Source organism: Ambystoma mexicanum, chromosome 5q (genome assembly GCF_040938575.1).
Source record: "Ambystoma mexicanum isolate Mex_15411 chromosome 5q, UKY_AmexF1_1, whole genome shotgun sequence".
NCBI classification, from domain to species: Eukaryota; Metazoa; Chordata; class Amphibia; order Caudata; family Ambystomatidae; genus Ambystoma; species Ambystoma mexicanum.
Window position 1 is genome coordinate 782,884,234 of NC_090933.1, and position 72,089 is coordinate 782,956,322.

The following is a 72,089-nucleotide window of genomic DNA, read 5'->3' on the forward strand; positions in this document are numbered from 1 at the left end:
GGGCAAACAGATTAGAACAATGTGAATTTCCTGAATTTCAGCAACTTTGGACAAGTCATACTTTTCTCACTTTTTGTTTGTTCGGGAAGACGAAATTTGAACTTGTTTGCTGTTTTGGCTATTAAAGTACATGCTTGGAGGTTCTGGGGAAGGTGTTTGGAGAGAGAAGAAGAGGCATTAAATGGTAAAGTTCAATCTGGCAATGGGAGGCCATTATTTTAGGATATGGTTAGATTAGAATTAGTGTATGATTATATTTAGAACAGGGCTCTTAATAGGAAATTGGGAATTAGGGTAGAGGAAATGATAGCACTTGACTTGTTTCCTAAGACAACAGGAAATCAGAGGAACGCTTTGATGTTTTCCTAATAAAATAGAAAAACCAATAGAGAGGAAAACTTGCTTGTTTTCTGCGAGAACACAAAATCACAAAGGATGGAACTTGATTTTTTCCCGAGAAAATAGACAATCATAGAGAAGGAAAGTTGATTTATCCAGAGAGAACACAAAATCATAGAGATGGTGTGTTGCTGCCAAGGCATCAACACACTCCGGGTGACTTCCTCTGCAGTCCCTTTCATCTCTCTTAATCTTAATACCACTTGTCTCCACCCTTACATGTTTCTTCTTCCTCCTATACATTACAACTCTCTCATCCTCGAGGTTTCAATGTTCCAGGGTCTTTATTATACCTCACAAATGCTAAGGGATTAGCTATTTTTTTTATTACTGTTGTTTAGCCAACACAAGTTAGCCTTTCAACGTAAAGAACAAAGATAATTATATTTTACAACATAAAACAAAACAATTCGTTATTAACATTCAATCACATACCCAGTGAGAGGGATATAGAATAACAAAATAAAAGTAGAACAAAGGGCTATTAAAAAATGTTCAACATTCATCTTAGTGTATGTCGCTGTTCTCATTCTGTTTATTTTAAAATACATACATTTCAATACATTTCTCTATATTTGATTGTATCTCTATCAACAAAGCTGTTAAGAGTACGTTTACGTAAAAAATGTGTAACTGCATATCTAATTGCGTATTTATCAGTGTGAAATAAGGCCTCCCACAGCTGTATAGCATCCAAAGTAAAATGATGATCAAAATGACATTTAAAGTAGAAAAATCTCAATGGCAGTAGTTCCTTACAATTGACTACTAGATGTTGTAATGTTTCACGTTCCAATCTACAAAATCAGCACAATGTATCACTATCATGTAATTGTTTCCAGTTTACCATTAAGTCTGTGGTGCAACATAAATTCAACCTGAATCGTAAAAAATCTGAATGATGTTGCGGATTTGGTGATTGTAATAAATAGGTTGCTGTTTCTCTGAACTTTTTCAAATAAGATGGATTTTGCTTAAATTTCACATATCTCATACAACAATCACGAGTTAGACACCAATCTAATTTGTGTAACTTTCGTTTAGCTTTATCTGGGTTATTTATCAAAATATCAAGAGATATATCAGCATTAAACAAGATTGTCATGGCTCTATGTTGCCAAGATTTTGCAAATTCATCATTAGATACTTTTATATAATTTGCAATTAATATCAATAAACCATTGTTATATTCAGTCATGACAAATTTCCTATATAAACAACAGATCTTCCATTTATATAAGGCATGCATAGAAATGAAACCCAATTCATGCTGAATCAGTGACAAAGGCTCTGAGATAGGTAACATTAGAGCCTTCTTCCAGTAGCTGCTCTCAAGTTTCGCCCAATAAGAGTATGGTTTCCAGGGTTTGCTTTCAGCTCCATAAAGAACAATGGGTATAATTTTCTGTTTGTAATAAGTGATTAATGGGGTTATAGAAAATTTACAATATTTTGATCTAATTATATATGATTGAGATAAAGCAGTTCTTACTTTAATTTCTATTGTCGCTTCATAGGGAGTATCTTGTGGGTGGTTATTAATAGAAACACCTAGGTATTTATAGCTTGATACTACTTCTAATGGAATGCTCTGGAGAATCCACTTATGTTTTACGTTTCTTTGATTGTACAATCTGAGTTGTGTTTGTATTGATTGTAATGAGATGATTGATCGAACACCTTTCTAGTGCCAACAAAAGGGATTTTAGGCCTTGCGGTGTCCTTGATAGTAAAACCATATTATCTGCATACATTAGTATATGTACGGGCTGTCCATTAATCCGTGGTGCATCAATATTCATTCCTATAAAGCTATTGTTTATATGTGCTATAAAATAGTTGAATAGGGCTGAAGCCAATAAGCAGCCCTGCTTCAAACCACGATCAGTTGAGATGGAGCTTGATAATAATCCTTCTTGGCTTAAGCGAATTTGAATTGAGGTTCCAGTGTGTAGTTCAACTATCCATTTCAAAATATTCCATGGACATTTGTTGTCTAATCGTTTTTTTAAATAAAAGTTGTCGAGGTATGGAGTCGAATGCGGTTTTAAAGTCAACGAATGCAACAAACAAGGGTTGCTTCTGACATTTCTCATGTGAAATAATGGCTTGTAAAGTAATCAAGTTGATTCCAGTTCCAAGACCCTGCAAGAAACCTGTCTGGAAAGGGTCTCTTAAACATTTATTCAATAGCCATTTATTAAATTCGGCTAATATCAACCGAGCAAATAGCTTACCAGGACAGTCTGCGAAAGCTATAAATCTGTGTGAATTAGGATCCATTCTATTGCCTTTTTTTAGAATCGGAAGGATATAAGACTTCTTCCATGATTTAGGGATCTTACCAGTTTGCATAACTTGGTTAAATATTTGAAATAAAATAGAAGCCCAGGCTTGCGGATTTCTCTTCATTGTGTGATTATGTAGCCCGTCCGTACCCACAGCTCTTGAATTACTAAGCTTCTGAATACATAACCTGACATCATCTAACTCGAAAGGTAATCTATGATCTTGATGAATCAAGTCAAAGTTAATATGACAATTTGGAAAAGCAGATTGATAAACTGCTTTAAAATGACTATGCCAGGTACTCTCTGGAATTGGATTAACTTGGATGGCCATTTGTGATTTGTCTAGTGCATTGTTGAGCAAGCCCCAGATACCCCCTGTTGATTTTTGAGTACTCTGCTGCATCATATCTTCCCCATCCTTTTGATACATGAGTGATTTCATTCCTCGTATCCATCTATGATAAATTTGTTTCAAGGTTTTAGTTTGTCTCAATCTTAGTTCTAAAGGAAGATTACTTAATGATTTTATACCTTGTCTCAATTCTGTTTTCATCTGTTTCACCTCAATATCGGGTGTGTGCAGATGTTTATATTGATAGCGTCCAGTACCTGTTCTCTTTTGCACAAATGTTTGCATGGCTTGTATATAACAGACATTATACCTGGTACATTCTTTGGCAAGCAATTGATCAAACTTAATTAGTTTGCATGAAGAAAAATATACTGGGCTTACAGTGACAGCTGGTCAGGATAGAAGGCATTTATCTGACTACAGTTGAAATTAAAATTCATTTTGCAATCACCACTAACAAGGCGCTTTTGTCCTGGATCTTTTTGCATGCCTCGGCATACTAGTTTTATTAATTAGTTTGCAGTTTGTCCAGTTGATACGATTACCTGCATTATTTATGCTCATAGCTGTTAGCTTAAAATTTTTGGGTGCAATATGGTGTTGCCTAGGCCAAAACCATTGGAGGTGTAATTGATTATGGTCGCTGTAAGCATTAGATTTTACACAAAATCTTTTTGCTAGTTTTATGGATTTGACGTTGCAATACATATAGTCTAATGTTGCTTCCACAATACCTCTATTCCAAGTTGATTTTGCAGGAATATCTCCCACAATGGAACCATTTAACATTGAAAAATGCCTGTACGTCATTAGACTTAGCCATCGTAACTCACACGGGTTGAACGGAACTGAGGCTTTTGTAATTAAATGGAGATTTAAATCTCCCATGATTATTGTATGGTTAATTGTCATGTCCAATGCAATTAGGTCTAGTAACATATTTAGCTTTTCAAAGAATATATTTGGAGTCAGCTGTAATTGACTCCAATATATATTTATGATAACCATTGTGGATCCATTCTTTGTTAATTTCAACATCTGTATATAGGGGGTAATAGGATCATAAGTCTTAGTCACAAAGCCTTGAGATTTTTTAATGGCAATTAATAGGCCTGCCATTGGTCGTCCTCTTTCATTCTTTAGCCCATGGATCGTACGAACCTCAAAGGCATCCCATATCGGATTAGTGATCAACCAGGTTTCCTGAAGTACAACAATATCAGAGGTATAAAGATTATTATTTTTGTTATTTATAAAATTTCTGTAACCTCGCGTGTTCCAGGATACCAGGTTGATGCTCTCTCGATTTTCGGGTTGTTATACATTTTTGGACTTAAGTTGTTGATCCCAGCATTCAGGCTTCCCGTTCAAGGCAGGGTCAAGATCTTGTCGGTGAACCGAATTTACATATGTTCTCATAATTGGAGCAGAATATTGACATTTATTCGATACATATGAGGGGGTGTCCTCGGAGAGGCTGAAACCCAAATTGTACAAGGTCACTGTAGCTTGCCATAAGGAATTAGCAATAAGTCGAGATTTTATAAATAGTCTGGCTTGGGTGAGGTCCTTGTCATTTGTAAATTCAACCAATTTAATGTCAGTTGTAGATAAGTCAGCCAGATGTGGAATATCTAAAAAAATATTCAATGTACAACTTCGGTTTGGATCGTATTGAGCACATGGTTGATCACGACAGCTTCTTATCAATTTATAATAGTTCTTATATTTTGGATTCAGATTGTTCGAATGAAAATTTCATTTAGTGCCTATGCAGACTGGTTGAATGAACTTTTGAGTCACACTTGGCTCATTAACTAATTTAGTTGGTTCAGTGGCCTTTTGAGTTTGGATTTCATCACTCCGAAGGCACAAAGGACCCTTCAAAAGTGGCATGTACAGTGTCTGAGGTATACGTAAAGTTGGATCAATATTTTTATCATTTGACTTCCGCAGTTCTTCAATATATTGCCCAATTGAATTACAAATGTCTTCTCTTAATACTTGAACACTCGATATTTCTGGTTCTCTTGAGATTTTTGGATCAATGCTTAGAAACATGGTATTGTTTGGTAAAACCCAGAGCCATCCTGAGTATCATCTGTAGCTACTAGGGCTACAATATCACTTAAAGGTTGATAATCCAAAGGCATTTGGTTCATTACATTTTTTGAGCCTGCAGGCTGGACCACTTGTGAGTTGGATATCACAGGTCCAGTCATCTTGTTGTCAGAATTAGAAGATAACAATTTAACAAAACGTCTCTTTTTCAATCTTTGAGCTCTAAATATAATTGGTTTCTCTATTAATCCTTTCCTCTTCGTGTCTCTTGATGTTTTTGCTACCTTTGCTAGAGTGGGTTGTTTCTTTCCCAAAGATGTTAAAGGGATTTTTTTGTGGCTCGAGATCAACTATAAGATTAGGCATGACTATTTGAGGCACTGACTTTTCTGGCTCTATCATGCTTGAAACCTTAATAGTTTCGTTCACATCACATATCACTGGTGGAATAACCTCAAGTACAACATCCGCGTCAGTTATTTCTGTTATGGCACACTCAACATTCACATTTTCTTTTATTGTCTCTTAATCAAGCGGGGTATTAACATTTTTAAGGTAAGTAGGTTTCTCACCCACCTGTATTGTCAGTGAGGTCCACAATAACTTTTTTTGTTCACATATGGCTTTTGTTTGTGCATTATCAGACATAACACTGAGTAGCCATTCTGTTTGCCTCGCAATTTTTAAATCTAAAGTTTCATATAGTTTGGCAATCGTTAATAAAACTGTGTTCATGGCGCATAGAGTATTATTTAGCGCTGGAGCCTCAGGAAAGGAGAAGCGCTTAGATTGACGGTTATGCAACTGGGATAGATGATCACCCGGCGCATCACTGAATATAGGTCTTCTTGGAGTAGGTGCTATAAAGGACAATGAGTTGTTAAATGAATGATTATCAGATTTTTCAAATAGAATTGGTGATTTTAATAATTCATGCACTGATGTGACTTTTTCTGGGCTTCCCCTTGATGGTGCTTCATTATTCGATATATTTAGAGGCGGTGAATTAAAACCTTCTGTAATTGGATGAGATCCCCAGTGTTGGAACAAATATATTGACTTCAGAAGGTTCTGGACTTCTGGCACTTGTAGTATTCATGAAAGCTATAGCTTCATCATCTATCTCACCTGCTACGGAGAGTTTATCATAAGCTGCACGCAAGGCATGTTGTAGTTCAACCGAGCAGATGGGAGGAGCTTTTAATGACATTGTATTAGATACGTCAATAGATTGAAGAGGTCGTCGTTAGGGCATGTGTCAGGTTGTGTGGATAAAATGTTACCACGCTGACAGGCGATTTCTAAGATAGAATCAGATATCTCGCCTGATGGATGTGGGCTTACTTCATTCAGGGCTGGGTTCATATCGGCAAGCGTGGAACATGCTGTCCTGACAATTGAAATGTTTTCAGAAGAGTCTACCATTGTGGGATTGATTTTTACATTTAGAATTCTATTTTTAAGTGGAGACCGTTGCAAATCTGGGCGACAAAAAAATCTTATATCTGCTGATAAAGAAATCACCCTTTGATGTTTTTTGCTCGAACTGCGCAGTTTGGTAATACCTGCAACTGGCGTTTTCAAATGGTTATAAGCATTCGTGGAAATACCTTTTTCAAAAGCAGTAATAGGTAGCATTCCCGCTTTCAAGGAACAACTGGAGATTGACATAATGTCTGTTAAAAATATGCCTATTTCAGATAGTCAAGTTAACAAATTTAAAAGAAAAAAATAAAGTAAAATTAAATAAAATCAACAAAAAAAAGAATAAGACAAATAATATAAAAAGGAACAACAATACGATTACTGGCTCACAACTGAACCTACTTGCCCGACTCCCTACTCGCCAGCTAGACAGCGAGACAGCAGTCTCAAAGAACACTTGAGCAAATGCACACGCGCAAATGCGCGTGCATTTTCCTTAAATGGAGTTCTGGGTAAGTAGGCGGAACCGGAGCTAAAAACCCAAAAAAAACTTCACAATGAAGATGGTTGCTAGATTGCTAGGTGGTTGCTAGGTGAGGCTCTATGGAAACTCGTAATGGAGTTTCAAAGTTCCAAAGTGACAAGATGCTATAGTCCGTTGCACTTGTTCCTATTGGATAGTAGACAGCAAACAGCAGTCACGTGATTCAGTCACTGGATACAGACTCGAGGCAGTACTGGAAATACGAGTCCTGATAAATGCGGGCAGCAATCCACAGCGAGACAGCAGTCGCAAAGAACACTTGATCAAATGCACTTTTGCAAATGGGATTAGCTCGAACTGAAACAATGTAGTCAGAAGTTCAAAGTAATGTAAGCAAATCAGACTTTTGGGAACATTGCTGTCTGTCAGTCTTGGCCTCTCTACCCCTAATACTACGCCAACTGGTGATCAAAACGTCACTCAGAGTAATTGGGTGGCAAGGGGTCCCAGAAACCATTGCTTGGCTCCTTTGTTTGGATGCTTGTCTTTCACTACACTTATTAGGATTTAATTGTCTCAGTGTGAACCTGGCACCCCCACTCTGGAGCTTCGGGTTATTTGGACATGCACCAGTCCTCAGAATCATTTTCATCTAAGCCAAGATTATGACAGGTTTTCAGCTTGCAAAGCTTAACACCATTGGGGTTGGCCAGAGACCCTACCAGAGTTTTATCCAGCACATGGATCTCAACCACTCTGTAAGATTTTGGCTCATCTTCCTTAGCTCTTGTTTCCTCCTTCCCCCACTCGGGCTTATCTTTCTTCCTTTCCTCTCCATTGCCTCTCAAAGCTCGGCTCCTCCCCATCTCAAAATTTAGTGTTTCACTTCTCAACTTCTCCCAACTGGTTCTTCTCCTCTTTAGGTTTATTTTGACTACCTCTGTGATGTTATTTTTACCCTCTTCTACCTTATTAGTGGTTGTACCTGCCTCCTCCTTATCTCTCTGGTCATGCTCTGATCATCCTCTTTAATTTCCTCCTTTGTTGTTCATTCATCTTCTTCCTGGTAGCTCCTCTTTCTTTACTGCCCCCACTCTGTGTTCTTCCCTATATCCTTCCACTCAGTTATTCTATTTTTCACCTCCTCGTATAGCTAATTTCAGTCTCACCCTCATTCCCTTCCACTGCTTTTATTCCACCTGCTTCTTCTCCTCCCGTACCCCTCTTTCTCCTTCTGCACCACCCCACTCTTCCCCACCACCTCATCTATGCCTCTAGCCTCCTCACCACACCATCATGCACTTTTCTGCTCACTATACCCTCAACTCCTAACTCCGAACCCTCTCCCAACATCTTGTGCCTTTTGGTAATCCAGTGAGCAAACCCACTGACGGCATGATTTCAGGATTACATGCAGCAAGAGTTGTGTGGTTTTCGAGCATTGTGATTGTGTGCCTGCATCACAGAGTGAATGGTGGCAGCGGCCTTCCAGGGTTCATACAGTTCCATCATCCCAGCTCTCAACACAGGACTTCGTCGCAAGTGGCACTGGTTGTTTTATTGAGAGAACATAAGATCAAAGGGCCATACCTGCTCTTTTCATGAGAGAAAATATGTACAGGGTAGTAGAACAAGCATGAAGAGCAGCAGAGTCGAGAGAAGAGTTTAAGTCACGGAAGACCTGTTCAGTGGAGGAGGCATTATGTTTATTTTGCATTTATTAAAACATTTGCAGACAAAGCTTTCACGTACATTTACATACGAAGTAAAACATGTTGATCTAAAAGAGAAATTGTATATGAAAAAAGAAAACGTAAATAGCAGTTAAGAAGAATGGTACACAATTAATAAAAAAGGTTGTATAGATTGGGAGGGACGAGATAAGGTTCTTCATAAAAAGATTCGCTTGCAAAGCAAGCCATGGATGTTACTCGTTTGTGATCCACTTTTGTATTTGTATTGTATTTGTTATGATAGGGAATTATTTATAACAGAGAAAGAACAAACGAATGAGGAGCCAGAGCTCTGACACGACTGTTTCAGATGTTTCGAGTGTTTCAGACGCTGCGCACAATCCCCAGCCTCGGTGTGCATGGAAGGAAAACTGCTGCAACCACCCTAGACCACCAGGGACATAAAGTAGAGTGGCAACCACTCAGCAGTAGTGCGTTTATTTTGAGAGTAACTGAGCCAGGTTCCCCTAACACAAACTCAAGACACTTTGCAGCGTGGACGGCCATTGTGCAGCACAGCCGCCAAGCATAGAGAAAAGGGGTGCGGCTTAACCCACTTTTTGAAATCTTCTCTAATTGCGACCTTTCATGGGTGGGGAAGACAAGGACAAATTTGCCAAGGGCAAAGGCCTAATCAAAAGATAGGGAGGAGAATAAGAGTGAGACAGACAACATACATTTGTGGGTTGTTCAGGTGAGGTCAGAGGAGGAGGGTGAGGTAGCAAGACATCAGCAGGCGGAAGGACGGTGGGGTGAAGTGTGAAGGCGATTTTTGGATCAGGTGAGGTATTGGTTGCTGTGCGTAGGTGACATTGTGACATTGTGTTTGTGCATATAAGACTTGTGAATGATTCATGAATATTGAAGGGAGAGTAGAGAGTGAATGTGAAGTGGTTCTGACAGAAAAAGGTGTGTGACAGAACAGAGCAGGAAGTTGTAGTGGATGGATGAGGTTATAGGTCAAAGGTTCGACTGAAAAGGATCAAATGACAAAAGGGTCAAAAGGACCGAAAACAAAAGGGTTGATTTTTTGTGGTAAAAACCACTTTTTTTTCCTATACGAAAATCCCCCAAAAAATATATCTTTTAAAAAAAATTCGACCCTTTTGTTTTAGGTCCTATTGACTCGACCCTATGGCATTCGATCCTTTTGGATTCGAACCTTTGACCGGACACCGAGGGATGATTAGTGTGGATGAAGGAGTACTAATGTATAGGAGGAAGAAGAAACATGTGAGGGTGGAGGCAAGTGATAGGAGGATAAAGAGAGATCAAAGGGACAGCGAAGGAAGATGTAGGGAGTGGAAAGAACAAAGGTAGGTGGAGTTGGGAGCACCCTCGACAATTTGCATTAATCCTTTCCCACCTTTACATGCTGCCACATAGCAAGAGCAGAGGGAGGCCAAGGAGTAACCTCGAGCAGTAGTCCAGTTTGCAGAGTGCAAGAGCAATGATTTGTTTTTTTGCTGAGTGTTGAGTGGGGCAGGGGAGGATTTTCTTGATATTGAGAAAGTCAACTCTGTTTCAATGGTATGGAGAGAACAGAGAGAAGGATAAGGTTAAGTAGGAGCATGGCGAGAAGGGGTGAGTGCAAGTGTGTGGTGTACGAGAGCAAGTGGATCAGTCAGGGGATTGATGGGATGAGGATTCCATCAGAGGTTGGACAGTGGGCGTGTAGCAGACAAAAAGGGCACTGGCAGATACAGTGCAGGCTAAGTAGGCATGTAGTGACTAAAATACAGTAAGAAAAGTCTTTAGTCAGTACTAAGTGCAGGTAGATATATTACTCACAAACATCATATTTGATGAGAAGCAGAGGCAATATTCATTGTCAGCATTCCTTCAAGATCACCGGAGTGAGTCTGCCCTAGCAGAAGATATTTTTGTTGGAGGAGACCTGCCCACATGACCAAATACACCAATCACTGACCTCCTAGATTCCATCAGCCAGCAGGCAGCACACAAGTAGGTCCGGGCCTTAGAATGGACATGTGGCAACTATGATGGTGAGTTTATGGCCCTTATCACGTAGTGGATCGTGCAGTAGATGGGACGCAGAGTAACTCTTACACCAAATAATCAAACCAACTCAGGAAGACATCAAAATGCATTTACTGTTTTATTATCAATTGTCTAAAACAGGGAGTACAACGGACATCAACGGACGTTGAACAGTATTATCTCTCAAAGCATTTAATAAAAAGCAACACTTTTATAATAAAAACTCGTCATACGTAATGTCGTTCTACGTGGCAAATGAGCAAAAACCTATGAGGGGTTGTGGTTGGCTCAAGGGGACATCTAAGTATACTTTCTATAAGGGAACAAGTAGAGATTGGGTCTCTACCGTCAGGTGGACAACTCATGCCCACCCCTAGTGCAAGTCATCTTCAACAGTTATTTGACAAATGGTTCATCATTGGTTATCAAACTATAAGGCTCTTCATTACATGGCCTTCTACAATTGGTTGGCACGCTCATGCCCTTCTGGAACATTCAGCTCACTAGCAGCACGTAAGCTCACACACCAGATGTCAGGAAGTGGACTGAACTGTACCTCCCCACCCAATTAGCCCACAATCTCTCATCACCCATGCCTTCTGCCATGCAGATTGTCTTTGAACTTGGCCTTGTAAAGTATCCTTGCTCCTGAGAGTATATGGGAGTGTGAGCATGTGCTATCTTGGTTCTGGAATGGATACCCCACTTCTATTTCCATCCTTGGTTCACGTGACAGGAGACCACAATTTGGCCCATTTTCTAGCATTTAAATCTATCAAATTAATAAACTTGACACACATGGTGTTCTTTCTTTGCACCTTAACAAGGGATGATCCAGCGTCTCACGCTCACTGTTCTTCAAGGATAACCAGTTCTTGGTTGCTTCAGCCTTGACACCAGGCCAGGCAGCTCTTTGAGGCCTTTCCACAATCTCAGCTACTTGTCTGCTGCAACACAGCTTCATATCCAAAGGTATAGAGGGTAATCAGGTATCACTGCAGGTTTCAAGGGAGCAAACCTGACATATTATATCAAAAAGCAAAATTGGGGCTCCCGCGCCTAGTGTGGGTGTGAGCATGCGTTTTTACTGAATCACTAAAGAAATCACACTCACGGATAATTAAAAGACAGTACAAAATCGAAGTCTAAGGAAAATACAACCTGACCTCATTAGGGAATACGATTCACATTGAAATTTTAATAAAAAACATGCAAGTATTAAAACCAACTTTGTAAAACTAACATGTAAAATCTAGCATACGTGCTGGCGTGCTGACAAAGTGACTAGTGCTAACAACACAAAGTGCTAAATCCTATTGGCCATCTGGCTACAAAAGGGCAAGGTACAAACATCATACATGGCTCCAATTGTACATACAAAATTGTAGACTGTTCTTTCTTTTTTGAAATAGGTCTAATTTACATTTTCAATCAAAATACAACAAACAAAGAAACCACACAAAGTACATAGATAGAGACCTTCTTTGTTGGGTGTCTCTAATTTAGATGCCTTGGTCAAAGGATACCTAAAGTACATCTATGAAGCAAATACTTCGCATTAGTATCTGTCTAAAGCCCAACATGTTTCGTTCCTATAGTCCTATATATTATTGGGAGGAACTTCTTCAGGGGAAAAGGAATTTTTTGTGTGTGGCGGTTGGGGCAAGGAGCACTCCCAGCCCAAGTTCAAATATTAGCTGTCTGACTGTCGTAAAAGTGAGAAGTCTTTTTCAAATATTCTTGACGGGCAATTCTGAGAGATAGTGTCCGTGTAGTCTTGTTAGTAGTACAAGAAAAACAATCCCGGCCACACCTATTCACGCAAAACACAAGAAAAGCAACATCTTGATTAGTGTGGTTGCTCGATAAGTTACATCAATAATCAATTTTAATTAGAAGATGCACTTAGAGTAGGCGCTTAGCATCTATTAGTGTTAGTAAGCTGCCCGTGAGTACTGTCTGGAATCACAGTATTGCAGTCCCCAATAGGATCCCTATAGATATACAGATACAAAAACACATACCTTCCTGTCAGACCCAAAAGATTAGGGCTATATATAAAAAAAGATATTGTTAAAAAACTTACTTAAAGTAACACTCGTGTGTTTGAAAAGTCGTTGAAGGATTGGAGTGCCTTTTTAAATCTCGTTGATACAGGCATACAGGGTTTAGTGCCAAATTCTGTGAATTAGAAAGTGGAACCTGTATTAATATGTAGTCGGGAATGGTAGTTAAATATATTCATCAATGAAGGAAACCTATGCATTGTAAAAATGGAGGCAATAGGGAGCTGGATAGGCGAGATGTGACATATGGGACTACCAGATTAAAAACGCAGTCTGGCCGGTTGTTAACCAGAGCTAATGCGAAATGGCTACCAGGCTGGTTACTAGCGCAATGCAATCTGGCAACAGACGGGAGCCGAGTGCCTTGGAAACATTATCTCTCCAGGAGTAAAACAGAACTAGTGTAAAACGACTTTGGGGCAGATTACTAGCTCATTGCCACATAGCAAAGTTGGAAAACGAGTATCTTAAGTTCAGTTGATCCCGTATAGAAGGAAACGCTGAATTTACAAACTATATTAACGAATCTCTCAAACTGGTTCGTGGCGTAATTCCTCACTGGGTAATGGGTTACCTGCAATGGATGGTCCATAGGCGCTTCATTGTGGTGTGGCTGAAGCTCACAGTTCCGATCGGAAAGAAAAGATGCTGTTGTAGAGGTAGCTTTCTTCACAGAATCCGATATGTGTCTGCGGCTGCGCATGCGTCAAGTGACTAGCGTCTGTACTGCCGTGTAAGTGAAGATATCAAGACATAAGAGGCTGTTCGAAAATAAATCAGGGTGTGTTTTTAATCGTATGTTTAAAGAATTATGACTATCGCTAAGTAGCTGCTAGTTGATAGCGTCTATTAGCCTGATGCAGAGAAAAAGTGAGTGCACCATTAGCTGGAAAACAGAGTGCCTGGCATGCGCAATGACTAAGATGCTAATCTCTATTCTACTAGAGCTGATGTCTGGCTGATGTGGACTATCGATCGCAGTCCTTGGAGTAATGTGGCTGCCTCGGACTCAAATGAAACATTTTAAACATATAAGGTAACAGATCCTGGAGCCCAAAAATGAATGAGTTGGATAAATCGACTAGTGTATATAAATGAAGTTAGTGTGCGTTTCCTCCATGAATTGTCCTCTGATTGTAAGGTAAAGCGCACAGTTTGGTAAAGATATATTTGTTTATAAGGACGGCAGGTGTCGGGCACTATTAAGTGCCTGAAATATAGAAGGTTCTAGAAGCGCTCAAAACAGACATCCTCGGGGTTAAAGGAAGAACAATACATGTTGTTATGGATTTGCCCGAGGGTGTAAGATGTCAAAGGTGGGTTCATGTTATTAAAAGAAAACCACCCTAAGGTGTTAATGAAGTGTATATGAATTGCAAGTGCACGCAGCTAGTGTTTCTAGGGATATGGGTATGAGTAGAGAAATGGCTAGTTACTGGTTAGAGCACAAACACCTAAAGGTTGTAACGGAGCCGTGGAGTTATTACAGCTGATAATTGGGTTATTTAATGAATACACTACAATCTATATTTTCATTAAGCCCTTCTGGATAGCTTTTAGTAAAAAAATCTTTTTTTGTTCTTGTACACTCAGAGTGTGTTTGTCATTAGAAAGGTCTTGTGTAGGTCCAATTTTCATCAACACTGTCCATTTCAATTCTTCTGGTTTGTGTCCTTGGCTAACAAAGTGGCCTACCAGAGGTGCATTAATGGTATTGTTCCTGATGCAACTTTTGTGTTCGCCTATCCTGACTTTAATTTGTCTCTCTGTCTTCCCAATATAGAGTCTCTTACATGGGCACTAGATGGCATAAACTACCATCATAGAATTGCAATTGGTCAATACTCCTTGTTCCCATCTTTTTTCAAGTCCTAAATCAATGACTTTAGTACGAGAGGTTTGGGCACAGCAGTTGCAATGGCCACAAGGGCTATGCCCTGTGGTTTTAGGTAGCCCCCAACTTTCAGTCAAGGTTTGTTGAGCACTTGTTTTCAATGAAACATCATTCCTTGTTATCAGTTCCTTAAGATTTGTGCTCCTACGGAATGCACACTTGGGTACCGATAGTGGGCAATCACCTTTTTCAAGTATATGCCAGTTTTTCCTCACAATCTTAGTAATGGCATTGGATAGTGGGTTGAATGTACTAACAAACACAATATTATCATCTTTAACCTTTTTCTGCCTATATTCCAAGATAGCCTCTCTATGGTTGTTGGATGCTCTTTTATATGCTGTTTTTACAATCTTTTTCGGATAACCCCTCAGGATCAAGTCTTGTTTTAGATTATCTGCTTCTCTCACAAAATCCCCTCTTCTACTGCTGTTACGTTTCATCCGCAAAAATTGTCTGAACGGTAAATTTTGTCTTGTGTGTTTGGGATGAAAACTAGAGTATAGTAACATCGAATTCTTATCTGTTTCTTTATGGAAAGGTCTCACTTGTAGTGTCGATGAATCTCTATCTATGAAGATAGTCAAATCTAGAAAATTGATCTTTTCAGCGCTCACAGTTTTGGTGAATTGTAAGAAGGGATTTTGTGAGTTCAGCCATAGTACAAATGATTCAAAGTTAGCCAGATCACCCGTCTAGATCAACAGAATATCATCAATAAACCTCCTCCATAGTTTGATGTATTTCATATATGGATTAGAGTTATTCATGATGGTATGTACTTCAATGGTTTCAACATACAGGTTAGCAAGTGTTGGTGCTACAGCAGATCCCATGGCTGTGCCATGTATTTGTTTGTAAAATGATTTGTTGAAGGAGAAGAAATTTTCGCATAGTGCCATCTCTGTACACCAAAAAATGAATGAATTTGGGTTTTACCTGGGTTTCTAGATGACAATAATTTTTCTTCTACCATATCTAGAGTTGCTGCCTGAGGAATTTTAGTGTAAAGTGAAACTACATCAAATGTCACTAGTAGATCGCTGGTGTCAATTTGTAATCCTTCCACTAGCCTGATTACCTCTGTTGTGTCTTGTATATAAGATGCCATTAATTTGACATAGGGGCTGAGAAACCGATCTGCAAATTTGGAGTGGTTCTAGAAGTGAATTGCAACCCGATACTATTGGTCTCCCTGCAGGGTTTACTAGGGTTTTATGTATCTTTGGCAGAGTGTAAAACTTAGGGACACTTGGGTGTAGAGGAGTCAAGTACTCTGCCTCTTGCTTAGAGATCCATCCTCTTTCTTCTGCTTTCATGACTTTTTGATTAATTAGCGATTGTAGTCTCTTAGTAGGGTCAGTTTCAAGTAATTCATAAAACTGGCTGTCACTCAGTTGTCGCTCACATTCGGTGATATAGTCTTGTCTGTTAAGGATTAAGCTCCTCCTTTATCTGCTTTTCTGATGATTATATCTGGATTCGATTTTAATGTCTGTATGGCTTCTCTCTCTCTTCTACTGGTGTTCTGGAAGGTATGGGTAGGTGTTTCTTTCTCGGCTTTCTCAAGTCTTCCTAGGTCGTTCATGACTCTTTTCTTGAATACTGTGGCTTCTGGGGTGTGACTCGCAGTGGGTGGATTGAAATTGGAGGGTCGACGTAGTCCTGTTTCATTTGCCTCACCTGTGTATGGGTTCATGGAGAAATATTGTTTCAGGTGAATTTTCCTGAAAAGCATCTCTAAGTCCATTCTGTTACCAAATGGATCATAGCGATTGGTAGGAACGAAGGTCAGTCCTTTTTCCAGAATGTCTTTTTCTGCAGCATTCGGGGTGTAGTTAGACAGGTTCACTAATAGAGTCTCTTGCTCCTTGTATGTCGTGGCTTCAGTCTTCTATCCATGGGCTTGAACTTACTAAATTGTGACACCAATGTCCAGTTTCTATATAATGTCGGCACCGCCTGTAATCTATTCACTACGTACAGCTAGCCTCTAAGATTACTTAGTCTACTTGCGTTGCTACATCTGTAGTTATTGAACGATTTGCATTTTCTGCAGTTCTCTTCCCACGTGCAATCTTTATCTTGCATATGAAAGTTTACTCGATTCTTTACTTTGTCATCAGTTTCTATAAGGTCCATGCAGTCTCTTCTTCAGCCAGTGTTCTCTGTGCGTCACGCTTGTTTCTTGTGACGTCACCAATTTCTCTTCTCATTTTCAAATCCCTTCGGGGACCTCCTCCAAAAGATTGTCATCTCTACGTGGATACATCAGATAGGGTTTTCTTAGTGGATACCTTTTCTCGAAGACTCTCCGCAGAATAGTCACAACCACTGGTATCATGCATGGCACGATTTCTGGCTTCCAGCATATAGGTAGGAGGGGGACGGGACTTCCCGCAGAGGCATTTGGCTGCTCCTCTACAATGGAGTATGGACTGAGATCATCTCAGCAGGCATTGCAGGGAGGGTGGAGGGTGACAGACACAATTTCACAGCCAGCCCAGCAAGAATGAAAATGTGGCCCCAGATAGCGGCACTGCCGCAGGCAAGGGGAGCCAATGTCACTGCCCAAACTCCACTGTTTTTTTCAGAAGCTTAAAGGAAGATCCTAGTAGGGACAGATATTGGGCCTCATTACACGGATGGCGGTGGACCAAGGTGCCATTAGCACCTTGGTCCATGCCGGTAAAATACCGGCACTGCCTTGGTGGAAAGGGGAATTACCGCCCTATTCCAAGGTTGGTGGGGCGGTAATTCCCCCTTCCCCCATTGCCCTTCCCCATTCCCATTTTTGCCCCATAGGGCATAATTGAAATGGGGAAGGTGCAAATTGCGGTACCGTTATTAGCTCCACTGGTCCCTTTGCGGGTTGGTTTTTAAAGCCTGCAAAAAGCAGGCATTAAATTCCCCAACCCGCAAAGGGACCTCGTAGTAAGGCGGTAAGGTTCTACCGGTACTGGTAAAATACCGGTACCGGTAAACCCTAACCGCCGTCCGTGTAATGAGGCCCATTGTATTGATTTCTTGGGGCCACTCCTTTCTCTGATTATGGGTTATTTGCTTGTTCCTGGTCACGAGAGTTTAGCTATTGTTTTTAATTTAAGAATGTATTGAAGGAAATGGCCCTCTTGATTGTGGCTGCATGTCTCTGGGCACTCAGCAGGAAGAGGGACGCCTTTGGATCATATTCGTTAACACACCATCACAACTGTGCATATCACACGTTTCACCAACATACAGTAATGGTGGAGGATGATAGCTAAACAATGACTGAAAATCATAAGCATCGGTGAGCAAAGAGACAGGAGTGGGGCACCTTGCCTTGACAACTCAACAGCCACAATTAATAAAGAGGACTTGTGAGTTGATCGGCCGAAAGATTGCCTGTAAATGAAAGGGGCCTCCGGCCAGCCCTTTAATGCACACATAAGTGTTCTGCGATGTTCCTGACACTTTTAAAATAATTATTGAAAATCAACTACGTGGGTGGAGCACTGTCACTGACCTGCATACGGGGGAAAATCACACACAATCAAATCCATACACCCAACGCATGCTGCACTAGCTATGTCTGGCATACACTCTTCGTATGCATAATCCTCCCAACTCATTATGATACATACACTCATGATAGTACCATCAGGTAACACAATAAAAGACATAACCCAAACATGAATAGACATATGTGTAGACCCAATGTACCAGCAGGCACAAAGATGCGGACGCTGCTCATGCCATCTAACACTGGGACAGTGTGCCACCACATCTGAAGCGCACACAAAAATACCACGCATGACCTATATCTTCCCTGGGACACTACCCACAATGACCAACCCACCCCAAAATTCAAGTCACGTGCGCCGAGCAGCTCAACAGTAAAGCGTCTGAAGTTTTAAAAAAACACCCCAAAGCTAGCACATTCACCGGAACAGGACACAACCTAGCTGCTGAGAACACATACATCCCACACAAAACTGCCCAACTGTGACCTCAGGGCATGCATGCACCGATATATTGCCGCATGTTGTGATATGTATTATCAGAGAGCGCATTCAGAGGTCAAATTACACCACGTGGTTTATTCAGCACCAAATAAAAAGAATGGCAAAACGTAAGAGGGCAAAACGAAGAAAGGATTGTAATGTTAATGTTAATGTTAATGTTAAAGGTCATTTGTACCGCGCACTATCACCACCGGAGTGGTCCCCTGGCGCTCTGGCGGCTCTGAAAGAGGGAGGGAGGGGTGGGTTAGTGGGTGGAGGTTGGAAAAGTGCAAGATTGCAGTGATGTGCTGTTGTGTCCCAAGTAAGAGTCTCAAAGTGAAAGCTATGAACAGAATGAAGTTCACATGAAAAAATAAAAAAGTGAAGTCGGTACAAGCGGGCACAGAGGCAACCTATTCCGAGATGACCCCCGCCCCCCTTTCATCTCCTCTAACTGCTCCCTCCTCTCCCTCCCTCGTGTGAAACTCTCTTGCTTCTCCCTCGGCGTATTCTCCATCTCAGTCCTTCCCGGGGTTCTCCTCTCCCCCTGTTCCATCTCTACCCACTGTCCTGCCTATGCTCTGCTCACTATCTTGACACTCACTGGCCTTCTCGCTCATTCTTCTCCCTCGCCAGTGTCTCTCTATCGCCTCCCTTTCCCTTTTATGTGTCTGCCTCTCTCTCTCGTATCCTACGCATCCCTCGTCGGCTTCTCACTCTTCTCTCCGCCTCCCTAGCCACCATCTTGCTCTCCTTTCCCCCACTTTCTCTCCCACCTACAGCCCACATAACTTTCTTGCACTTCTTCGTCTACCGCCACTTCCTCGCATAACTCTCCCCACGTGCCGACTCAACTGCTGTCCTCTCTCTCCTTTTCCCTGCCTCTCCTTTTCATCCCTTTCCCTCAACGAGTCCTGACTACTCCCCCACCCCTGACCTTTCCTTTTCTCTCCCATAACTTCCAGCTTTGCATGGAAGAGGAGGGCATCGGCTTGGAGGATAGCACAGGGGCAACGTGCTTGTCTTGGAACCAATACCATGCAAAGCGACAGAGGTACGAATCCCCGATCTGCCCTTAAAAACCGAAGTGAGGTATTAAGTGTGATATAAAAAAAACATTAAATCAAATAATAAAAAAAAGTATACTCTTCTGACTGATCTCTTCCCCCTCGCCCACCTCTGACCGGATCCCTTGGGTTATCCCACAATCAAGGGCGTCTATGTACGTCCTGAATTCCCATACCGAATCAGTGTAGGCTTTGCACGCTCCCGCACTTAATAATTAAAGTTTGGACTCTAAGCATTCTAGCATCGCCTGGGGCTGGAGTTGTACAGGCGGCAGTGGACGTGGAACCAGAGCCGCCCTGAAGATAAGGTGTACAGCGTTTATTGGCGGTAGGCCTAATTTTGGCGGGGCATGTTTAGGCATCTAATCAGTTGGCGCCGGAAAGCTTCGAGAGATCTCTATCTACTGTTGGGAAGTGAGAAAAGGAAAAGGCAGCGTTTGGTTCACAGTAACCACACGAGTCACGTCCTGGAGTGCACCGGCTTAGCTGCAGGAAGGAGGCCCGAGCACAGAGCCTGCAGTTCGCTGTGAATTTATTACAGATAATGGGAGTATTTTCTTCTAAGCCAGAGAGGCGTGAGCGTTCGAAAAATCCCAACATAATTAAAAGTAAACTGATATGAATGCCTCATTACCACTATGGCAAAGTTTGCCCTATTAAAAAAACAAAAACAAAACTGGGACATATTAGAAAACCATTGCACCTCGACAAGTACAGTTTGGCATGGTATAACCACGAGGGCAAAAGTGAAAATGTATCTTGTTTGCACTGGGACAATTGTTGTCCTAGCGCTTGTAATATGTCGTGGTGCAATGATTTTCTAATATGTTCCAGTGCTTTTAGAAATAGGGCAAACTTTGCCCTAGTGCTAATCCCGTGCAATTTTGCACTTGCACCGGTGCAAAGCTTCTGTAATATGGCCCCTGGCCGCAGTGCATTTATCGAGTCCACCTCCTGAGAGTTTTGTCTTCTGCATAGAAAAGCCTGAATATTGCGCCATAGGATGGCATTTGCTGGAAAGCGCCCCAGTCTACGGAAGAGCTATCATATGGATATTGCTCTAAATATACGTGTTTGCATTTTTTAAACTAGCCATTGTCTGCATAGAATCTGCGGATCGAGGCCAGGACGAATTACGTCCACTCAAAATCGATTCAAGGAAAGTTGGCAAAAATAAAAAAACAACAGCCTTCATTTTTCGCAAATGTCTTCCTCTGAAAATATTGGGGGAAACATCAATTTATGGGAGTAACGAAACGATAGGTGACAAAAATGAGCTGATTCGTGACATAACAAAGAAAGGCATTCTGTGGCAAAAGGAACTGCTTTTCAGGTGTATTTCGTTATTGTTATATTTGGTGTCAAACAATAAAGGGTATTGTAAGAGCATTAGATTTCCCGGAAGTACACACTACTTCAGTGTGCTCCCTCTTACTTAACACCGGAGGTACTCACTGTCTAGGAAAACACAAACACACCAATTCAACCCCGGCCCCCCCCCCCCTTTCCCTGGGCCCATGCTTACCCTAGAGGCGGTGTTAGCACTGTACACAGAAAAGATAAGCAACACACAAAGCCTTGCAGGTGTTCTCGAACAGAACTTCAGCCAAGGGAACGCCCCTGAAGGGAAGAGAATGAAAGAACAAGTTTCGCGCCCAGGAATGGTCGGCCTGAGGCGGTCAAAACGAATGAGGGTGAGTCAGAAGCAGAGGAAAGGGCGGCCGCACAAGACGCATTACCTCAACCCCAGGGGCATATATGCAAACAAGTCGATGCTTGAAAAATAGGAGTGATGCACGACATAAACCCAGTGTAAGAATAAACTCCTCGAAATGGCAGCACGTGGAGTCCTTGTATTGCTTAACTCCATTTACATCTCAACCTGCAATAGCAGTAATGCACATTTCAACAGCCCTTCTCTGTGGACAGGTCTTGGAATAACCCAGGCCACCTGCCTCCGTGACATGGTGAGAATTGTGTGGTAAAGGGATGTTGCCCGCAAGCCACACTTTCACGACCTCTTGCTATGTTCTTTTAAACGCACCTCTCATCCATATGATGTCTTGAAACTTGGCTGATACATGTTTCCTTCTTGTGGGGAAACTGGAAACCAACAAAGGATCTAAACTCTAACTTCCCACTTTCCAAATCATCAGGCCGGTAAGATAGCTTGACCTGTTAAGCGCTAGCCTCAGAAACATGTCTTTGTCCAGGCAACACAGGCTCAACCCTTCATTTCTTCAAGGTCGGTAAATTGGGCAGTAATAATATCTATCCCATTTTAATCATATATGTATCTTTAGATTATCACTATAGTGCTTAGAAGTGGCAGGAATCGTGCCAGAAGCCCTATGTAATACCGTGATGTCATTGTTATCGTGGAGGCAAGAGGATGCAGGCAGCTGAGCAGCATCGTCCTTCTACCGTACCGCCTCTCTCTCATACAGCCACCTGACCCGCGACAACAATGATAAAATGGAGTCCATATTTTAAACTATTTCCATTCAAGGATGGATGTCAACATTTTGAGCTTAAAGGGAGACCCTTGCAAAGGTCAGAACGCCTCAATACACGAGTTATGCAATGCTATGCTGTTAGAAAGCAGATCCCTACGACACTCAGGTAAGGTTCTTCAGTAATGCTTTATTCATAGTTACCTCACAAGCTGTTATAGTGAAGCACTGGGTGCCATCACCCAGGCTGACTTCTCCCAACTGACTCTTACTAGAACCTTGACACAGCATCCACACCCAAACATTCCGCTGCAGCACACCAACATTCTCTCAGCTCATCATACACATGCATACATTGCAAACACTTCACAACACACCTCCCTCTCTACACACCCACAAAACCACAAGAGGATACACTTGGGGAACACACTAACATGGCATCTTTTCCAGGAGAGATGCAACTCACACAAAAAGTTGCGTCCCCCCTCTCTAAATTTTGCTGGCTTCCATGCAGCACTCTTCAAACCTTTCGAGATGTGCCCACATCCCTAACTTGGTATGGAACACATTCTGCGTACTCTCAGGCAAACTTCTCTAATGGAAGGCGCGACCCTCCAATCATTGTCGAACACTATACACACACATATACTGGGAAGGCGCAACTCCCCAAGCTTGTGGAACATCAAACCCACCTTACACACTTGGAAAGCGCTACCCTCTACTCTGTGGGACACCATACCTTCACTTCACTCGCGGAAGGCGCTACCCTCCAACCTTGTGGGACACTACACCATAACCACACATGCAAGGATTTCTAAAAGGCGCAATCCTCTAATACTTGTGGGATACCAACAAACTATGGGAAGCCGGGACCCCACTTCACAAGCTGTTATAGTGAACCACTGGGTGCCATCACCCAGGCTGACTTCTCCCAACTGACTCTTACTAGAACCTTGACACAACATCCACACCCAAGCATTCCGCTGCAGCACACCAACATTCTCTCAGCTCATCATACACATGCATACATTGCAAACACTTCACAACACACCTCCCTCTCTACACACCCACAAAACCACAAGAGGATACACTTGGGGAACACACTAACATGGCATCTTTTTAAGGAGAGATGCAACTCACAAAAACAGGTTGGAGAAAGTCCCGCCCAACATACTCCATATCTATACACGGAGGACGCCCCCCTCTCTACATTTTGCTGGCTTCCATGCAGCACTCTTCAAACTTTTCGAGATGTGCCCACATCCCTAACTTGGTACGGAATACATTCTGTTTACTCTCAGGCAAACTTCTCTAACAGAAGGTGCAACCCGCCAATCCTTGTGGGGCACCACACCCACATACACTGGGAAGGCGCAACCCTCCAATCTTTGTAGAACGCCATACACACACATATACTGGGAAGGCGCGACCCCCCAACCTTCTGGAACATCAAACCCACCTTACACACTTGAAAGGCACTACCCTCCACTCTATGGGACACAATACGCTCACTTCACTCACAGAAGGCGCAACCCCCCAACCTTGTGGAACATCAAACCCACCTTACACACTTGAAAGGCACTACCCTCCACTCTATGGGACACCATACGCTCACTTCACTCACAGAAGGCGCGACCCCCCAATCTTGTCGAACATCAAACCCACCTTACACACTTGAAAGGCACTACCCTCCACTCTATGGGACACCATACGCTCACTTCACTCACAGAAGGCGCTACCCTCCAACCTTGTGGGACACGACACCATACCCACACACGCATTCAGAAAGGCGCAACCCCCAATCCTTGTGGGACACCACACCCACATACACTGGGAAGGCGGGGCCCTCCAATCTTTGCGGGACACCATACCCACATACTCATTCGGAAAAGCGCAACCCTCTAATACTTGTGGGATACCAACAAACTATGGGAAGGCGCGACCCTACTTCACAAGCTGTTATAGTGAACCACTGGGTGCCCTCACCCAGGCTGACATCTCCCAACTGACTCTTACTAGAACATTGACACAGCATTCACACCCAAACATTCTGCTGTAGCACACCAACATTCTCTCAGCTCATCATGCACATGCATACATTGCAAGCACGTCACAACATATACATGGACATCGATTGGGAGTATTTGTTCTCATGGCTAAAATGTAATGCACCATCTGGACTCTAATTCTTGTATGGTGTTATAAGTACAAGAAGGGTCTCTAACCCTCAGATCTATAAAGGTTTTAACTAGCCAGCATAGTCAATAGTGATGGCTCATGGGAGTTGTAGTCCATAACATTTGGAGAGCCATAAGTTGCAAACCCCTGTGGTACACTCTGAAGGCATATCATTGTCCATGCCACCAGTAAACTGGAGCAGTCTGAGGCTCAACATCAGCCGCATATACTCAAACAAAAGGATTCAGATTGGGTATGGTCTAATGGTATGGTCTAAAAGGTTAAAAAAGGAGTACTTCATGTTTCACAATGTGTGGAGGGAACCTCGATCAAACCCTTCACTTTTTAAAGAGCTTATAACTTAGATGGGGGATCCTTCCAAGAGTATAGTAGATCACCAATGCCATCACCTCGACATAAATCAAGATCCACCTGAACCTGGCTCCTCCAGACAGGGCCAAGCTGCACGTCACTAATAAGGCACAATAAAGCCGAAACGTGTCTGGGGTTGCTTGTGTTTCCATGCGGATGGCATGGGGCCTTGCAGTTCACAATGGATTGTTCCCATTGGGATCAGTAGCTGACTGATTTCGTATTGGCTGTTCCCCCTTTGAAATGGTGCAAACAGGCAAAAAAGTGGTGATGTAGAAGGTTGCAAAGAGCTATATTAGTGGCTTAGGTTAATTCACGACTTTCCACCCATCACTTTTTTGGTTTTAGTTTGTCTCCCTATGTGATAGAGGGTACACCCTGACATGGGTCGCTTGCTCTCTGCACAATAGGGAACCAAGCTGCACCCCAATGATGAGGCCAACAATGCTTAAACATGTCTGGGGTTGCTTGTAATTCAATGCGAAAGGGGTGTGGCCTAGCAGTTCAGGCTGGACTGCTCACATTGGGGACAGTACCTGAATGATTTGCATATGGCCCGTCCCCTTTTGCAATGGTGCAGACAGGCATCCACATGGTGGTGTGAGAGGACACCCAGAGATATGCCAGTGGTGAAGATTAATTCAAAACTTTCCACCGATCACTTTTTTGGTTATAGGACCCTTTCCATTAATGTGGAATAAACTTAAGTCTTCCCACCGCCACAGGTTACTGTTTCCCACAGTCATAAGACCCAAATGTAAAGTGATAATAAACAGACATCAAGAATGGTGTGAATCAATGTTTCCAGAACAACGGGCTAAGATATGGGTCATAAGAAAAACAAAACGATGATGGTTGGAAAGTTTTGAATGGATTAGAACCTCTGGCATTGATCTGGGCAACCCTCTATATCATCGTTTTTCAACCTGCCATGACATTGCAGAAGAAAAAGACAATATGCAAGTCAGGCATGGTCCCACCCCCAAAAGGAGCAGTCCTCCATTCCAAACTGCTTGGTCACATCCCTTCTGCACAAAGCCCCCAAGCAACCAAGGTATGTTTCAGGCTCATTGGCCATTGTCAATGAGGTGAAACTTGAGTCTCTTGGCATAGCAAGCTCAGGACCCACTTCTGGGCATATCCATCCCGCTCAAGGTGACTTCAGCAAAACAAAAAGATGATGGCTGGACGGTTTTGAACAAATAATAACCTTCCAAACATCACTCTTCAGCTTTCCTTACAGTCACCCCAAGTGGGGCAGGCTGAAAAATGATGGGTGACCCAGAGCAATGCTTGTGTTTATGATTAATTCAAAAACTTCCAGCCATCACGGTTTAGCTTTGCCTAAAGTAACCCTGAGTGGAACAGGAATTCTCAGACTTAGGTCCCATGCATGCTGGACCTAGAGACTCAAGCTCCACCTTACTGACAACAGGCAATGAGCCTGAATCATGACCAGGGTTTCTTGCAGTCTCACGCAGAATGGATGTGAACTAGTAGTTTGGACTGACCTTCTCCTTTTCTATGCACTTCTTCTAGTATTGGAGCTCAATAGGAATGCATGATGCTCATACAGAGGACACAAATTGGCAGTCATAGGTTGCGTAACCGAATGAGGTATCGGTCGACCTCCAAAGTCCACCTAATTTACCCTCTTTTCTGAACAGGGAATATGTGGAAATTCACAATTTGAGGGTGATGTTCCAGTATTACCCAGAGAAGAAAAGCTTTTTCCACTTAAAGCACTGTTTACACAAGGATGAAGTGGAATCAGTGGGGGGATAATATTACTGGCCCACTGGCTGTGCTATTGTGTATTATCTGTAGCAGGCAGTGGCGGTGGTGGAAATGACTGCAAACAAGAATGAAAGAGCTGCATTGGTTGAACGGACTAGTGAGCTGGTCGATTTGGGCAATCGATCTTCCAGTATCGAAATCTCTTTCAATAATTTTACTGAACGTTGTACAAATTCGACATCTGTCTATCTTGAGCTCCTCCTTGCCCTATATTAACAGGAACTCCTCTTCTTCTGCTGCTTCTTCTTCTCTGGGAGAGAACTGGCTTATGCTCAGTCCCTGCCATTGCTTGTCAAGGCCACAAGTGCTGGATTTGTAATACCATTAATCTAGTCTCAGTAGTTTCCTTCTGTCTTTCTGCCTGTTCATAAAAACGTTGCATAGCTAATATCACCTCAGTCAGATTATTGCCTTCCAAGACAACGAGTAATCCCTTAATTTATTTGACAATCTTGGGCTGCAGCCTCTTTATGAATGCGGAAACCACAGCTTGTTGTGCAGCTGTCACCACATTTGGGATCCCCAATCCCAAAACATTGTTTAAACCTTTTTAAGATTATCTACCAGGTTCTCTCTTTTATTTTGTTCACACATATTTAGCTCACTCCAATCTAAACCTGGTGCAAATCTCTATCATAGTGTGATGTAGCCTTTCAGTGAACTCTTTCAAAAATCTCTAGGGGGATCGTACAATGCCCAATTACTTCTTTGCATTAATAACGTGGATCCGTCAGGAGTAATAGCAGATCTCAACAACTGATTCAGATTGGCACAATCCAGATTGTAACAGTTAATAATAATCTGTAACTCTTCTTGAATATTAACAGGATCTTTGTGGATTTTAGGAAATCTTTGCACAATATTAAATAGATCAGTGGATCACCTTGGTGCATGCACAGTTACTATCATATTACCTGTCCCAGGAAATTGTTTCACAGGCTATGCTGCAGTGTCAGATTAAGAGGATTTATTATGGAACCCCACAAAGGTTGCAGATGCTTTAGATGAGGTTCAGGCCCCACATCGATTAGAAATTCACCATCTATTGCGGAGTGCATCAATGGCTGAAATTGTGATGTACATCCTACCAGCGATTGTATAGGAGTGGATTGACTATATTGTACTGATTCATTTAGGGATGAATCTGCTCTCTGAAATTGAATCTGCCTCCCTGGTGGATATGATAGAACAGATGCAGCTGCTTCAGAATGATCTGTACCTGATCAGGTATAGGGTTTAATATACCAGCCGTATATGACTTTAAGATATCATCTGAAGTTTTTTTTCGGTGGGGGTACCCCTTGGGTTTCTAAATAGAGTCTACTGTAAACTTTTGTGTTTTGATGGGTACATTCGCCTGCACTACTTTCATTTCTTGTTCCTGCTCTTGGAGTTTCTCTTGGGCATCTTTCAGAGGTTTGGTCTTAGATTTGGAGCACATTTCAGTGGGCTCCATGTACCAGCTGAAGAAGGAAACCCACGGCTTTTGGGGAACCTTCGATCGCATGGTGTTTAGAGCTCCACTTAGGTAAACAAAGTACAAGATCAATTAAACCATACTCAGGGAATTGCTTTGTGACGTTACTGCGTGTAAAATCGGGCCATTTAGCCAGAAATGCACAGGTCTTAGGCGAGTAATTTGTGTACATAAAATAAGATGGCTTCTCTTTAGAAGAATAGGCACTTGCTTCATCTGTCCCATTCCACAAAGGTAAAACAAGGATTGGCTTATGACAAAGCATGTCCCACTCTTCATAGTTCATGTACAATAGCGCTGAGATGCTGCTAGACCTGACACATTGCATCACTGCCACCAAGTAACCATTACTCATGCAGCCGCACCCTAGACACAACTTCTACTCACCACTTACACCATGCGCTGTCCAGAGGTAGGCTAGTGAAGGAGACAAGGGTTACATACACACACACACACACACACACACACACACACAAACACACATGTATGAATGCAGACACACAAATGCATGTGTGCGCACACAAACACAGACAAAGATAGATAACGCTGATCAGATCCTGTTTCTAAGATAGAAAGCGCTGGTGGGCCGCTTATCTAGGCTTAGGGGATAGGAAGAGAAACTTGCCCTATGCCTAACTGAGCTTATTCATTTCATCTTTTGTTCTACATATATTGAAAGCACAATCTATGTGCATTCCACCTAGCAGGTGAAGTCCCTTTCTCTGTTCTTCTTCCCTGGTTGGCTACTAAAATCAACAAACATACAAAATTAAAGGGCACAAAACAAGCTTTTTTCATACCTCTTGACAACCAAGGACATTTTGTGCCCTCTAGAGGTGTCAGCAGTTAACACATGACAACTGCTTGAGAGAGATATATTTTTGTCTGGGTAATTTCCTAATATAGTGACAATACAGGATATTACAAACAACCTTTAGGTAATTTATTGTTTATTGTATGTTTGTTGATATTAGCAGCCAAAGAGGGAAGAAGAATAAAGAAAGGGACTCTTTCTATCTTCCAACCCCAAATAAGCGGCCCACCAGCTCGATCTAGGGTGAGACATCTTATTAGGGAATAGTTAGAGAATACTGACTCTTTACACCCACAGTGACCCCTTTTGAAACATAGTGTATGAACGTAAGTGCTTTTATTGCAGACAGGGGTTTTTTAAAAGTGCTATTTTGACAGATCAACAATAACAGTTACCAGAGACAAACACAATAAACAAATACAAACACACATTTATAATCTTAAATATTTACTGAACTAAATCTGACAAAATTAATTAATGAAAATACAGGACTCTGCGCCAACAACTCAAATTGAGTTTAAATCTTAGATTATGCTTTATTGATCATCAATGACCATTGAGCCCATAATTGATAACATGTTTCGGCTCCACTGAGCCTTTTTCAAATCCGGGCTACCCATAATTGTAATATAGGACATACAATATATCATAGTCAAAGAACAATTTGTATGAACGGCATCATAAAGTATGACATAATACCAGTTTTCAAATATCGTAACCACAAAATATGCATAATAACATGAAAGAAATTAGACAGAAAAACAAGGATGGGCAAAAGGGAAGGGTTCATGGGTGTAGAAAAATAGGCAAACATATCATAATACATTATTATGTTTGAATAAACAGAAAGAGAGCACAAAAAACAGAAACAAAAACACAAACAAAAAGAAAAAAGAACCCATTAGTAATCATTATTCTTCAATTCAATGAATAATATAACCAAATTCTGCAATGGTCCCTTGAGACAAACTGACAACTTGGTGCATGTCCTTACCCGAAATTTGATGTAACCAGTTCTTATGACTATTTGTCCATGTAGTAGTAACGGGGTACAATCCCCAATATCAATCTAAACAAAAAATGTAAGTAGCGAAGGTAAATAAAACTGATTGTCCAATTTAGAATATACATTAATTGTGTATGTCAAGGTTGCCAATGGCAACTAGGCATTTTCACTTATAAGAATAAATCCCGCCCTTCACCAAACGGGCAAAACAACTCTACTTAATGGTCACAGGCCATTTCTGCCTTATTCAAAACAATTAATTTTATGAGCCATTATAAGTTCCGTAGTGAAGACAATTGTAATTAACCATCATTATGTATCCAGATAAATGATCAACTACGTGAAATGATGACGCATTTCAAATATAGAACACGTATTTCTAGTACGGAAAGCACAACATATAACTTATTTTGTTGCTACTCGTCAAGTGCCATTAAAGCTAAATCTCATTGAAAAGTAAACCATAAGATAAGCGGTCCTCTCTTACCAGTTCCTGGAACACAAACAGTCACACGCGTCGGCAGGTAAGCCGAACGCTTACCAGGTATGCCTTCTTATACTAGGCGTCATCACTGTGCGCGGTTACCACGGCGACGCAAGGACAAGCGTCGTCATTGAAAACCGCATTCTATCCCCCAGCATTCTACAAATTACATATGCTATATAATTCAAAGTATTTGAATAAAGCCTGAAAAACTAACAAAGCATGTATACGCTTCTCCTGACCCAATTTATATTTGTTAAATACTTAAATGGTTGCTATCACAATACTGAATAATCACGGGCACTAATGCACCTAACTACAAAAGGTTGGTGAGCATTACACGCAACATTCAAATAACATACTGAGCTACCAATTATGATGGGGTATCCCTTTAACAACACCCTGAAATACATGTAACCTCCTAATAAACGATGTGCCCTGTTCTAAATCAAGAATAACAATGAAAATTATTCGAGCTTAAGAAGCCAGATTGCAATGTACTACATCTCACAAGAATGAAACCATTTCATTATCTGTATTTAGTCCTGTATTTGTCGAATTGAAGTAACAAATTGCTCTTGCTTCCGCTTGTCGTAACGCCTTCACTCTGTCACCACCTCTTTTGTTCAAGGATACTTGTTTAAGACCAATGAATCTAATTTCCGATTTAAGATGTAGTTGATGTGTTTTTTGCCAATGTTCAGCTAACGGAAGTGATGGGTCTTGACTGCCAATTTTGGCTAAATGTTCACGGATACGGATTCTCAACTGTCTCTTGGTGCTACCAATATATAGTTTGTGGCAGACACAGATGATGCCATATACTACAAAAGTTGTTTTGCAATTGATTCCTTGTTTAATGATCCAACATTTTCCATTTTTATCTTCAAATTCCGTTGTTCTTTGATATGCATATTTACATTGTGGACAGACTCCACATTTCCTGAAACCAGAATCTTTCTTGTGTAACCATGTACCTTGAGTAGTGCTCTCAATGTCCGGTAATAATGATGGACTAAGGATAGATTTAAGTGTATTTGCTCTTCTGAAGGTAATGCGTGGATGATCACTCACAAACTCACCAATATGACTGTCCAATTTAAGTAGGTACCAATGTTTGTTCAAAATTTTTCGTAATCTCTGGTGGTCTGAACAATATTGAGTGATAAAGCTAATCGGCATGTTAGCTTCCAAATTATTCCCTTGTCTCTGTCTCAAAGTATCCTGCTGCTGCATCAATTTGGTTCTCTTATATGCTTTACTTATGTCTTTTTGGGCATATCCCCTCCTTCTAAAACGTCGTTGTAATAGATTACATTCCTCTTCAAATTTTAAGTTACTATTACAATTTCGTCTCGCTCTGATATATTCACCCAATGGTATATTGGTAATAGTTGGTCGAAAATGACAACTTTTAGCATGTAATATTGAGTTGACTTCAGTTGGTTTTCTGAATGTAGTTGTTTGTAGTACTTGATCTTCCAAATATATTGTCAAGTCCAAAAAATGTATCCGCTGTTTGTTGCATTCTCCAGTAAATTGAATATCAAAACAATTAAGATTTAACTTGTCCACAAATGCGTAAAATTCCTCTGTGCTACTATCGACGATGCAGAAAACATCGTCGATGTACCTTGTCCAAAATTGGATTTTCTCAATGAAAAATGATTCAGTGTATATTGCTTTGTCTTCCAACATCCCCATGAAGATATTCGCCAATGCTGGGGCATATTTAGTACCCATAGCTACCCCCTTGGTCTGTTGGTATACCTTGTTGTCAAAGGTAAAGACATTGAGATCAAACGTGAGATGTAACATTTCTTTAATCATGTTCAAATGGTTGTAATACGAAGCTGACTCATGCCTGAAAGTATAGTCAACTGCAATCATGGCCCATTTATGCTGAATAGACGTGTACAGTGCCTTCACATCTAGAGTCGCTAGAAGGAAGGTACTCTGCCAAGTAAAGTTTTTTAGTTTCCGTATAAGGCTGGTGGAATCTTGCAAATATGAATGAAGTGACATAGCCCTTGGTTTGAGTAATAGATCCAGATATTCCGAGATATTCTCTGTGACCCACCCAATCCCACTCATGATCGGGCGGCCCTCTGGTATCCTTTCATAGGGTTTATGTATTTTCGGTAAGAAGTACATTGTTGGAGTTACCGGTTCTTTTATCCATAAGTAAGTGCGTTCATCATCCGTTATCAATCCTTTTCTATGCCAATTGAGTATGTGCGCTTCAACTTGCTCCAATGCTGATTTTCGAAAATCATCCGTTCTTAAATCATAGCACCCAGGGGTATTTAAATGTCTGGATGCCATTTCCAAATAATCCTCCCGATCCATTAGCACAATATTGCCTCCCTTGTCAGCCTCTTTAATTACTGTCCGTGAATCCAATTTAAGCGAAACAAGTGCTTTCCTTTCCGATTTAGTTAAATTGTTCTGAGTGATCCAATTCTTATGTTTTTTACAATTAAGATTGTATAGGTCTCGTGAAACTGCTTGTTGAAAAGTGTCAATGACGTTATCAGATGCCAACTGTGGCATAAATTTTGAACGTACTTTAAGTTCCTTTGTGGTAAGGGTATCAGATTTTATCTTAAGTTCATCTAATAAGTGAAATACATGATATTGATCACCTTCGGTCAATGAACGCAATGTATATGTATCTTCAATATCCTGAATCGACTTATCACTGATCAGTATGCTAGCCTCTTCAGGTTGGAAATCACCCGGTGCTTTGGTTGCAAAAAATTTTTTTAACTTCAATTTTCTGGTAAATTTAAATAAATCGATTTGTACGTCCAATGGACTGAAGTTACATGTGGGTGCAAAGGATAAACCCTTGTTAAGAAGAAGTCTTTCCTCTTGAGATATAGTTTTTTTAGACAAATTGAGAACAAGATCATCTGTTATTTGTTGGTGCTCATCTCCTTGGAGCTGGCCCTGGTTTGTCTCTTGTTTGCTTGTAAGCTTCCTATGTTGCCGTCGTTTTCTACACCCCCTCCTTCCTCTTCTCATAGCACAGGTGTCAAAATACCCATAGTTGGTGGTAGCTGAAAACGGACTGTTTTCTGAGTAGAATTACGATTCCCTTTCTTGTATCTTTTGATCTGATTCAAGTATCCTCTTTGTTCAATTGATTTGGAACTTGCACTAGCTTGGTTGTCTTGGTCTGAGTCTGCATCAGAACTGGCCGATGATGTATTGGGGGTTGAGTTTCTGGACATTGGTTTTGAACTTGAGTCATATTTGGTTTGGAATGTATATACACGATCTTCCCTGTAATCACGTTCATCTCTATAGCTTTTCCGTAATTTCCTTATTTTTACTTCATCTTGATATATTTGCAACAGTTCATACATCTTCTCATAGTTTTTGGCTTTAGTATCCTCATTAGATTTCATCTCAGCAATTTCTTTGCGTATGCCTTCTATACCATCTAATGCCCTTTTATGCTCCCTAGTGGCATGTTCAATCAATAGGTCAATCATCTTCATGGAGCTGTTGCTCAAATTAGCTTCCCAGCCTTCTGCTAAATCTTTATCCAACTCATTGTTGAAATTTGGAAATATAAGAATCCTCAAACCCCTAGGTACTCTGTCATTAGCGACATAATTCTCAAGTGATACTTTTTCCCAGTACTTGTCAATTTCATAAAAGCATAAAAGCATAAAAGGGCATTAGATGGTATAGAAGGCATACGCAAAGAAATTGCTGAGATGAAATCTAATGATGATACTAAAGCCAAAAACTATGAGAAGATGTATGAACTGTTGCAAATATATCAAGATGAAGTAAAAATAAGGAAATTACGGAAAAGTTATAGAGATGAACGTGATTACAGGGAAGATCGTGTATATACATTCCAAACCAAATATGACTCAAGTTCAAAACCAATGTCCAGAAACTCAACCCCCAATACATCATCGGCCAGTTCTGATGCAGACTCAGACCAAGACAACCAAGCTAGTGCAAGTTCCAAATCAATTGAACAAAGAGGATACTTGAATCAGATCAAAAGATACAAGAAAGGGAATCGTAATTCTACTCAGAAAACAGTCCGTTTTCAGCTACCACCAACTATGGGTATTTTGACACCTGTGCTAGGAGAAGAGGAAGGAGGGGGTGTAGAAAACGACGGCAACATAGGAAGCTTACAAGCAAACAAGAGACAAACCAGGGCCAGCTCCAAGGAGATGAGCACCAACAAATAACAGATGATCTTGTTCTCAATTTGTCTAAAAAAACTATATCTCAAGAGGAAAGACTTCTTCTTAACAAGGGTTTATCCTTTGCACCCACATGTAACTTCAGTCCATTGGACGTACAAATCGATTTATTTAAATTTACCAGAAAATTGAAGTTAAAAAAATTTTTTGCAACCAAAGCACCGGGTGATTTCCAACCTGAAGAGGCTAGCATACTGATCAGTGATAAGTCGATTCAGGATATTGAAGATACATATACATTGCGTTCATTGACCGAAGGTGATCAATATCATGTATTTCACTTATTAGATGAACTTAAGATAAAATCTGATACCCTTACCACAAAGGAACTTAAAGTACGTTCAAAATTTATGCCACAGTTGGCATCTGATAACGTCATTGACACTTTTCAACAAGCAGTTTCACGAGACCTATACAATCTTAATTGTAAAAAACATAAGAATTGGATCACTCAGAACAATTTAACTAAATCGGAAAGGAAAGCACTTGTTTCGCTTAAATTGGATTCACGGACAGTAATTAAAGAGGCTGACAAGGGAGGCAATATTGTGCTAATGGACCGGGAGGATTATTTGGAAATGGCATCCAGACATTTAAATACCCCTGGGTGCTATGATTTAAGAACGGATGATTTTCGAAAATCAGCATTGGAGCAAGTTGAAGCGCACATACTCAATTGGCATAGAAAAGGATTGATAACGGATGATGAACGCACTTACTTATGGATAAAAGAACCGGTAACTCCAACAATGTACTTCTTACCGAAAATACATAAACCCTATGAAAGGATACCAGAGGGCCGCCCGATCATGAGTGGGATTGGGTGGGTCACAGAGAATATCTCGGAATATCTGGATCTATTACTCAAACCAAGGGCTATGTCACTTCATTCATATTTGCAAGATTCCACCAGCCTTATACGGAAACTAAAAAACTTTACTTGGCAGAGTACCTTCCTTCTAGCGACTCTAGATGTGAAGGCACTGTACACGTCTATTCAGCATAAATGGGCCATGATTGCAGTTGACTATACTTTCAGGCATGAGTCAGCTTCGTATTACAACCATTTGAACATGATTAAAGAAATGTTACATCTCACGTTTGATCTCAATGTCTTTACCTTTGACAACAAGGTATACCAACAGACCAAGGGGGTAGCTATGGGTACTAAATATGCCCCAGCATTGGCGAATATCTTCATGGGGATGTTGGAAGACAAAGCAATATACACTGAATCATTTTTCATTGAGAAAATCCAATTTTGGACAAGGTACATCGACGATGTTTTCTGCATCGTCGATAGTAGCATAGAGGAATTTTACGCATTTGTGGACAAGTTAAATCTTAATTGTTTTGATATTCAATTTACTGGAGAATGCAACAAACAGCGGATACATTTTTTGGACTTGACAATATATTTGGAAGATCAAGTACTACAAACAACTACATTCAGAAAACCAACTGAAGTCAACTCAATATTACATGCTAAAAGTTGTCATTTTCGACCAACTATTACCAATATACCATTGGGTGAATATATCAGAGCGAGACGAAATTGTAATAGTAACTTAAAATTTGAAGAGGAATGTAATCTATTACAACGACGTTTTAGAAGGAGGGGATATGCCCAAAAAGACATAAGTAAAGCATATAAGAGAACCAAATTGATGCAGCAGCAGGATACTTTGAGACAGAGACAAGGGAATAATTTGGAAGCTAACATGCCGATTAGCTTTAACACTCAATATTGTTCAGACCACCAGAGATTACGAAAAATTTTGAACAAACATTGGTACCTACTTAAATTGGACAGTCATATTGGTGAGTTTGTGAGTGATCATCCACGCATTACCTTCAGAAGAGCAAATACACTTAAATCTATCCTTAGTCCATCATTATTACCGGACATTGAGAGCACTACTCAAGGTACATGGTTACACAAGAAAGATTCTGGTTTCAGGAAATGTGGAGTCTGTCCACAATGTAAATATGCATATCAAAGAACAACGGAATTTGAAGATAAAAATGGAAAATGTTGGATCATTAAACAAGGAATCAATTGCAAAACAACTTTTGTAGTATATGGCATCATCTGTGTCTGCCACAAACTATATATTGGTAGCACCAAGAGACAGTTGAGAATCCGTATCCGTGAACATTTAGCCAAAATTGGCAGTCAAGACCCATCACTTCCGTTAGCTGAACATTGGCAAAAAACACATCAACTACATCTTAAATCGGAAATTAGATTCATTGGTCTTAAACAAGTATCCTTGAACAAAAGAGGTGGTGACAGAGTGAAGGCGTTACGACAAGCGGAAGCAAGAGCAATTTGTTACTTCAATTCGACAAATACAGGACTAAATACAGATAATGAAATGGTTTCATTCTTGTGAGATGTAGTACATTGCAATCTGGCTTCTTAAGCTCGAATAATTTTCATTGTTATTCTTGATTTAGAACAGGGCACATCGTTTATTAGGAGGTTACATGTATTTCAGGGTGTTGTTAAAGGGATACCCCATCATAATTGGTAGCTCAGTATGTTATTTGAATGTTGCGTGTAATGCTCACCAACCTTTTGTAGTTAGGTGCATTAGTGCCCGTGATTATTCAGTATTGTGATAGCAACCATTTAAGTATTTAACAAATATAAATTGGGTCAGGAGAAGCGTATACATGCTTTGTTAGTTTTTCAGGCTTTATTCAAATACTTTGAATTATATAGCATATGTAATTTGTAGAATGCTGGGGGATAGAATGCGGTTTTCAATGACGACGCTTGTCCTTGCGTCGCCGTGGTAACCGCGCACAGTGATGACGCCTAGTATAAGAAGGCATACCTGGTAAGCGTTCGGCTTACCTGCCGACGCGTGTGACTGTTTGTGTTCCAGGAACTGGTAAGAGAGGACCGCTTATCTTATGGTTTTCTTTTCAATGAGATTTAGCTTTAATGGCACTTGACGAGTAGCAACAAAATAAGTTATATGTTGTGCTTTCCGTACTAGAAATACGTGTTCTATATTTGAAATGCGTCATCATTTCACGTAGTTGATCATTTATCTGGATACATAATGATGGTTAACTACAATTGTCTTCACTCCGTAACTTATAATGGCTCATAAAATTAATTGTTTTGAATAAGGCAGAAATGGCCTGTGACCATTAAGTAGAGTTGTTTTGCCCGTTTGGTGAAGGGCGGGATTTATTCTTATAAGTGAAAATGCCTAGTTGCCATTGGCAACCTTGACATACACAATTAATGTATATTCTAAATTGGACAATCAGTTTTATTTACCTTCGCTACTTACATTTTTTGTTTAGATTGATATTGGGGATTGTACCCCGTTACTACTACATGGACAAATAGTCATAAGAACTGGTTACATCAAATTTCGGGTAAGGACATGCACCAAGTTGTCAGTTTGTCTCAAGGGACCATTGCAGAATTTGGTTATATTATTCATTGAATTGAAGAATAATGATTACTAATGGGTTCTTTTTTCTTTTTGTTTGTGTTTTTGTTTCTGTTTTTTGTGCTCTCTTTCTGTTTATTCAAACATAATAATGTATTATGATATGTTTGCCTATTTTTCTACACCCATGAACCCTTCCCTTTTGCCCATCCTTGTTTTTCTGTCTAATTTCTTTCATGTTATTATGCATATTTTGTGGTTACGATATTTGAAAACTGGTATTATGTCATACTTTATGATGCCGTTCATACAAATTGTTCTTTGACTATGATATATTGTATGTCCTATATTACAATTATGGGTAGCCCGGATTTGAAAAAGGCTCAGTGGAGCCGAAACATGTTATCAATTATGGGCTCAATGGTCATTGATGATCAATAAAGCATAATCTAAGATTTAAACTCAATTTGAGTTGTTGGCGCAGAGTCCTATATTTTCATTAATTAATTTCTTCAATGTATGGGACGGTTAGGCTTTTTACCGTCCTTATACAGTTGACCTGCGACTTCATTGACCGGATTTTGAAACTTTTAATCTTGTACGTATAACTATCGGGATTGTAAGGAGTCGCCCTGGTGGAGCAAGGTTTTTCAAAGCCACAGTTTTTCAAAACAATAAATCTGACAAAAGCTTGTTCGTTCTTCAGTTGGCCAAAGGTTCTCTGACCCAGTGTAGTCCCGAGACAGTGAGATCACCATTGAGACCACATTTCTAACCTTTTTTGGTGGGCCAGAGACATCATTGAGAGGCTCGTCTGCCACTCCTCTTGGGCACCCCTCAGGCAATGAATCCAATGTTAAAGGCACCAATAATGTCATGAAAATGTACTGCGGATTGCCTCAGAACTCACCAATATAAAATTCCCGAAGTAATCTAAAAAAGGAGTGCACACAAGCAAGATGTAATGCAACTTATTCTGGGCCCAAACGCAGTTGGGAAAGCAAGATTCATACAGAATGTGGAACAGAACTGCATGAAAAGCGCTGTCAGAATACGCCCCTAAGGCAGGAGTTTTTATAATCATGCAAACTAGTTAGCATGAAAACACATTACAACATTCGGTTAGACCTCCATGTGAAGCTAATTGGCAAAGCTATATCAATCCCATATGGAGGGACATACACTACCCCACAGTGATTGGATCCTGCAAACCTTACCACACCACCCTCGACCACCTCTGTGGATCACAGTGCAACCCACAATTCCCACATCACTAGTGCCAAAACATTGAGACATTGTAGATGACCAGCGGTTCGTTATTCATCTGCTGCCGGTCATCTCCAATCCGTTTCAATGAGCAAATTACAATTTGAATGTTTATGCTATTTGTATTTTATTTGTATCACGCTCATAAACATGTATTTCAGAGTGCGACAAGGCAAGGGAGGGGAACAAGGGAAGACAAAGCAACCATTTTACTAGGCTCAGTGACATTGTGACATTCAGAATGGCAGAATGTTGCATCTTAAGAACTCTTCTAAGCTCTTCCTGAGCTCACATCTCCCAAGGGGCAATTGGAAACCACCATGGGACACTTTCAAACCATCAGTGCACCTGTTCCATACATTAATTTGCCTTTCTCCAGCACCCATGAGCTTTGCTTCCTGACCTCGAAAGTATCAAAAGCTGTTCATTCCTTATCGTATGATCCTGGGAAGGTGTAATTTGCAATGTGCTGCCAGCCTCTGCGGCTCTGCGGCTTCTAAGCATGTTACTGAAATGTGAATTTGTTTCTAATCAAAAGCATGCTCTGAGGCCTGTTTACAGTGCCTTGGGCTAATGTAAAGCTACGCATACCCACCTATAGCCCATCTTTCTTTCCTATATGTTACTTGCCTTGAGACACAGTGATTGAGGGAATTGCCTAGCCTAGTGCGTAACATTTAATTGTGTGGCTATCAATGAATCCTGCTCCCATATTAGCAGGCTACTCCTGCAGCTGATAAGTTTGTGCCTTTCTACCACGCAGAACTTGCATTTTTGCCACATTATTCCCCCCTTTGATTGAGCCCTCAATCACTAACCCCTTTTCTTCCACCCTGTCCCAACTCTGCTGCTCTCTTTTTAGGGATCCACACTCTTGTTATTTTATTTATGTCACCTCCATCTTTTTCCCAGGCTTCCAACGATCCCTCTATCAGCACACACCCTTCCCCATCCTAACTGCATGCAATCCAAAAGGCATTATAGTTGTTTATATCTCCTGGTGGAATTGTGACCCAGTCAATTTCATCATAGATGTTTTCACCCTTGGTCAGTTTGTTAGTGGCTTTATTTTTATCGTGTACTTCATTAACATTTAGTGGTAACATGCATTTTCCTCTCCCTTTGTTAGTATAGAGTCTGGAAATAGTTTTGTCATCTTCTCATGGAGTGTCAGCATTTCATTAATAACTGTACTCAGTGTTCCATTGGGTGCTTCTCCATCAGGTACTAGGGTACAATAGCTACTCCCTATCTTCACACAAACACCTCCCTCTTTGGCAGTGAGGAGGTCCAATATTGAACTCTTCTGGAGTGCCACTAAACATAGTGCCCTTAGCTCTTCCTTTACTGTGTTTAGGCCCTTTGATGTTGAGTTTACCTAGTAGGTTGCAGCAATTTAGCATTAGCTGCAGTTTGCACAGCTGGAAGCAGCAAGGACATGAAGAAAGTGGTTGCCTTGGAAAATAGTCAAAACTCTGCAGGTATTGCTGCCAGATGTTCTGCACTCTTCTCAAACCAATAGTTGTTTTCTCTCCTTTTCCTGTTTTGCACTCCTTATATTGTTTGCTCCTTGTCTTGCTGCACCACTTCTTCCTCCAGCAATGTTGACTGCTCCTTCAATGACAGCCCCATGTTGTTGCTTCGGGGCACCACCAGGGCAGGGCTGAGCAGTGGAACAATCGCACATACCCCACTCCAATCATGAGGAAAATGGGCATAGGCCTTCGATCTGCATGCCCACCGTAGCTCCATAATGACAGCTGTCGCCTGTGTCACCGCCACACTGCTGACCACCTTTGCACAGCTGGTGTTAGTTCCCAAATAGGTGGACCCACTGGACCAGAAACACAGAGGAAATTGTGTAAAGCTCTTTATGTAAACTGGTTGATGAGTTTCACTTGTCCATGTCAATGCATGCACATACCTTCCCTAAATGGCCTTGTAGCTATTGTTTATTTTAGACACTACATTTTGTTCGAATCCTACAAACCTTCAGCACAACACTGCATTAACCCTCCTCCCATTGACCACCATAACAAACTGCCACTTTTATTCTCATTAATGGTCTTTTGTGACACCATGGAATGCTACTCCCTTCTTTATTTGTCTAATTTAATTGTTTGTGTTCATGAATTAATCATGTGCTCCCACCCTTTAGAGCCTTATGTTGTACATTCTACTATCATTTTTCTAGTCTCTCTTTTTCAGCCATCCTGTCAAGTTGTAACTAATTATCTGTGTAAACCTCTTCCCCCCTCATCCACCCACTGGACAGAAACACTTTTTGCTTGAAATAAACACCTAGATTTGCAGAGTGATAGGTGCATTATGCATCCTGCTTCCTCATATGATACAGTCTGAGGCAGGAAAATCTTGGGTACCCCTTTTATGTGTGGGATGAGTGAGCAGGCATAACATGTGCCGTTTGCCTGTTCTCTTCCCACATGTTGTATTTCATCATGCCAGACATTTCCAGATGTTATATTCTGCCCCTTTTCAGTGTCATGATGGAACTCCTCTTCATTTAACACATTTATTTTTCCTCTGTTCACTCTAATATTAGAACGTGTAACATAATAATAATGTTAATCCTATACTAATGCATATTAATATTACTACACTCCACAAAATAGAAATGTTTTGCTGTCTGTTTATGAAAACATTGTCCTGCAAAACACCATCCCTTTCTTCTCTTGTTGGTCTTCTACGAAGCCTAATTGCTGAAAAAAGACTTAGGGCCTCATTACACGGTAGGAGGTAAGGGTTTACCGGTACCGCTAAGGGCACCGGTACCAGTAAACCCTTACCGCCTTACTACGAGGTCCCTTTGCAGGACCCGACCTTAATGGCTGGTGTAGACCAGCCGTTAAAGTTGGGACCCGCAAAGGGACCTTGGTGCTAATTACGGTACCGCAATTTGCGGTACCGTAATTAGCCTCTTCCCCATTCCCATTGAGCCCTATGGGGCAAAAATGGGAATGGGGAAGGGCCATGGAGAAAGGGGGAATTACCATCCCACCAACCTTGGAATAGGGTGGTAATTGCCCTTTTCTCCATGGTGGTGCCGGTATGGTACCGGCGGCAACCATGGTGCTAATAGCACCATGGTTTACCGCTTACCGTGTAATGAGGCCCTTAATGATGTATATTTCAAATCATGTTGTGCTCCGCCCCTCTTCTCCAGGGAAGCTGGTGCTCTTGCCCCTGCGCACGACGGTGAATTGGACCCATCCTCGATGACCTTTGACATTAACAGCAGTTGGTGTTGACTATGTAACTGCATGCAGACCAGTAAAAAGTTCTTCTTTCCACTTTCTGATGTGATTTCTTATGTACACTTTGTCTCTGGGATAGAGAAGTGCTGCTTGTGGGAACTACCTTGCCTGCTTGCCACTGTTTATTTCACCTGCTTTCTCAGTACGTATCTTTGGGTTTGTCTGTTGGGATATATAGGCAAGTGATTTTGTAAGTTCTGTGAGGTACATATGAAACTCCTCCCCCAAGATGTTAGAAAAAAAGTTAGCATCAGAAATTGTACATGCAGGAGAGAAAGGTGCATGCATTCTCCTTCCAGTAACAATTTCATGAGTCAGTTGGTGATGTCTTCCAGGTGAATTTCGCAAAGCGGGTAAGCAGTAAGCAGTATGCCCATGTCTTACCAAGCGTCAGTGTTAGCTTAGCCAAGTGCTTTTTTAGTAAGTCATTCATTCTCTCAGCCATACCGTTGGCCTGTGGTTGGTAAATGGTACATAGCTTGTGCTGTATTCCCAGAAGGGAAGTTAATTCCCCAATCAAATAATTTGCAATATGTTGACCATTGTCAGAGGGAATTTCGTCTGGAGCCCCCCACCTCGGGAATACCTCCATCGTCAAGAATGTAGCCACTGAACGGGCATCATTACGGGTACAGCGACCAGCCTCAAGCCAATGTGAAAATGGGTATACCACATTAAGCATGTATCTATAAGAGGTACATCTATCTTGCATATCGACAGGGCCCTAGCCGTCACGGTAAAGTTCCTTGTGTCACTTTTAAAGTGTGACCAGATAAAAAATGTTGACACGTTATCAGCCGCAGACTTAAGGCAAAGGGCCCCATGGCCAAAAATTACAAAGGGCCCAACGTGGACGGGTCATGGGTGGGCAGAGTTGCACAAAGATGAACTTTAGGGACAAACGTTACATTTTTTAAAGTTGTATTTTTTACAGTTGTCTGTGTTCAGGGGTTTGGCTCTAGCTGGAGACAGCTGGGCCTCTTCACCAGGTTTTGCTGTCAATTTCATCAACACCTCACCAAGCACTATTTCCAATGGACACACATACCAACGCACACACCTCAACTCACAGTACTGAGCTACTGTTAATGGATGTCAGCCCAAACACTGGCTACCCACACTCTGCTGATCTCGAGCTAGGTTCACACTTTACGCAATAAAATTAAAAACATAAAAATGGTAATATTGAATGATCAAGCCTGAAGCTAACGTTGTTCAAGGCAATGGTCAATAACATGGTGTTCGGAAGGGACATTACAGGAGGTGATGTCACAGGGTAATTCCTACTGCATGCAGAACCCTTTTATGCATGGCCCTGGTGTTCTTGTCCTGCACACTTGAAATGTCATTGGACATCACAGACTTAAAGGAGTGCATCTTTTAATCTCAAAACATACCAGGGGTTACCTAATTTTCATTTTTTTTGTGGGTGCTGCTTGTGGCATTTGAAAGACCCCTTACCTCCCACCCATCACCTCCAGTTGCCCAGAGCACTGCTTCAGGTTAGTGAATGGAAATGAAGATGGAATAAGGGCAGGATCGTGAGGGAGAAAAGTAGAGATGGGGCATCTGACATGGACACTGGTAAGGCAGAAGAGTGGAAAGTGAAGAAGGGCAGACGCGTAAGGGAGCAATATAGAGTGAGTGAAGGGAGCCGGGTGAGGGTAAATGGGTGAATGGGTACAAATAATTAAAGAGGGCAGGAGAATGGGCAATAGTTAATGAGGCAAATGAGTGAGGCAAAAAGAAGGTGTAAGGATGATAAAAGGGAGGGGAAATCGAGAGCCGGGGTTCAAGAGTGTAAGCAGAATGGGAAATAAAGGAGGTCCAAATAGTCAGGGAGAAACGAAGAGTGGGGGAGGGCAGGAGAAATGAGGAAAAGGGAAGCAAGTGAGTGAGGAACGGGGTGTAGAGAGGCAGCAATGGAAAGGCAAATGGTGTGTGACATGAATAAAAGTGGGAGGGAAAAAGTGAGAGTGAAGGCAGGCATGGGATTGTGTGAATAGTAGCAAAATGGCACAAATGGAGAAAGAAAAAGGTGAGAGGATTAAGGGAATGAGGCAAGCGCAAAGACAACATAGTGGGCAAAGAGAGCAGGAGAGGGGGAATAAGAGAAAAGAAAAGATTGGGATAGTAGAGGTGAAAGAACAAGTAAGAAAAAATGACGGTGCCAAAAAAAATGCTGTATGGGAGAAAAAGGAAACAAGAGTGAAAGGGGAGCATTTTTGTGATGCGAAATGTGCAGGTGCTTGCCCTAGATGCCACATATAAACAGTCACAGCTGCAATAGATAAATGAACAGGAAAATTATTAAAGTGCAGCCACTTAGATAAAGTTGCACTGAAATAGGCCAAAAAACTCCACACGGGTAAGGAAAATCACCTTTGTGCAAGTTATCCGTGTTCACCTTATGCCAAGTTGGCAGCTGTGTAAGCCCAGGTAAAGCCCAAGGTCAGAAAACAGGGCTGGGTGTGTCTGTAGGGTGGCCAACTGTCCCACATTTTGCGGGACTGTCCCAATTTCATGGTCTGTGTCCTGTGTCTTGCACATAGCTAGCTCGGGACAGGAAAAAGGCGTGACTCATCTGATACTGGTTTGGCTGTCCAAAGTGTTCCCAACTCACACTCTTTGTTCAAGTTTGCATTTGTAGGTGGTTTTATTCTCCAAACTGTCAGCCGACATGTGTTTCGACCTGAGTCGTTTTCAAGGCTGACAAGACATCCATATCACAAACATATTAGGGTAAGTATGTTGCATCCATGTACATATAGTCATGAAAAAAAGGGAGTGAAGCAGGGTCAATCAATGTAAGATACATCATTGCATGTGCAAATTGGTTAAACAGTTATTGATAGGTTCAGACAATGTTTACATACCTAAGGTCATTCCACAGATGGAAAGGTTTGCAGAGGCAGAAAGAACAAAAGAAAACAACATTACTTTACTTAATAATGGATCAATAAAATGAATGGATCATTAATTTAGAGAAAGGCAAAGTACTTGCTTATACTCTTTTTGATCCATTACTTTAATGGCAGCGCGCGATATGCCAATTCATAAAGTAATTTCTTAAACAGTGCATAGCAGATGGTACACAAGGAATGCTAAAACACCCAAATTTGATTTTTAAATAAAGGCACCCAACAGTGCAAAGCAGGTGGTACACAAGGAATGCTAAACACCCGAAATTCAATTTTTAAATAAAGGCAGTCAACAGTGCAAAGCAGATGGTACACAAGGAATGCTAAAACACCCACATTTGATTTTTAAATTGAGGCAGTCAACAGTGCAGATGGTACACAAGTACACAATAAGAGTAGAAAATGCAGTGAGGAATTAAGTTAGATAAGGCGAGGATGGTGCAATGGAAGAAGATTTAAGGGAGTTAGTGATGAAAGTCGGTCTGACTCACTTTCATGGCAGCAGGGGTCATGGCAGTCCTTTGGAGCAGTGGCAGTGAAATCAGTCCAGTAACTTGTCTGGCAGACAGATAATCATTAGAGATGTGGGGCTGTTGCTGACCAGGCTCAGACAGGAACAGGCAGGGCCTTAGATGTGGGCCTTTGCAGAGGGGGCCGGCTAAAGCCTGCTGGTTCTTCGATAGGCCAAATGAATGCTGAAAGGGCCAAACAGCCTGCAGGGAGGCAGGCAAAAAAATAATTCAGAGGAGCCTTCTGAGTATGGAGAAAATGCAGCAGCCATTTTAGGAATGCCTAGTGGTGCCCGTATTCACAAAGGGCATACAAGCTTCTGGATAAAGTGCCCCACTAGCCGCAATGAAGCCTGCCCCCAGAGCACTGGGAGGCAGTGTAAGAATGCAAGTAATGCCCCTTAGTGATCAACAGATTTATACATTATTTTAGAAATAAAATGAAATGTTTCTTTTTTTCTCCAGTTAAGTTGTCTAAATTATGCTTATCGCATGCAGAATAAAAGTTGAAACCAGCAGATTAAGAGGAGGCATCAGGGATGATTTTGCATCTTCCAAAGTGTAGCAGGAGGGACTAATTTGAGAACCTCTTGGTTCTGAGCCAAGTTAAAATGAGTTGTAGATGTTATATCTGTAGAATCTGAAGAAATATTTACTGCCTGTCCTTCTGACATGTTTAGGGCCTCTATTAATGCCACCAACTCTGCTGCTTGTGCAGAATAGTGTGCTGGCAGTCATGTTTTAGAGGAAACTATAAATTCCCCTTCCTTGTGTATTTCATTTTTGTGTATTACCATTGCTGCCCCAGAATGTCTTTGTCCTGAATTTGAATCGATACTTGCAGATCCATCAATAAAAATCATATCACCCCTTCTATTGCTTCTTCTTTTACCATGGAGTTCCCTTTGTTCTTGTCCATGCATGCCACACGATCATGCATATAATCTCCTTTCTCTATTGGTTCTGTAATGAATTCTGCTGGGTTTCCTGTTCTACACCTTACTATTTCCATTGGGTGTTTGTCAATATAATTACTAATCCCATTGCTAATGTTGACACCTTTCAATTGCAAATGAATCAGCAGCAGCCAGTGCATGTTCACAAGTAAAGTGTCCCTGCATCACTGGGTCTAGTGACTCACTGTAGTATGCCAGTGGCTTATGTCCCTGTCATTTCTTTTGGGTCAGAACGGCTTTCATTACTTTACCAATCCAGAGAGAAAACAAATGTTCATTCATCTCAGCTGTCCACTTTATATAGCTTTTGTTTTTCTGGGATTCCTTAAGTGCCTGGAGGAGTGGCCTGGTGTACATGGAGTATTCAAAGACCTATGCTCTGCTATAATTGCATACACCTAAGAAGTGTTGCATTTCTTTAATTGTCTTAGGTTGGGGTGTTTTATGTATTGCTTCAACCCTTTCTGATGTTATTTTTCTCCCATCTGCTGATACTATCTGCCCCAAATAAACCACTTCTGTTTGACAATATTGCCATTTTTCTTTGTCCACTTTGTACCCTTTGTCAGCCTGCAATGTTAGTAATATTACTGGCCCTCCCTGCACTCCTCTTCTATTGTGCTACACACTAGAAGGTCATCCATATATTGTATTACTGTACTTGCTACTTGCAAATTGCTCAAATCCATTTGTATTACTCTGTTTTATATGCTGAGTCCCTCTCAGTACCCTTGGGGCATTCTCGTATATTCAAATCTAGTCCCGCAATACATCAACGCAGTGAGATACCTGGAGTCTGGATGCAGAGCAATGGAGAAGAAATCATTCTTCAAATCCACTACTGTGAAGTAGCGTGCCTCTGCTAGGATGCTGCAGAAAATTGTCACTGAATTTGGAACTAGCAGGAATTCTGCTTCAATGACATGGTTAAGAGGGTGGGGATCCTGTATGAATCTCCACGTCCCGGCCTTCGATTTCTTAATTGGATAGATCACTCTATTGCATGGTGATGTAGATTCTTGCATGATACTTGCTGCCATAAGCCACTCAGTGTCTCATATATACCTTTGTCTTCCTCTCGTGAAAGAGGATATTGCTTCACTCATGACAGCAGTGCTCCTTCCTTGATCCTAATGCGTACTGCTCCCACCCCTTCAGTTTTTCCATATCATGGGGTCATTTTGTCCATAAATCCTCTGGAACTTTGTCTAAATCCTCCTGCATGTATTTTGTCTCTTTTCACACCTTGGGCCTCATTACGACCCTGGCGTTAAGGGTTTAACGGCGCCGTAAAACGTGTTGGCGCCGTTAAACCCTTAACGCCTGATTACGAGGTCCCTTTGCGGGACCACACCTTAATGGCTGGTTTTTCCAGCCGTTAAAGTAGGGACCCGCAAAGGGACTTTGGTGCTAATAACCGTACCGCAATTTGCGGTACCGTTATTAGCGCCTTCCCCATTCCCATTGAGCCCTATGGGGCAAAAATGGGAATGGGGAAGGGCTATGGCGGCATGGGGAATTACCGCCCCACCAACCTCGAAATGGGGTGGTAATTCCCCATTCCGCCATGACGGACACCGGCATGGACCATGGTGCTAATAGCACCATGGTCCTCCGCCTGGGTCGTAATGAGGCCCCATGTGTGTCATTTGGAATACTGCTCTTTCATTTATTTGAACTGGACAGGCTATGCTCAACTGAAACATGATCTCCCCTTCCTCTTCTTTTGTATCAAACAATTCTGTGTCTGTTACCCCTGACAGTGTTAGTGTGGGATCAATACGCAGTATTGACTGCCACTCCATGTTATCGTCATCTGTACCACACAGTATACTCATATCTTTTCTCACTACTGCCTCCTCTAGGTAGAGCAGTGTGTGCCTGGTGTGACTGTTGAGTGGCACCCTCGTCTGAACACAAACTCATTTGACAGTCAGAAAACCTTACCCTGTATCCCTGGGACCCACCCTAGAAGTACTTGGACCTCATACAGGAACATCTCACTGTGTGTGTGGGTATCCCTCTCAATGTACTGTGTCCACAGTATGCTTGTGTCCGTACTGCACCCTAGCTGGATACATCCCAAGTGTGGTGCACAACATCCCCTTCTCTGAAAATGAAAGTGTTGCATTCAGTTTGCTTAACACATCTCTTCCTAATATGTTTCTAGGTGTGTCTTTTGAGTGCAATAGTGGTGCTACGATATGTTGCGTCCCTTTAATTAATGGTAAATCTTTTATTATAGGAACTGCTTGAATCATCTCTGAAAAGCCTTGCATGTCCAATTTCCTGTTGGATAATGGAACCCCCCCTTCTTTTATATAGGAACTAATCTCTCCAGTATCTATTAGAAAGAAAAAGTCCCTTGTCCTATTTGAACTGCTCCCTCGGGTTCCTCTTTGGGGTCTTCAGATACTGCTAGGAATGGACACAGTCATGCTTCCTGTGGGCACCCCCATTGGGAAAATGCCTTAGCGTCTAAAAAGCAGCGAAAAAAAGCATCAAATGCATTTTTTAAAAAAATGTTTTAATGGGGGGTCCCCCAACCCCTGTTTTTTTTACCCCTTAAAACCCATTAAAATTAAAATAAAACCTTTACCTTTGAAAAAAATGCATTCGATGCATTTCTTCGATGCATTTTTCAATGCTTTTGGCATTCAATGATTTGTATTTGATGCAATGACTGTATACTGTTGAGATGTGTCCCTGTGTCGGTACGACCTGTATCTCTGTAGGTTGCGATGGCACCTGTTGGATGGCCAGGGCCGGTCTTTGCGTCAGGCAGCCCAGGCGGCTGCCTGACGTCAGTCAGCCTCTAGGGGGCGCTGCATCAGCAGTCCACAGTGCTAGAATACACGTGTAACACGTAGTTTCCTAACATTATAAAAATGAATGTGCCTGTTCATTTTTATAATGTTAGCAAACAAACGCGTTACATGTGTATTCTACCACTGGCACTGCTGCAGGCTGTGACCTCTGCAGTTTCTAGTCCATTTGGTGCCCAGGGCGAAACATTAGGAATGCGCACCCCATCCCATGTGCCACTGCCACTGCACCCCGCGCTCCACTCCCGACGCACCCCGCGCACCACTCCCACTGCACCCTGCGCACCATTCCCAAACTACACCGTTAAGGAACTCCTACCCAAAGTCAAACAGTCCGTCACGCAAGGAATGAATTGCCATTTGCAACAGTGGACCACCTTTTCACTGGTGCGCAAGACAATTTTATGCCCCAGTCCCACTTAGGCTGCAGATAATGAGGACTGGGCACACCAACCAAGAGACCATGAATATGGTACAGGATGCAGTATATACAACCAACAAAGAACACAAGATGCTGAAGGGGGTTTGGAGGCAACCTAAGCCAAAAGGGCAATGGCAAGGAGACACCTGAACATAAAAAACATAACTTTAACATTCTTTGAATGGGAATCATGGGTTATGCTTTGATACAGTAAAGTCTTGACTGTTGTAAGGAAAAATGGACCAGGATTATTTATTTATTCATGCAATGTTTGTCGGGTACCTGCATATTTATTTATTTATGGAATGTGTGTCTGATACAGGTATCCGACACACATTGCATAAATAAATAAATTATCCGTCTCCATGTACCCGACAAACATTGCATAAATAAATAAATAAACCGGTTCGTAGCTTAAAGAATATTTACTCAGCAACACTGGTCAAAACTATGTCTGCATAGTGAAGTAACTCATCACCAGTGCCATGGAAGTGGTTTCAAGTGTAATTGATATATAGTTTGGAAAAGAAGCGGCATGAAAAAATAGTGCTGCTTTAAATTATTATTTCGCCACTTTCTGGGCTTGCAGGGACGCACCATGGGCCCAAACGGGTCTCCGTTTGTACCATGTCAAACTTAACGAGTCCCAAGAGAATATTCCACCCTTTAAGAATTTGATTGTTTTTGTTTTTATGTTGGGATGGTAGACATAATTTTTCTTTGCGATCTTACAGTTTCATGGTGCTGTCGGGAGCTAAAATGAGTGATCACGAAGGAAAAATATAAGAATTTTGAGAGTTCACAAGCATGAGCGAAACAAACCCCAATACTCGAGCTGCCATTTCTCTGCCGCGGTAATGCACTGCAGTGTGTTTCAATGTAAAGTCCACATTGTAATGTCATAATTTTAGAACGCCACCTCTCCAACATTAGCATTGGGAGCTATGTTGAATTGTACATGCATGTTAACTCTCTGCATATGTTTAAAGTAGACTTTAGCACTCACATGGAGTAGTGATATTGTTTACGTGTGTCCCTCCTAAATATATTTAACTTCCCGTGAAATATTTGATGCAATACATATTGCATAAATGCATGTATTTTAATGCTGAGGTAGACAGGCTTGTACAGCTATCGGTGGGTATGTTGCTGGTGCTTGTTCTTGGAGGTTTGAGTAACACTGTTCAAGACCAGTTCATCATCTTTTAAGAGTGGCTAAATGTTTGAGGTCATACGAAAGACATTAGTGTAGATCTGAAATTGTCGATTCTCTGACCTGAGTCACAGCAGCAAACTGGTAATTGTTACTAAAAATGAAGAGCAAAAGCAGACTAACATAACCAGGCCTGTTCGGGTTTGACCCTCTTATTGCTGTTTTCTGAGGTTGATGAAATTCAGCAGATGCCAGCATTGACAATTTTGTTAACTCATAGGGCCTCATTACACGGACGGCGGTAAGGGTTTACCGGTACCGGCAAGGGCACCGGTACCGGTAAACCCTTACCGCCTTACTACGAGGTCCCTTTGCGGGTTGGTACTTTAATGCTGCTGTTTAGCAGGTGTTAAAAACCAACCCGCAAAGGGACCAGGGTGCTAATTATGGTACCGCAATTTGCAGCACCGTAATTAGCGCCTTCCCCATTCCCATAGAGGCCTATGGGGCAAAAATGGGAATGGGGAAGGGCAATGGGGGAAGGGGGAATTACCGCCCCGCCATCCTTGGAATGGGGCGGTAATTCCCCTTTCCTCCAAGGCGGTGCCAGTATTTTACCGGCATGGACCAAGGTGCTAATAGCACCTTGGTCCTCCATCTACCGTGTAATGAGGCCCATAGTCCCCACTCCTGCTGCTCAGCCCATGACACATGCATGAGATCACAGGTCGGGGGAGGAGGGGGGCCAACGATGCTTCCCGCCTGGGGTGCAATCTGTTGTAAAACCGGCCCTGTGGATGGCTGAAGTTGCTGCACTCCTCCCTGCTGTTCTGTGTGTTGAACGAACGGGTATGTTCGGGCATAGTGACCAAAATTGCCACAAACAAAACACTGTCCTCCAAACCGGGACCCCCTTCGAAAAATCTCCTCTCCTTGACCGGTATTGCCCCATGTAAGTGTTGACTCCCCCAAATTTGTAAATTCGGGCTGCTGTTGCAGCTGTTGTACTCCCCATTTTGTGTTATAGGGTGCTTGTGTGTATCTCCCTTGCTGCACTACTGCTGCTACTGGAAGCCCACCCTGTTGGGCGGCTGGAATGCTAACAGGTCCTGTGAGCACTGCTCCTTCCATGCTTATATTGGCCAGTTTATTCTGCACTAGTTTATTTCTGCTTTTACCGCGTTGTCTATTGTCTCCTTGTCTTTTCCTGTTTTCTTTTACAATAATGTATGATTGTCGCCTGTAACTCTGGCAACTGAGTTTGTGCTCTGTGCTTAATCCCCTATCACAGTCTTTTTGCTACTGCCATCCTTGCTTTCTTGCTTCAAAGCCTATTTCCCCAGTTCCCTGTTTGTTCCTCTCTTTCTTCCTCTTCCCGATCTCTCCTTCTCCTTCCTCTACCCACACTTGTTAAATCACAAGTGTCAAATGTGTAATCCTGACAGTCATTGTCACAGTTGTCCTCCCAGTCTGATGCAGTATTATATTCTTCTGTTGTGTCTGGCTCATCCTCTTCCATGTCCTGTCCCCAATTATCAATTTTAAATTGTATACGTCCTGCTGTCCATCCTTGCTGGTCCTCTCCTTTTCCCTGTTCCTTCTGTGAGCAACCTGAAGATGTCTCCCTATCTAAACCTCAAGTATCTGTCATCCAGGTGACCAGGGGATGGACATCGCTATCTAATCCAGTTCCTGGGGGAGGACCAGTGAGGGAGGATTACCTGGATGGGGGGTCCTCGGGGAGTGGGACACCGATGGGGGAGATGCAGTATTCCCCTTCCGTTCACAACCTTTCCCCATCCTGTCACCTAGAACATTACAAACCACTACCCTCCCCCCCCTGCTTTCACACCACACAAAAGACAGTGGACTAACACCAAAGCCATTCACCTGACATGTCCCAATAGAAAAGTCAGGTGTAGTCAGGCAATTGATCCAAATCACACACACCTGGCGGCCCTTTCCCTTCCCCACAGGGATAAAAGGTGGAGTAGGAGACCACAGGACGAGCAAGGCGAGAAAGGCGAACACGAAAGAATGCATGACGAGACGGTTAAACCAAGGCGGCAGTTCAGGCAAAGGAAAAAGGTGTCAGGAAGCGAGAAAGTGGGGAAGAGAGAAGGGACCTTGCCCCTTTCATCCCAGACCTGCAAAACATTTCTCGAAGGGAATCTAAGACCACAGACAATAGCCCCAGTGTCAGGCTGCAGGTGTCAGCAATACCCAGGGTCAGCCCATATCGATACGGTGGAGCAGAGGAGGCTCCCGCGTCCGTGGTAGTGGCCTTGACTCCACAGAAGTTAAAGCCTATTGATTAAGCACTGCCAGTGAGTCGATGGGGAATCGATAAGAGTCTGGACATTGTTGAGTGAGAATCACAAAGTGGCAAGTTTGAACAAAGAACATGAACTAAGTGAACTGTAAAAAGAGAAGGGGTGACAAGTGCAGAGGGAAAACCATCACCACATGGGTGCCAAGTCGAGAGACTCTGGTCGAGCCCATATTGAGAAACTACAGAAACCAGAAGGCTATAGGAAGGCCACCAAAGGAACATAATGTGGTCATAAGTGAAGGTCAAGGAAAAGCCTGTACATTCGAAAGACTTTGGTTCGGGAATTGGTGTGAAAGTAAGGCAAGTGAATACCAATAACATTTAAATTGTGAATTAAGAAACACTTGAAACATTGAGAAGGAATTGAAACGGCTATTGTGAACCCAAAGGAGGGAAGTCGAGAACCAAGAGCGTCCGAGCTCAGACGAGGGAGGTCCGGGGTGAAGCTAAACTCAACACTGGCAGTTAAGAGAGGTCCAAGCCCGACCGAGGGAGATCCAGGAGTGAAGTCGTCACCCAAGTGCTGGCAGTTGAGGGAGGTCTGAGCCCAAAGGAGGGAGATCCAAGGAGTTAAGCTATCACCCAAAGTTTATTGAGAAAATAACTGAAGCCAAGCATTCAAATTGAGACGGGTCAGCCCAGAAGAGGGGGACCCAGGGGTAAAATCATCACCCTAGCAGAACTGTGACATATGAAGCAGAAGGGTCAGCCCAGAAGAGGGCGAGCATGGGGGATGAAGTCCTCACCCTTGCTGGACTGTGGAATATAGTTAAGAAGGTTCAACCTAGAAGAGGGGGACCCAGGAGTGAATCGATATCAATCAAATGAACTTTCCTTGGTTAAAGACATTTTTGTTATTGAAACACCTCAGGCCCCAAAGGCAAGAGACTTTCAGACGAAACGAGACGTGGTTATCAACAGTCCTGAGAGCTGCCATTGGAACTGTTGTCTCGTACTGGAGAAGCACAAGACTGTACTGTGCACCATCAACTCCACCTTACCCCATGCTAAAATGTGGGGAAGGAAGACCCAGGCTAACACCATCCATACTTATCATTTGAGAACACTTTATTCTTTCTTAAACCCTATCCCACACCCTTTGTATTTAGCTGTAAGCTTTGGAAATAGGTTTCTTAGTATTGGCCCTTTTTGTTTTGACACAATGGGGGTCATTCCGAGGTTGGAGGTAAGGGATTACCGGCGCCTGGTCTGATACATATCTCTTTTCTCTTTCTCTCTTCAACTTCAATATTTCTTCAACCCGTAAATAAAAATGACGCAACTATGCCAATTGCCTGCACTATGTACAACTCTCGTCTAACAAGGCCTGCCATTTACTACGTAACCCTCTGCTCTAATTGGGTAAGTGGACCTAATATCTACGACTACTACAGCCAATCACCCTCCACCTCCTGAGGCTGCGTCCTATGCACCATAAAAATAAACCCTCCCATAGCGCGTTCATGCAGGGGTACACTTACGTATCCTTCTTCGGAGATTCTTGAGTCTTCTCGACCACAGAGTCTTCCTTTAAACCATGAACTCCCTTTCGGAGTGCAGGGAGCATTTCGACCAGGCTGACCTTTGTGAACTCGGCATCTGCACAGCCTCCTCTGTGTAGAGCTCTAGGACTGGTCTGCAAACGTTGTCCTGCACTGCTGCGGGAGCAAGGCTGGAATTCCCACTTCTGGTCGGGAAAGCTGATTTCCCTGTACGGCCACCAAAAATGTACTGCGTAGCACCTCAGAACTCATCAATAGAAAATCACCAAAGTAATCCAAAAGTGTACACCAAGCAAGAAGTAACACAATTTATTCTGGGCCCAGACGCAGCTGGGAAAGCAAGATTCATACGGAACAGAACTGCATGGAAGGAGCTGTCAGAATACACCCCTAAGAGTAGAGTTTCTATAGTCATACAAACTAATTAGCATCAAAACACATTGCAACATTAGGTTAGTCCTCCATGTGAAGCTAATTGGCAGAGCTACATCAGTCCACTATGGAGGGACATATATTACGCACAGTGATTGGGTCCTGCAAACCTTACCACACCACTCTCGACCACCTCTGTGATGTCACAGTCCAACCCACAATTCCCACATCACTAGTTCCATTGAAACATTTGAGATGACCAACAAATTTGCATTCATCTTCTGCCAGTCATCTCCATCCATTTCGCACGAGAATACAGCAGATCATGACACTGAAGGAGCCTTGGACCATGAACAAATTACAATTTTATTGTTACATCTTAAGAACTCTTCAAACCTCTTCCCAGGCTCACATGTCCCAACCGCCAGTAGACCTGTTTCAGAAATTAATTTGCCAAATTATATAATGACTGTGTGTGCACTGCCTTTCTCCAGCACCCATGAGCTGTGCTTCCTGACCTCGAAAGTATCAAAAGTTGTTAATTTCTTACTGTATGATCCTGGGAATGTGTAATTTGCAATGTGCTGCCAGCCTCCGTGGCTCTGCGGCTACAAAGCACGTTAGTGAAATATGAATTTGTGTCTAATCAAAAGCATGCTCTGTGGCCTGTTTACAGTGCCTTGGTCTAATGTTAAGCTACGTTTACTCACCTGTAGCCCATCTTTATTGCCTACTTGTTACTTGGCTTGAGACAATGGATGATGGTATTCTCCATCCTAGTGCATAGAATATAATTGTATGGCTATCAATGAATCCCCCTCCCATATTAGTGGGATACTCCCGCAGCTGATAGGTTTGGGCCTTTTTACCACACTAAATTTGCATTTTTACTACAGAAATCAGAAGTGGTATTCAAATCTCAGGTTAGATTCATTTGGTAAATCAGTACTAGCAGCACTGCACTGTATGGTGTACACAGGAATGGACAGCACACAATCCTGAAGCAATTTTGATCCAGTGTTACCCCACCACTTTATCATCATCAATTATAGGTTTTCTGTACATTGACTTCAGTAGAACAAGTGCAACATTCTATGACTTTACAAAGGAGAATTTCAGTGCTCTCAATTGGCACAATGGACCTCTATCTAGAGACAGGCAAATCTAGCCTCCCAATGTCACTTCATCAGTTTTCAAGAGATAACCAGCACAATTGTGCATCCTAATGCAATTAAGACGTGCATTCTCTATCATTCTCTATCATCATTTGTTAGAAGCGGCTCCTGTTTGTGGAAAATGGGTATACTTTTGGCGATGTAAACATATTAATAAAATACATTGCAGAATGCAAAACATGTCAATAAATACATTATTTGCCAAGTGCATTTCTTCAACCTGGCTACATGTATATATTTCAAGGTGGAGTCGTTTCCATGAGTTACATGAGGCCTATTACAGAATATTAAAGTGATATTGCATCTTTCTTATTCTTTTTTTTACACAACTTTGTCTTCATTTGTGAAAAGCATAAATATTATTACCAATAAATACATATTGATGGGGAGAAGGATGTGCCACAAAGGGAAGTGCCATAGATAAACAAAAATTACCTACAGAAAAGGGAAGAAAAGAGAATATCAAAAACATTAAATAATAGTAAAATACATGAGAACATTGGAAAAAATGGAATAAGACTGACACACAATTGTCAGTGGAGATGCTGCATCATATTGGACATAAGTGTGATATGATCCCAAGTGCTCTGAGTCCTTTTGCCCATATGCTGCTAAAAGGTGATATTACCCACTACAATGGGCCCATGTGATGGTAGAGGGGATGAGTTGAGGAGTGAACACATCCAAGTGTATGCCATTTCCTGTGTGGATGGGTGACCAAGGAGTACACATTCTGTATTGGTTGGATTGAGCTTTATGTATGCACTTGTCATCCATATTTCAATGGTGGCAAGGTATTTCCAGAGGTGTTTGATGTTGTTTGAGCGGTTCCCTCTGAGGTACAGCTGGACATTGCCTGCATACAGGTGTAAGGAGATATATGTGTTGTGCTGTGTGGAACCCCTCAGTTAACAGGACAGTGGTTGGATCTGAAGGTGCCCATCTGAACAACTTGGAATCTGTTCGATAGACAAGAGGAGAACCCAACCTGAGAAGCCAATTCCTTGCCGCAGGAGGCAGGTCAGAGTGTGATGGACGATCATATTGAAGGTGGAGGAAAGGCCCACAAGGACCAGGAAGCAAGAGCCCTCCTTGTCCATAATCTTGAGGGCATTGTAAATATCTGGAAAGTTGCTGTTTCTGTGCTGCATTTGGAATGGAGCCCAGATTGGTAACTAAAAAGCAGGCTGTGGAGGCTGACCTGCTCATAGAGTTGAGCCAGGATGCTGCCTTCTGAAATATTTATCGCTAACAGGGAGGCTGGTTATTAGGTCCTCTGGGTCAAGAGTTTTATTTTAAGGTGCATGTAGATCTGTCCCTTTTTTTTAGTCAGCTTGGGAATTTGCCCTGACTGAGAGAAGTCATAACTATCTGAAGTAGAGTGGTGAGGGCAGGTCCTATGATTTCTTTTAGTATGTGCATACATGAACATCTGGTTTGGACAACCCACATACCCGAGAAACTCATCAGGTCTTGTACTGACAAGGGCCATGCCAGAATGCTTTTCTCCATTCAGGGCAGCATGGGTCACAGATAAGTTTAGGGGAACATTTTGAGTTCTAAACAATGACATCTGCATTCAGAACAGAGGGAGTTGATGTGTGCCTGAAGGGCGCTTGGATCATAAAATAGGTAAGTCTAGACACCATGTGAACTGTTCATCCCAGCTGATCTAAATGCACTATATTCCAAGTGAAGGGACCTTAAAGTAGGACAGCTCACCGTAAAGCCCTTGCAGGTTGCTGCTTTGTTGTTTTAAAAATCATGTTTAATATATGTGCTGTGGCCCATTCAATTCAACTGGTACAGATATCTGACAGTCCTCACAAGCTCCATCACCTGGGCAAAATGCAGAATGTAAAGAATGATATCTCTGAATGATATCTCTCAGCTTTGATTTCCCATCTGGAGGTCTTCTCGGCACAAGTCTGTGAACCCTTTGAATCTAAGTGTGTATCTGGTTAAAAACCTACTAATAGGGTTGTCAATTGAATTAATTTCAGGGATTATGAAATAATATACACTCTCAGAAATGTTGCACCCTTTCCAGGAGACTTGTTCTTGTGACTGCCAAACTGTAATGTAGTATGATCAGCCAATAGATTTCACTTTTATTTACTCTTTTCAGGGTACAGAGGACAAAGAGACTAGGTACGATATCATGCTATTACTTGTTTCACCTAATGTCAGGCAGGAGGACAGCCGGGTAGAGGCCATTGTCAACCTACATGCCCTAATCCGAATTCTGGACCTTCTTTAGACTGGGTAACATTACCACAGATGTTTAGATGTGCTGATATGTTAGTGTGTTTCCATGTACTTCTAGCCTTAAAGGTTTAGATGCACAGCCATTAACGGTGTGGTCTGTTATTGCTTGTTGGTATCAAGTAGGTCACTAATTTGCAGAAACAATAGTTCAGATATCATCTGTTCTTATGCACATGGATTGTCACATCCCGTTGCTGGTGGGTGTGTATGTGTGACGATTCATGAGATCTCATCACTTCTCTCCAGGAGGGAGTTCTTCCCTGTGAGGCAAGGGAGGTGAGGCTTCTACCCAATAGTCTCACTAGGAGTGGGGGAAAGCGAGACCTTAAGAGGAAACTCCCCTCGGGGGGATAAGGACTCCCGTTTCAAGCAGAAACTCCCTAACCATCTTAGCCTTGCACCCATAAAAAAACCTAAACTCTGCAGAGAGTGCAACTGAAAGTACTACGGTTTATTACTGTAACATTCGCTGCCTTCCTTTCTTGAGACTTGACACCACTGAGATGAAGAATAATAATAATGATGACATACCTTTTTCTAAAAGTACTGGGAAGAAGTGGCAATGAGTAAGTGTTAAGGATTCCAATCGGGCGTCACACACCAGACCAGGACTCCTGCCTCCAGCCTAAGATGCCGCACTCAATTAGAATACTTTTGCTATATTTCCTAGAGTTTGGATTGAGCTGGCACCTAACCCGTCCCAAACCCCCTTTTACAAATATCCTGGGTCACAATGGACCATGAACCAGGCCAGTGGGTGGTAATACAATATTTATTTATTTTAATTCAAAGAAAATCACACAACTTTAATATTGGGCAGCAATCACCAATGGGGTGATAATTACAAGGTAAATTGACCTTATACTGTAACAGATACAAAGCACAAATGAATGGGAGCAATTTTACTGTTTGGGTAGATAGCACCCGAGCTAAGATTTCCCCCTGAGATGCTTGCTTAAACTCTGGTTAATCGAATTTTTAGTGGATAGAAAGGAGCAGAACAGAGTCAGGTATACTAGGTAGAAAATTAAAATCTGACCTTCCCCCACAAAATGGGAGGGAAAACTGGATTTTAAAACCTTTGCAATTGCATAAAATAGCACTCGGAATTACTAAATATTTACTTAAAATGTGCGGTTGAATGAATTAGGTAAATATGAGTTCTAACAGTATCTGGGATGTAAGAACACTAGCAACTACAAGGCAAGGTACCAACATTGGACATACAGGTCATAAATCAACTTTGAAAGGAAAACACAGTGCAGTCAAATTTCATTTGCTAATTTACACAGGTTTAAATGTCAAAAAGGTTTGAAAAATGGGTGAAATAGACAGAATCGGAATGCGGTTTTTATGCTGGGTGACAGATGCACATAACAGGGATAATATGAAAGTGAAAGAGTGACTCTAAATTAATGACAGGATGAGATTATCACTGGGAAAGTAAATTCAGTGTTAACAATAACAGCAGTTGACAGAGAAAATCGGTTTGGAAAGGAAAGGGCAAGTTTCACTTAAGCTAGATTTTAGTGGGTAGAAAAGAGAAACGCCACCCGTGAATTGAAAAGTTACGGTGCAGTTGTAAACCTCCACGCAGTGTGCCTCTTTTTAGGGAGAATTAATTTATTTAATCGAAATAGTACTAAGGACTTACAAATTACAGAAATTCATGGACGAATGGCGCTAACACTAGGAAATCAAGGACAGGATGCACAGAGAATTCTGACAGTTTTAAACAAATGATCAGGGTATTGATGGAATTATTTAGAAGGTGGAACAAAGACAAGGTATAAAGATGGGGTATGCTATGTGTTGCTATGGGATGGGATAATACTCACAATCAGCACTTGAGTTTGGGATTTGGGACAGCCAACCAGGTTTCTGGACTCAAAGGATTTGGTCACGGCCCAACGGTGGGCTCTCCTAAAAGAAAACAGCTGGGCGTGTTTGGTCACTGGATAGCGAGGGTACAGCTGGCAGCCAGGTGGTGGGGCAAAAAGCCGGTCTGGTCACAGGATACTGTCAAAAAGTGTACCACAGCTTTTCCCCCTTTCTCCCTGAGTTATTGGGATTTTCAGTGGGGTTTCTTTTTGGATCAGTGGTCCTGCCTGGATAGAGTCAGCTATGCTCTGGGCTGGCAGTAGAATATGGTATCTTGCAGGATGAATATGGAATGTCTGTAAACGCAGGAGCTGGAAAATTCAGAAGAGTGTGTCCTTTGTCTCTATGAGCTTCCCCCTTTTATAAGGTGGGTCACATCACAGGATTATACAATGGGGCCGGCTTTGGCTGGACATGCCTCTAACAATGGGATAGGTCAGCCTATGTATGTCACCTCCTCCCTAAAAGCAGATTTGACTGAAGGAGGGGACTCAGTTTTATGGGGTGTGTTCTTATGTTGTACAGAGCCATCCCACAGTCAATTTTGGCAAAAATCAGTTAGGACATGAATTGCACATTTTTACAGTTGTACTCTTGCAAATCACATAGACAAATTACATATTTCATACACAGCATGGCAGTCCAACTCCCAGGTCTGTACGACATTGTTTCGGCCTCCTAATAATCTTTCGCAATTTTTGGTGGGAAATATTTCACCTGCAATTCTACAACTTTATACATGTGTACATATTATCATAGAGCATGTTTGCATTGATTTCCAAAGTTGCACCATTGATACTTTTCCCATGATTTACCCTTTTCTGCCGTTTGCTTCCCCCACATGCTAGGGGAATCAACAATGTCTTGTTTTAATGCCACCAAACTTACATTTAAACTGTTAAACGTTCGCATTTCTGCATCTTCCGGTTGCAGAGATAAAAGTCTTAAAGTTTATTAATTCTGAACAGTTTTTTGCCCCAGATGGACTAGCTTTTGTCTCCCATATAAGGACATACTTCTAACCCCCAGCAATTGTGAGGCTTTAACCAGCCTGAATCCAATGTGGCTCTGGAGTTGCCTTTGAAGCTCCCCAGTTTAAGCTGAGGGGAGGTGTTTCTTAAAAAGTCACACCTACGTGTCCAAGAATCCATTGTATCAAGCTGGAGCACTGTCACAGGGTCTGATGAGCATGTCACATTCACCACCCTTTCCTATTCAGATGCCTCGGGGGCTATCCACTTGAAGGGAGGCAAATCCTGTTCCCAGGAAGCCATGTTCTTTGAAGCCAAGGGCTGAAAAAAACCTGTCCTGCTGATTTCATAGTAGATTTGTTTTTTTTCTTTCCTGAACCAGAAGCAAGTCTGTTGGGAATACATATCCTACATATATTTTAAAACATACCCCTCTCACCTTTCTATGCAAGGACAGGGCCTTAATTCAACAATTTACTTTTAAACAGACATTTACTTGCAAAAAGCAACCATTTTTACACGTGGTGAATTTTCCTTTTGATGTCACTTCCAATGCGGTTTTCTCTGACATCTACTTTGTAAACCTTATTTGCAGCCCTAGACATTTTATCATACACAGAAATCTGTTCAAAGCAAGGGTCCACTGACACTAACATAAGCATAGAGAAATAGGGCTTCTTGTGAAGAGTTCAGCTGTGATATTTTGTTGCAAAGTAAAGCATTTTTCAGTTTGGCTTGAAGGGAAGTTTCTTTGTTATTTCACAGATCTTGCCTGACACAGATTGTCATTCAATGAGAAATGCCCCTTTTTTGCTGGAGTACAACCTGAAAGTGGATAAACATAGCTGGGTCTCAGTGGATCAGAACTGTGTACTGTTGAAAGCGGTGGAAAAGAGCATCATGGCGCAGTAACTTTAAATGTAAAATATTTCCTTTTTTTCAATGGGAAATTTTGAGCTAGCAGCAAAGCAGCGCTGCCTTTCAATTCTTTTCTTTGGTGCACATAAGGAAAACACTGGCGGCCATTCTCGTGGTGTTCCGTGTTCCCTCTTGCCCCATATGTGCTTGGCAAAGACAGTGCAGCCATCATTTTTGTATCTGCAAAACACAGTTTTGATGTGAAGCAATGGTGCTCAATAGAGCCATCGCAGCCCTTCTTCTGGTACTGCTGAATTGCAGCTTGGTGATGGAGGGGAATTCTGCTGGGTTGGTAAATGTACCCCACAGAAGCATGAAGAGTACCTCATGGAAACAACCAAAAGACTATGACACTGCACTGCGGTGGGCCCACCTAGGAGAGATAAAAACAGATGGAGGACTGAAAGAAGAGAGAAGACGACAAGGAGCTAGCAAAGCCCTGTCAGTACAAACCTGGCAAGCTGTTAGCTGTGCAGAGAAGTTGGTTCTCGGAAAAGATGATGTAGAAGAGTGTAAGTCACAGAGAAGTCCTGTGAGCTGGCAGAGAGCCAACTCACTCCAGTGCTTGAGACGTCGAAGTGGTGGTGTGACCTCTGGGAGGTGGACCGTTTCGTAAAACAATGATCCCAAGACTGTCAGCCCCAGGCCTTCGCTGAGCCATGCAGACAAACCAGCGAGATGCACAGAGCAAAAAAAGCAAACCACCTGAGACCCCAGGAAGAACTGGATAAGCATTTCCAACACAAATAAGGCAACATGAACCGCGGGAGACCGGGGTGGGGTCCAGGGAGACCCACAGTAGTGATACCCAGAGCACGAAAAGTCAAGAAAGTCTCAGGAGTAATCAAACTCATCACAGTAGTGATACACAGAGAGCCAGGAGTCAAGAAAGTCTTGGGAGTAATCACCCTCATCACAGGGGTAACATCAAGAGAACTAAGAGTCTAGAAAGCGTTGGGAGTAATCTCCTTTGTTACAGTAGTGATACTCAGAGAATCAAGAGTCAGGGGAATCTCAGGAGTGATCTCCCTCATCACATTAGTGATAGTCAAAGGTCTGAAAAACAAGAGTGCATCAGAAGGGATCTCCCTCATCAGAGTGATAATCCAAGTAAGACTAAAGGGGATTCTAGGCAAAATGTCTATCTGGAGATAATCTTTATAACTTTGTACGACAGGGAAGAATTGCCAGAACTTTAAAGCCAGCTTGAAGAAGCCCCTGAGAAGAAGTGAAGAGACCTTCTAGGGCTATTGTCAAAAAATATCCCAAGGGAGCCTTCAAGGTGAGTCAGGAGAAGGGAGTAATTCTCCTGACCACACTTTCTTTGTGGAATCAGAAACTAGAGCAAAATATTGATGAGACAGAGATAAAGACTGAGCCAGTTTACCAGGAGAAGGGAGCCATTCTGCTGGTGCTATTTCCATTTGGATGCTGAACCCTTTTGTAGACCAGTGGTAGGGTTAGAGTAGGTTTCTCTACAGAGTAAATAACTTTTCATTTGGACAATCATCCTGACAACTAATACCCAGGGCCGGTCTTTGCATCAGGCAGCCTCTAGGGGGTGCTGCACCAGCAGTCCACAGTGCTAGAATACACTTGTAACACGTTCGTTTCCTAACATTATAAAAATGAATGTGCCTGTTCATTTTTATAATGTTAGGAAGCAAACGTGTTACACATGTATTCTACCACTGGCACTGCTATTCTAGCCTCGGCCCTCAGACAGGGCAGTGCTAGAATACACGTGTAACACGTTAGTTTCCTAACATTATAAAAATTAATGTGCCTGTTGATTTTTATAATGTTAGGAAACGAACGTGTTACACCATGTATTCTACCACTGGAACTGCTGCAGGCTGTGGCCTCGGCCAGGGCAGTTTCTAGTCCATTTAGTGCACAGGGCGAAACACTAGGAATGCGCCCCCCCGCACCCCATCGCATGCGCCACTCCCACCGCACCCAACGCTCCACTACCGCAGCACCCCGCGCACCACTCCCACCGCACCCTGCGCACCACTCCCACTGCACCCTGCGCGCCATTCCCAAACTACACCGTTAAGGAACTCCTACCCAAAGTCAAACAGTCTGTCACACAAGGAATGAATTGCCATTTGCAACGGTGGGCCACTTTTTCACTGGTGTCCAAGACAATTTTATGCCCCAGTCCCACTTAGGTTGCAGATAATGAGGACTGGGCACACCAACCAAGAGACCATGAATGTGGCACAGGATGCAGTATATACAACCAACAAAGAACACAAGATGCTGAAGGGGGTTTGGAGGCAAACTAAGTCAAAAGGGCAATGACAAGGAGACACCTGAATCCAATAAACAATCACTTTAACATTCTTTGAATAGGAATCAAGGGTTATGCTTTGATATAGTAAATTCTTGACTGTTGTAAGGATACATGGACCAGGATTATTTATTTATTCATGCAATGTTTGCCGGATACCTGCATATTTATTTATTTATGCAATGTGTGTCGGATACAGGTATCCGACAAACATTGCATAAATAAATAAATTATCCATCTCTATGTAACCGACAAACATTGCATAAATAAATAAATAAACCGGTTCGTAGCTTAAAGAATATTTACTCAGCAACACTGGTCAAAACTATTATCCGCATAGTGAAGTAGCTCATCACCAGTGCCATGGAAGTGGTTTAAAGTGTAATTGATATATAGTTTGGAAAAGAAGCAGCATGAAAGAAATAGCGCTGCTTTAAAATATTATTTTGGCCATTTTCTGGGCTTGCAGGGACGCACCATGAGCCCAAACGGGTCGGCGCCCACGGTGCGTCCCTGCAAGGCACGCACACTCCCCACAGCCCACTGCACCTCCCCTCTCATCTCAATGCCAGCACGGAACCATTTAGTGACTAATGAGCCACCATTAGCAGTTTCCTGCCGGCATTGTGATGGAAGGGGCTGCTCTTAGCTGCTGTGGGACCTAAAGTGTTTTTATTGGTGTGCTTATGCCCCCACCCCAAGTGGCGCAAAAGTGGTCAGAGGGAGTCTCTGACTTCTGTAATGTCACGTAGTACCTTTGTACTACGTGACATTACAGTCGGAAGGGGCAGCGCCAGCACCTGACCTGCGGAACTTTCCCCACGTCAATGAGCCACCCCACAAACTGGGGAATTCCATCCCCTCCAGAAGCTCCAGGGACCGGGGCAATTGCCCACCTCGTCCGGGCTAAGAAACAGGCCTGGCCTTGGGCCTCAGGCAGGGCAGGGCAATTGGCAGATAAATTAGCAACATTTGTTGCTTTATTCCCTTCCTCTGGCCCTGGGTGGTGCTAGTGCCAGCCAGGCCCATGGGCGCATGTGCGGTATGCCCTCCTCCAGGCTATGGGCGCGCACTGACACTGAAGTGTGGATCGATTGGGGCTGGCTGGTGTTGTCGGCCCGCCCATTACAGAAAAGAGGAGCGAGTGGGTCACTAAATCCTGAAGTTGTTCCCAACACAAGCACACACTGCCAAGCAGCAGCATAATCAGCAAATACAAACAGTTTCTGCATCCTGCCCTCACTGATTGGCCTTGTTTCAGGAAACCCGGCAGTAACTACAGCCTGCCGAGGCAAGCACACTTCTTTCCTCCTGCTCCCGTCCTCGTAGGTGAGGCCTATTGCTGCATAGGCATTTTATTTATCTTAAAATGGTATTTCGGAGATGACTGGGCCATCCAAGAACAGCCTCTGGAGGCCACAAAGCTAGACACTTTTGTCAAGGCTCAAGTAGTCATGAAAAAGGAAGCAAGCACTGGTGGTGGACTCTCCTCAGGAGATCAAAAGGCTGGTTCTCGGAAGACCTGGGCAGAGTGTCACCGTCAGCAGATCTTTGACAGTTGCACGTTCCAGCAGGGTTGGATTGGTCGGTCCGTTGGCCAGGCCAAAATCACTTCCAGGGCGAGAACCTGGGGGCCGGTACCACGCTTGGGTCAGTTTGGGGGTTACTACGCCCCCCTAGTTCCCGCTCCTGAGCATATTGTTCGTCGTTCCCTCTTTCCTGGGCATGCACTGCTGACTTTATTTTAGTGCAAGAGTTTCATACATTTCACTGTTCGCTCAGACTTATACTCTTCTTTGTCGTTGTGCTTCTTTTGTTTGGAATAGTAATCACGCTAGTCTAACGAGATAAACAAACACCTACACGAACGCGCCTTGTGAATGATGGTGTGAAGGATGGATGCAGGCGCTGGACCAAAAGCTGAGCGAAGTCTGCACAGCAGCTGGCTTGGGAAAGCTACTCCGCAACTACAGTAGAAACCGTCTCCGTGGACGGTTGCCCTGTCTTCCATATAATGCAAATACCCAGACTTGTAGGATGCATGCTTCACTTTCTTTGTTCCATTGGGGGGGAACATGCTGTAGCATCAATTTATGGCCTTTAAAATACCCTGCATGGTGCAGCTTCCGATCTCCTTTAACACAAACGCTGGGATATGGCCATGACTAGCTACCCCCACATTAATCAAAGCCAGGTCTCTAAAGAATGGTTCAAGGGTTGGGGAATCACCTGCTCACACTTTCTGTCGTGTGACCAACCAGTGCGCAAAAGATGTTTCAGAGTGCAGGGCTCTTGATGCTACCCATTTCTGCATTTGATACACCAGCAGCGAAACACACCCTGGGGAGACAGCTCCTTCTGCATAGTCCATTTCTCTCCCAAGCTCAGGACAATGTTCTTTACCATAATGGAGAATGTGAAAAAGCGCAGGGCTGCAAGGCTGGGGGAGGGGGGTGAGGGTGGAGGGAAAAGCACACTGCGCTTGGGGTACACTGGAGATCCTTCCCCTGATACCCGCAGTATTTCCCTTGAAATGAAATTCATCTATACACTGCACAATGTGCAAGGGCCGCTGTTATTCAAGCAGCACGCGACTAGTAATTTGCAAAAAGTAAACTTAACGAGTCCCAAGAAAAGGTAATCTTCCACCCTTTAAGAATTAGATTGTTTATTTTATGTTGGGATGGTAGACATCGTTTTTCTTTGCGATCTTACAGTTTCATGGTGCTGTCGGGAGCTAAAATGAGTGATCACGAAGGAAACATTTAAGGATTTGGAGAGTTCACAAGCATGAGCGAAACAAACTCCAATACTCGAACTGCCATTTCTCTTCCGCGGTAATGCACTGCAGTGTGTTTCAATGTAAAGTCCACATTGTAATGTCATAATTTTAGAACGCCACCTCTCCAACATTAACATTGGGAGCTATGTTGAATTGTACATGCATGTTAACTCTCTGCATATGTTTAAAGTAGACTTTACCACTCACATGGAGTAGTGATATTGTTTACGTGTGTCCCTCCTAAATATATTTAACTTCCCGTGAAATATTTGATGCAATACAAATTGCATAAATGCATGTATTATAATGCTGAGATAGACGGGCTTGTACAGCTATCGGTGGGTATGTTGCTGGTGCTTGTTCTTGGAGGTTTGAGTAACACTGTTCAAGACCAGTTCATTACCTTTTAAGAGTGGCTAAATGTTTGAGGTCATACGAATGACATTAGTGTAGATCTGAAATTGTCGGTTCTCTGACCTGAGTCACAGCAGCAAACTGGTCATTGTTACTAAAAATGAAGAGCAAAAGCAGACTAACATAACCAGGCCTGTTCGGGTTTGACCCTTTTATTGCTGTTTTCTGAGGTTCATGAAATTCAGCAGATGGCAGCATTGACAATTTTGTTAACTCATAGTCCCCACTCGCACTGCTCAGCCCATGACACATGCATGAGATCGCAGGTCGGGGGAGGGGGGCGCCAACGATGCTTCCCGCCTGGGGTGCAATCTGTTGTAAGACCGGCCCTGCTAACACCAGAGTTTATATTTGTTTAGTCAGGGATAGCTCTTTATAGATAGGGAGATGTAGGACCATTTCTTTATATTTCAAATACAACTTGTTGAAAAATGCCACCCCTTTGTCCAATTCCTTACTCCACCATGCCACATTGTCTGTAGTTCTGACATCTCAGTGGCCATACACCCCTGAAGAATGATCTCTAAACATGCTTCATTATTTTACCATCCATATCAGGCAAGCAGCATATCCTTTCTACAGGAATTATTTGTTGTTATCCTCATAGGCGACAGGTACTGTTCTTGAGCAACAGGGGCAGTTCCATTAATTTGCCCGTGTTGTTCTGGAGCAAGAGTGGAAGTTACATTATATTGCCCTTGTGGAGATTAGTGTGAAAGTTATGATGAGAAATCTATTCTGCCTTCATTGTAGTATACAGCAGACTAGCAGCTTTAGCTTGTCCCCGGTCACTCACTACAGAGCATTGTTGAAAGGAGACAGGATGCAGATGACAAACAGTTTATACCACTGCGTGGAATGCACCTAAATGAGGCCCTTGCAATGTCTTTTTTTTAACATAAATTCTGCGATCAGAAGTGTATTTTTGTGAATGTTTAGGCAATTAGAACTGTGATGGGAGATTTGCAACTCAAAGTCCCTACATTTATCTACCAAACTGCTTTCAAGACAACTAAAGTCATTCACAAAATAAAGAACCCTTTGAAAGCTTAATTTATACCCATGATATAAACATAAACTCCTTGAAACATTCAAGAAAGATCTCAAAACCTTTCTTTTTACATGAGTTTGCCCTAGGGGCGTAGCCCTTTCCTGGAAGCATACTTCCATCTGGCCTGTTCTTTTGTCCATTCCTAATAGGGCTCTAGATAAGTATGCTGTGGCGTTTACAGGTGGCCACACCTGCTGTATGTCTTGTACCTCTGTTAGCGCCTTCATGCCTACGGGCCCATAGTGCGTTATATAAATATAATGTAATTTAATGCAATGTAATGATGTCTACTAGTTTGAAATGTGAAAAAAGGGTTTGCATTTATGAATCTGTTCAAATGTTCTTAACAACATGGACATGACTAGTAATCACTATTCAAGGATGACGTTATAACACAGTTTCTTTTATAGTATGTCTTTAAGTGCGGAAACATAAAGGTGTGTAAACAGATGTGATTTGTCTTCTGTGGGGATACTGGCTTATATTGGTCCAGCCAGCATGGACATGCTTTCTTATAGCTTCATTAGCACAGCCAGCATGGACATTTTGAGGCACAGCCATCATGACATGAAAATGTGTTTTCTTACACTGGCAGAATAGTGGCATATATTGTAGGCAAAGGCATCATGAAAATGGGTTGGAAAACGGTCCTGTACACTGTTGGTAACCTGTCATCTATTAGATTTTTCAAATGTTATCCTACAAAACCGATTGTAAACTGTTGTTTTTTACTCAATTTGCCACATAATATGTGCTATAAAATGCCTCATTTGAACCCATTATTTAAAACACTTTCTTGGGGGACAACCCCGTCAATTGGGGCTCCTATGCTGTACCAGGTCACTATCACACATTCATGGGACATGTTTAAACCCCTCCAATTACAAAAATCTCCAGCTGCCTCTGGATTCAGTATGTACACAACCAAAAAAAACAATAAAACGTACCCAGTAGGAAAAATCCAACTACTGCACATATAGTTACGCTGCCATTGATTCAGAGTCACTAGTGCCACACTGCAACACTGCAAGGATATCCCCCTCTAATGTTCATCATTTACTTACTTGCAAGAGGGGGTGTCGCAGGGAGGGGTAACACTGCCTATGGGGGTGACGGACACCCGTTACTTTGGGAAAAAGCATCAGACGGCAACTGGTTCTCAGGTGACAGATTAAAGCTACTTACCATCATATTCCCACCTTCGCTTATGAGATGGTGTCGCACTTCACCATGTAAGGGTGCTGCAGAGCGTGGACACCAGTACTGCTAATTTATGTCTTGTGGGAGGGTGACTTTTCTGTGGATGCCCACCTGCTGTAGATCCATAACTCTGGTTGTAGGAAAAAACTTGCTCTCTTTCTCCCATGATCACATTTCCTGTCACACATAGGGTGGCCATCTTTACAAAATGGTTTCACAGCACACTTTAGATGCAGTTGGGCATCAGAATAAGTTTGCGGTGTGGCACATGCGCAGTTCCTGGTATCCTTCCTTTTCTTTGACCTGCTTCCACTTTTACAGTAACTTTAGTTGCAAAAGGCACTTAAACACAAGCACAGCACAAAAATAACATATCTATAAGACTGTTATAATAACAATAATCTTTATTGTATTATAGTAAAAAAAATATGAACTTTACACAAATAAATAAATTACATAATACGTAAAAACATAAGGAAACATGCCTAAAAGCCAACAATTCATACTTACAGACATACTTCATTTTACTACATGTTACAGTTCATATTAAACCAAAATTACATACTTCGACATTACCCCAATGGTACAAGTGGAAAAGAATCCTATTTGGTTATGTGTTTTTCAATCTGCAGCCAGACCTGGTGCAAGGCTATTTGCGTGGAAATCGAGTTACTATTGAAGCAAAATTCCCAGAACATATCCGTCTTAATTGCCTCATAACTGTGAATAAGTCCACCAAAATTGCACATGTATATGGAGCCCATAACAGCGCATTCTGAGCAAACAACCTACTGCATATTTGACAGCAACGTTCCTCCAAGGCTAAATGCAACTGAGGTCCCCGAAACGTTAACAGTGACAGTTGATTCATTCTGAGAGAGTAAGATCAAATGCCTAACTGCCGGGTCAGGGAACAGTAATAAGTATGGTTGCGTATTCCATGAGCGATGGACAACCCTAAGACTGTTATGCAAAAAGGACTGGCCAGTTACATTTCTCTTCAATGCTTGTCTTGAGTTTCCGAGGCTCTATGCAACAAAAGACATGCAGACCCACTAATTTAGATCAGTGTTGACATTATCAGAAGTGACAGAATGGAAAATAACACTACAAGGAGCGACAGTCTTTGATACTCTAGAGCTTCATTGTTAGTGACATTAATTGTCGCTTCCATGTATAAGCCAAGAGACAAACAATGTTGTGGTATGCCATATATGAATGCTCACTATTATTAATGTGTAAGAACTCTATCATTTAGTAAACCAAGAGAGAGGAATTTTTAATATCAAAAACGACATACTAAATCACTGCTAGGGACAAGCACAGTGGGATCAATGATTTGCTCAGGATCAACACGTTGCTGCTTAAGCAATGAAATCTGTCTTTGATTGAAGTACTTGACCACATAGTATTTGTTCAAGTGTGATTTTGTAAGTTTTGTTTAAATCCATCCAGTATATTATTTTTAAATGACCAAAAAGTAGGTACAACAAAATGTGTGATATCTGGGTTCAGTACGCAGACTCACTTCGCTGTTTGGTCTGTGGACGGGCCTCCGATTTGCCCAGAGGCCGACGTGAGGTCCACGGATGCGCCCGCTGATTGGA